At 39.1% G+C, this 72,089-nt stretch overlaps 3 protein-coding genes and 4 non-coding genes across 7 annotated transcripts in view; 2 read left to right on the top strand and 5 right to left on the bottom strand.

Moving 5' to 3' along the window:
- LOC131947543 (uncharacterized) overlaps positions 1-12,940 on the bottom strand; it is a 25,384-nt gene extending 12,444 nt beyond the window's left edge. The window contains exons 1-8 of the mRNA XM_059308794.1: positions 12,721-12,940; positions 4,748-4,764; positions 4,091-4,185; positions 2,850-2,938; positions 2,618-2,730; positions 2,088-2,235; positions 1,754-1,896; positions 1,252-1,387 (exon numbers count right to left, since the gene is read on the bottom strand). Coding sequence (XP_059164777.1) covers positions 1,252-1,387; positions 1,754-1,896; positions 2,088-2,235; positions 2,618-2,730; positions 2,850-2,938; positions 4,091-4,185; positions 4,748-4,764; positions 12,721-12,940 — 961 coding nt within the window. The remainder of the gene's footprint in view (positions 1-1,251; positions 1,388-1,753; positions 1,897-2,087; positions 2,236-2,617; positions 2,731-2,849; positions 2,939-4,090; positions 4,186-4,747; positions 4,765-12,720) is intronic.
- An 8,674-nt stretch (positions 12,941-21,614) lies between these two features.
- LOC131947542 (uncharacterized) lies at positions 21,615-32,093 on the top strand. The gene is made up of 14 exons (XM_059308793.1): positions 21,615-21,776; positions 22,806-22,953; positions 24,092-24,234; positions 24,691-24,826; positions 25,280-25,375; positions 25,652-25,776; positions 28,245-28,342; positions 28,858-28,942; positions 29,822-29,893; positions 30,189-30,287; positions 30,762-30,815; positions 30,976-31,080; positions 31,365-31,460; positions 31,905-32,093. The coding sequence occupies exons 1-14, from the start codon at positions 21,615-21,617 to the stop codon at positions 32,091-32,093; spliced, it is 1,608 nt and encodes a 535-aa protein (XP_059164776.1).
- A 9,923-nt stretch (positions 32,094-42,016) lies between these two features.
- LOC131947545 (mucin-2-like) lies at positions 42,017-44,949 on the top strand. Its single transcript, XM_059308796.1, has 3 exons — positions 42,017-42,544; positions 43,887-44,065; positions 44,468-44,949. The coding sequence occupies exons 1-3, from the start codon at positions 42,260-42,262 to the stop codon at positions 44,922-44,924; spliced, it is 921 nt and encodes a 306-aa protein (XP_059164779.1). The 5' UTR covers positions 42,017-42,259; the 3' UTR covers positions 44,925-44,949.
- A 3,812-nt stretch (positions 44,950-48,761) lies between these two features.
- Positions 48,762-48,834, bottom strand: Trnar-ucu (transfer RNA arginine (anticodon UCU)). The gene has a single exon. It is a non-coding gene; the product is annotated as a tRNA-Arg (tRNA).
- Positions 48,835-49,127: 293 nt separating this feature from the next.
- Trnar-ucu (transfer RNA arginine (anticodon UCU)) lies at positions 49,128-49,200 on the bottom strand. The gene has a single exon. It is a non-coding gene; the product is annotated as a tRNA-Arg (tRNA).
- Positions 49,201-59,012: 9,812 nt separating this feature from the next.
- Positions 59,013-59,085, bottom strand: Trnar-ucu (transfer RNA arginine (anticodon UCU)). Its single transcript has one exon. It is a non-coding gene; the product is annotated as a tRNA-Arg (tRNA).
- Positions 59,086-66,977: 7,892 nt separating this feature from the next.
- Trnar-ucu (transfer RNA arginine (anticodon UCU)) lies at positions 66,978-67,064 on the bottom strand. Its single transcript has one exon. It is a non-coding gene; the product is annotated as a tRNA-Arg (tRNA).
- Positions 67,065-72,089: the final 5,025 nt, after the last annotated feature.

The following is a 72,089-nucleotide window of genomic DNA, read 5'->3' as shown; positions in this document are numbered from 1 at the left end:
GAAAAGGCAATAGCCACAGGCAGCCTATCCGACAATTTTAGGGCAGAAAAAGAAGCTTTAGAACACGCATCAAACCTCCTGTCAGAACACCCTGAATCACCGAATAGTCAGATTGTATTTCTTACAGATGCCAAATCCGTCCTGCAATCCTTACAAAATCCAGAGTCCTATATTCAAACACTTATGACAGCACTAGAGAGGCTAAAAAATACCTGCAGCAGAATTGTGCTGCAGTGGATCCCGCGCCACTGCCAGATCCAGGGTAACGAGATCGCAGACCAGCTGGCTAAAATTGGGGGAAAGAAACCACAACCGGAAATTTCGCTACACCCAAAAGCCATAAAAAGAATAATAAAAAACAAACAAACGCAAATGTGGTCTGTCACACACCCTCACTACATTAAAGACGACGGCTATTACAATTTAACACGAAAACAACAATACATAATCTTTCGACTTAGAACAGGCCACAACAGACTAAATCAACACATATATATAGCCAGGCAAGAGTCAGACACTGGCCCAAGCCCACCCCACTCAGGGAAAAATTATATGGGACACCTGACAAACTGGAGACCACAGTCCGGTTTGTCCACGAAGTTGGACTTGTTGTCTGAATCCTCCACCATATTCAAAAATTAAGAACGAAGAAGAAGAAGAAGATAGGCTTTTGAAAAATTCAAAATAGAAAAAGTACCACTTCCGGTCATTGGAAATTGCACAAAAGTTGATACGGATCTACGATTTTGATAAAATAGTTATATATGAAATTTCATCAACCTAGCTGTAACGGTACTCAAGTTATCGTGTTTACACACACACAGACAGACACACAGACAGACACACAGACATACGGACAAGATTGCAAAATTATGTTTTTCCGTATCAGTGAGATGTAAAACGTCGATATTTGATAAAATCTCGATTTTTATTTTTTTTGCACGATTACAAGACTTTCTCTATACTTCGTATAATCGAGAAAGTAAAAACTAACTATTTTAGCGTCGAATTCTTTCACATCAAATTTATTTTATTTTTTTATATTTTATTTCTACAACTTTTTAAAAGCATATTATTACAAGATTGTTTGTTTTCAAATTTGATGTATTTGAGCATGTCACGTTTTTCCGGATTTGTTCTCGACTTACCTATTTATTTTTATATTTACTCTATTTAGTTTTAGTTCTTGGTTGATGAAACGCGTTTATATATACTTGTTAATTTTTTTTTCTTATAAAAACCTCAACCGACCTGGCAAAGCCATTGACATGCGCACTGCTTCCCTTATCGGCATATCCGGTGTAGTTTTGGGGTGGCAGTACTCACTCCTCATCTGGTTCAGATTGGTGACTACAATACACAGCTCCACTCTACGTTCTCTGTACAACTGTAGACATGGGTAGGGTTGGGTTGGGTTAACATGGGTTGGGTTAGGGTCAAGGTTGATTAGAATAAGTGACCACAATACACAGCTCCACTCTACGTTCTTTGTACAACTGTAGACATGGGTTGGGTTAGGGTTAAGATGGGTTGAGTTAGGGTTATGGTGGGTTTGGTTGGTAAGAACAATACACTGCAACAGCCTACGTTCTTTGCACAGCGTAGAGTTGGATACGGGACAAGATGGGGTTATAGGATGTTAGAGGGAGTTAGATGGGGTCATTGGGGTTAGAGGGGGTTAAACAGAGCTAGATTAAACGTAAAACAAATAACAGCAAAGAAGATTTCTCTAAACAACGAAAACTTTTCTTACATCATAGAAGGTCATGTCGGGGTTCGCTGTCGAAGACTTTTCTTTGATCATGTCACCGCACCAATCAGAAAACCTGTCGCCAGGATTCCAGCCAAACTTGCTCAGGAGGTTGGGCAGAAGACTGAAGTACCCGCAGGAGTGGTCTGGGATGGAGACGATACCAGAACATATCACGTTAGTGGTAGTTTGACCAGCAAAGTATACATTTGTTTAGTAATTTAACAATGGCTAAATAAGTTTCTTCTGCAATCTACAACTTCTCGTCAATGGTCTAGCTAGGCGCAATGTCGTCAGACACAGGACCTTAAAGTCCTACAGTACGTCAGGAACTCACCTAAAAATATCTCCTCAAGATCATCAGACATGAAAACTTCTATATCGCAGGAACTGTAACCCAGGGCTACCAGTGTTGCGGTTATTGCCCCTGCACTACTTCCACCAAATCTTCGAATTCGTGGCATCATTCCTATTTCCTCCAAGTACTGAAACACGTACAAAGTTCAAGAACTTTTGGAAGTTATCAATCATTAATCAAACTAATGCATGTCAATCCTAAACAAGTAACTGTCTTTAATTAAACTCTGCACCCCACACAGTTTCAAAAATATCATATCAGCAACTCTCTAATGGGTTCTACGAGTAATGCTCTAATGATACTTGCACGAATGGACTTTTGCATTTATTGGACAAATGCCCGAATGGATATTTGCACTGATTGGGAAAAATGCCCGAACGAACGTTTTCACAAATAGAAAACATGCCCAAACAGAAGCTTGCAAGGTTTGAACAAAAACCAGAAAGAACGTTTCATAAGTGGGATAAATATCCCACATAGACTGTTGCCAGAAGGAAATCTATCCTCACCTTTATACCACCTACATAGGCGAGTCCCTTGTTGCCACCTCCCTCAAAGATCAGATTCTCGAATGGAAACAGGAAGTCTTCGGGAAGAATTTCCGCGTATTTCGGTGGGGTCTCTATAAAAACATTTTTTTTGAAAATATTTTAAAATTTTCTAATTTTGCTAATAACTTAATCTAAAAACTTAATCTAAAAACTTAATCTAAAACGTTGATGTTTTAGGGCTACAGTTAACCTGTGACTTCAATGAATTCGGTGTCAGTGACGTCATCTTGAGACTGCTCCCAGACCAGGTCCTCTCTCTCCTTCAGCATCGCCAGATACCTGGAGATAATAGTCTTGTTGGTTAGCCGTACCGTGTGACCTTATGTCGTTGTTGAATAGCCGTACCGTGTGACCTTATTTCGTTGTTGATTAGCCGTACCGTGAGACCTTATGTCGTCAGCGGCACCGTGTGACTTTATGACGTCGGTGGTTAGCCGTACCGTGTGACCTTATATCGTCCAGTCTTGTCTTGATCATTCGTTTTGTTGATTTTATCAAGAGGGTCGTACTGGTGGCAGATAAACTACACGCTTAGAGATGTTTTTTTATTTTATTTCACAACTACGACTTGATTGGTTAGATTAGGTTTCAATTAGCTCAATGTGGCTTTGGTGAACTAATTAAAATATAATTAACGAGCCGGCCCGCGGCATATCATACGCCGCTATTTAGTTTTTTCTACTTTTCAGTAATTCATAATTTTGTGAATTCGACAGTACCAACGCTGCCACTGAAAATATTTGGTTGAAAACACTATAAGTAGCTCGTTTAGGACGATACCCCCCCCTCCTTCCCCCCCCCCCCCCTCCGTTAAAGTGAACTCCACTTAGTTACCCCCTCCCCCTACGTTTAAAATCGGTTCAAACTAAATTATCTGCCCCTAATAGTCGTCACTAACCCCGGCTCTGCTTGTAAACATTTAGAGTGAACACAGCTCACTAAGACCATGTAGGGGTGGGGGTGGTAGGGAGCGCGCTTACAGCTTGTTTTCTAGCGTCTTCCAGAAGATAATTATATATATATATATATATATATATATATATATATATATATATATATATATATATATATATATATATCAGTGGCATAGCGAGGTCGGGTGTCACCCGGTGCGGCACTTAATGGTGCCATCCCCCCAAGTTTTTTATTTGCACCCCCCCCCCCCCTCAAGTTTTTCTCTGTATAATTTGCTATTTTTTGCCTTGGTGTCACCCCCCTTAATGGTGTCACCCGGTGCGGTCCGCACCCCCCGCCCCCCCCCCTCGCTACGCCCCTGATATATATATATATATATATATATATATATATATATATATATATATATATATATATATATATATATATATATATATATATATATATATATATATATATATATATATATATATATATATATATATATATATATTGGCTAATTTCAATCAGGGTTACCTCCTCTTCTCGTCCAGGTGTGTGTACTGTGTTTGTGTCAACGGTTCTTCATGTACACTTCTGTTGTTTCCCATGGTTTCTGCAGCTGCCTTCAACTGACAAAATAACGAGATCATCAAAGAATGACACAGACATTTGGTTAGATCTGGACCCTAAATACATACAATAATTTTTTGTCATTATTCGAAGGGTGCAGTATTTTATCCAGGTAATGTGATTGGATAGATTTTAAAACTGCATGACACTCAATTTAAGTAAGATTTGAGAACAGAGTTTCTTCCAGGCATCTCTTCGGGGGGTGGGGGGGGGGGGGGGGCAAAGTCTACAGTAAGTTGTTGATCTTTTAACCTAGGTTAGTCGGTACTAATGGTACGCCCACTTTACAGCGGCGCGGGTTACTCTGGGGAGGGGGGAGCATTTTATTGCAGAAAACGTGATGATTCATCATGGGCAAAAAGGGGAATAAGTTCCTACCGTCGATAGCAGAAAGAAAATGACATACGGTGAGAAGTGTTCAGTAGTCAAACAAGTGGCGACGTCAATGGACACGAACTCTAGCCTGTACACACGAACGCTAGACTGTACACACGAACGCTAGACTGTACACACGAACGCTAGCCTGTACACACGAACGCAAGCCTGTACACACTTACTTACTTGATCCTCGTCACTCCCTGTGGAGTACAGGGCAGCAACAGTACACAACCAATGTGTTAGGATTTAATACCTGATTTACAATGTTTTTCATTTGGTGAAATTATATAACGAAAATTAAAGTCCGCATATAAAATAAAATTTCTCGCAATATCTTATGGCGCACGTTTAGTTCTGCCGTATATAGCGGCTGCCTTCCGCACTTTAGTTCCGCCCTTCTTCTTTTTCACACTTGCGCGATCAGCATAAATATTTTCAGCGTCACGCTTCACTGAACAAAAACACAGACCAGTGCCGTGGTGGGTTTCAGGTGGTGTAGGTGTTCGACTTGTGTTGTTTTGTAGGTATTGCTCTGTTGTTGTAGGTGTTACACTGTTGTGGGTGTTACACTTTTGTTGTTTTTGTAGGTTTAGCTATGTTCTTGTATATGTAACACTATTGTTGTAGTTGTAACACTGTTGTTATAAATGACACCCTATTGTAGGTGTCACACTGTCGTTGTAAGTGTTACACTGTTGTTGAACGTGTTACACTATTGTAGGTGTTACACTGTCGTTGTTGTAAGTGTCACACTGTTGTAGTAGGTGGTACACTGTTGTAGGTGTTACACTGTTGTTGTAGGTGTTACACTGTTGTTGTAGGTGTTACACTGTTGTAGTAGGTGTTACACTGTTGTAGTAGGTGTTACACTGTTCTAGTAAGTGTTACACTGTTGTTGTAGGTGTTACACTGTTGTTGTAGGTGTTACATTGTTGTAGTTGTTACACTGTTGTAGGTGTTACACTGTTGTTGTAGGTGTTACACAATTGTAGGTGTTACACTGTTGTTGTAGGTGTTACACTAATGTAGGTGTTACACTGTTGTTGTTGTTACATTGTTGTAGATGTTACACCGTTATTTGAAAATAATAACAAAGAATGTGATCTCTATGTATTGTCGGAGTATTAAATGGATGTATGTATCAAAGCTACAGAAAATCGATTCAACTTTTTAATTAAACGCGCGTCGCAGCTTGATAAACCTCACATACACAAGACTTAATACTTATTACGAATTCAAACCTAACCGATTTACAAACAACTTCAACTCACTCTGCAAACTGAATTTTAACCTATATATATATATAGATTCAAAGTTCACCTATACATTATATTAATTATTAATTAATACTGCGTGATTAAGCTAGAACTTACCTACCCCAGCAATGACTAAAGCCTTAACAGTAGTCTGAATGTATTAACAGTACTACCAGTAAAGTAGCGATTCGATGTTAGAAGGGTTCCACTTATTTTCACGACAACCGTAATGTAAGTAGTATATTAGGTCACTTTTGGACCGCAGGCGCAGGCGCAGGCGCTGGCGGATGCGCAAAGGATATATAGTAAAATACTCGGATGCGCAGGGGGATGCGCAGGCGCATCCTGGTACAACGAGATATAGTAAAATACTCGGGATGGGGATGGGGAGCCTGGTACAATGAGATATAGTAAAATACTCAAGGCGCAGGCGCAGCAGCCTGGTACAATGAGATATAGTAAAATACTCCGGATGGGGATGCGGATGGGGATGGGGATGGGGATGCGGATGGGGATGGGGAGGATGCGCAGGGATGCGGATGGGGAGTAGGTCAGTAGGTCACCACCGGTGACCTTGTGACGTAATCACCGCAGGTGACCTAGTTACGTAATTTTAATTAGTTTTTTAATTAGTTTAATTTTTTATTTTGACCCAGTTACGTAATTTTAATGAGTTTTTATTACGTAATTTGATTATTTGTTTGATTTTAATGAATTTAATTACTTGGTTTATATTTTGTATTTTTTAATTAGTTTGAATTTAATTTAATTACTTGGTTTATATTGTGTAATTTTTATTGACTAGTTACGTAATTTGATTATTTGTTTGTATTTTGTTTGTTTATTTTTAATTAATTATTATTTTTTAATTAGTTTAATTTTTATTGAGTAGATACGTAATTTGATTTTAATTTTTTTAAGTTTTTTTTTATTTATTTTTTTAAATTTTTAATTTTTTTAAATTTTTTATTTTTTTAAATTTTTAAATTTTTTAAATTTTTTAAATTTTTTTAAATTTTTAATTTTTTAAATTTTTTATTTTTTTAAATTTTTATTTTTAATTATTTTAAAATTTTTATTTTTAATTTTGTAATTTTAATTATTTTAATTAGTTTAATTATTATTAGTTTAATTTATTTTTTAAAACTTTTAATTTGATTTTAATTTGTTTGTTTAATTTGTTGGTTTGTTTATTTGATTGTATGGTGTTTAAAATAAAAGACTAACACTAGCGTGTACTAGAAGATTCTTTGTATAACATCCATTTAACCACAGCTGTTACTCGTTAGCGACAGCTGTTACTTATCGATCCGCTATCCTTTGCTTTTTGACAGGTACCGACCGGAGATTAATGGGTTTTTTCTCGATCGCAGCCACGCGGCCATCAAATGATAGCCCTCCTAATTAAATTTGGTCACGCATCATCGATTTATGTCGAGGGGTCCCGCGTTTAATCGAATGCGTTAAGTGGTTATCCACGACGCTACCGTTAAGTGTCGCAACAGCTGTTACCACATTAATGGGTTTTCCCGATCGATATGACAGCTCAGGCTGATTAATGCGATCCATTAAATTTCTCTCCGTTAAGTGTGGTGACAGCTGGTGCTGTAATTAGGCTGAGCAACCGTATAAATGACCGCGAAAATTGTGTTCTAAACCAATTCGACTTAGGACTTCAAACCAAGCATCACCGCGACTTATCCTGCCTGAGACCTCTGTTGACTCCAGAGACTAGCCCACGCCAGCTTAGGACTCAACCAATACGTCCACCTAACCCTCCACGGACCACATCTTTTGTGCGTGCTTATTCAATTAAAGGTAAGCTTAATATTACTTTTTTGTTTTATGGGAGCTAACCCCATTAAAATACCCTTTAAGCAAATCTTATTAAAATAAGTACTCACATGTATTTACTTTACTTTTGTATCGTACACCGACGTAAGTTTAATAGTATGAATTGTTTTAAGGGAACTAACCCCATTAAAATACGCTTTAAGTAAATATGTATCTAAATAAGTACTCAAGTGTATTTCTTTTTAGTGTACAACCGACCCTACTAGCCATCCACTGACCCTATTGAGCTACCTACCCATCCCCGAGGCTACCACTGAACTAAACGTTCCATCCACATCCAACTACACAACCCCAGATCGAACTTAGACGTTCAAGCCAACCCGTAGGTACGTTTAATTTTCAATCTAGTTTTTTGTTTTAAGTCTGTATTTTATTTTATGTAATTACTTTATTTTTATTCTACAGCCAACAACCTACCCAAGCATCCAACAGTTCCACACACTAAACAATAATGCAATCAGCCCATTCAACCAGCCACCCAGCCATGACCCGCTTCACATGCGAGATCTGTGACCGAGTTTTCAGCCGTAATCAACTTTTCATACGCCATCAAGAGACAGCACACGGTCGAGGAAGACATCCCTGCACAACATGCGGGAAAGTATTTACAAGAAAATATAATTTAACGAACCACTATAAGGCAGCACACAACAACCAAACATCACCGAGCGACACCCCATCAGCAACCAACAGACAAACACACCAACCCACATTGGTGACCGACACACATACTGTCCAACTCTCAACAGCGAGCCAAACAGCTCGTAACGCGACCAACACTAGCCCCTTAAAACGACAAAGGACGTATGACGACATATCAACCAACAAACGCGTAAATACTAACATCGACAGTAACGTTAATTTACACACCACTATTTTTCCTGTAGACGACCTAAGGGGAGATGCAGTAGACTTACACATGACCACAGACAAATCTTTACCCATATGCCTTCCCACAGACATTCCTGATTTTATTAAACATAATCACGCCATTAACATGTTACAAAAGGATTCACATGCAAAACCCTACACAGACAATTTCTCCTTTTTTAGATGTTTAGCCACACATTTAGGAGCACCCGTAACAGATCTTAGAAAGCCAACATTAAATCTCGCGAAAAAGTGGCAAGCGCACCAAGGTCTCGGGACCTTGGATAATTTTAGTGGGGTTAGTTTGGTCAAAATCCCCCCCTTAGAGTCGTGTTTTAGTGTAAATATAGAGATTTTTGAATTTAACGAAAACCAGATCCTTTCCCCGAAACTTAGAAGTAGTGATAGGTTTAGGGAGACCGTGTATCTTTTATTTTTTCAAAATCAGTTTATGTACATTAATAATATAGGTGGGGCGGGTCACTCTTTCGCGTGTTCTGTGTGTAACAAATTATGGCCCACCGTTCAACAATTGAACAGACACGTGAAAGGGTGTAATGGGGGGAAACCCGTAGATAGGTATAAGGGAGGGGTTTATCAGACACACCAAACAATCTGGGAGTTTTTAGCGTCCTATGGGGTAGATATAGATAGTAACTTTGTTTATCCCTTCCGAGCAACTTACGATTTCGAATGCTATTTCGACCATACCGAGTTACCGCCGTTAGGTAGAGTTACAAAAAGCGTTGCCAAACACGTGCCTTTGTCTTGCTCTGTAGCCTCGAACCCATCTGTTTTATTTCGACTGGTGACCCTCAAGAATTAGTGACAAGAGTTATTGACAGACTCCACATAATCGCCGAGGCAGCTTATGGAATTTTGAGAAAACAGTTCGAACATGTTTTTAAGCAAATCAGGGTTAGGGTTAGGGTTAGGGTTAGTTATTTCCACCTAAAGCTAGGGGTAGCGATAATAAGTCGAACGACAAAGGGTTTGATAGGTTTCTTAGCGGTAGATTAGATGAGTATTCGCGACAAACGCCGGTTATAGGGTTTAATTCAGGAAAATATGATATAAATCTCGTTAAACCGTATTTTATTCAGTACTTTTTAGCTTATTCAAACACAGAAGAAGGGTTAGAAGAGGGACCTAGTTGTAACGATGATGAAGACGACGTAGAAGATAAACAAACACCGTTTAAATATGTAGTTAAAAGAAATAATAATTGTATGTGTATATCAACAAATAAATTAAAGTTCTTAGATATAGTTAATTATCTAGCACCTGGGTTTAGCTATAGTAAATACCTCGCCGCGTATAATGTTAAAGAGACCAAGGGATTTTTTCCGTACGAATATGTCAAAAATTTAGCCGTCTTAGATGAAACGTCTTAACCTCTGCATTCGGCCTTTTTTTCATCATTAAAAAATTGTAACATTTCAGACGAGGAGTACGCGACGTGTAGGCCAATTTGGGTAGAGAAGGGGATGCAAACTTTTAAAGATTATCTTATTTGGTATAACAATATCGATTTAAAACCGTTTATCGAAGCGCTCGAGCAGCAAACTAATTTTTACAAAAATTTAGGGGTTGATATTTTTAAACACGCGATTTCTGTCCCGGGGGTAACCTTAAAATACTTATTCAAAACACTGCCCAAAGACGTTTCTTTTTCTTTGTGTTCCGAGCGCGAATCAGAGTTACATAAAACCATCCGAAATAATATCGTAGGGGGCCCCTCCATTATTTTTCATAGACATCACGAAAAGGGTGAAACGTTCATTAGGGGGAATAGTAAAAAGGTGGTACAGGCAATTAAGGTGTACGACGCGAACGCGCTTTATTTATGGTCTTTAATGCAAAAAATTCCGACGGGATTTCCGATTATTAGAAATAGTGAGGAGGGGTTTAGACCGCGTAAAGCGAATCATTATGGGGAACAGGCCTTTCAGTGGTTATCGTGGGTTTCAAAAACAAAATGGGTAACTTTAAAAACTGCATTTTAACGGGGGCGAAGTTAGCTTAGGATCCCGCCATATAAGAGTAGACGGGTGGGACGCGAACAGTCGAACCGTTTATCAGTTCCATGGCTGCCTCTTTCACGGACACCCCGACTGCCCCTTAACTAAAGACCGAACAGTAAATTCTATTAGTAACAGACCCTTGACTGAGTTATTTAAAAAGACAAACGAAATTACGATACTGTTGACGTTAAAGTCGTAGAAATGTGGGAATGTGAGTGGGGGAACCAGAAAAAAATGAACCCAACTATTAAAGACTATTTAAAATCTATTGACAAATCACAAAAGACACCGACACCGACCTATGGTAAGAAATGGCCCCTGACTGAAAAACAGATAATCGATTCTGTTTTAGACGACTCGTGTTTTGGTCTGATAGAATGCGACATTAAAGTACCGGATAGTTTAAGAGAACATTTTAGTGAGATGACACCTATTTTTAAAAATACGAACGTTACGCGGGATGACATCGGACCGTTTATGAGACAATACGCGATCGATAACAACTTATTAACTAGCGGTAGACGGACTTTAATCGGTAGCTTTACAGGGGAGAAAATTTTATTAGCGACCCCCCTTTTAAAGTGGTATTTAAATCATGGGTTGGTAGTCAGTAAAATTTATCAAGTCGTTGAATATAATCCGGTTGCATGTTTTAAGACATTTGGGGATACAGTTTCAGACGCGCGAAGAAAGGGGGACATAGACGAAAAATACGCGATAACGAGTGAAACAATGAAATTGTTAGGAAACGCGGCATATGGTAAAACTTTGACGGATAAAACACAACATGCGGACATGACCTACTGTAGTGATAGGGATATAGGGGATTGTATTAATAATCCACGATTTTAAAAAATGACAAAACTTACCGACGCTGTTTACGAAGTAGAAACGTTAAAAAAGAAGATAGTTTGGGATCTCCCTCTTCAGATAGGCTTTTTCGTTTATCAGTACGCGAAACTTAGGATGTTAGAATTTTATTATGACTTTATAGACAAATATATAGATAGAACCGACTTTCAGCTCTGTGAGATGGACACTGACAGTTTATACTTAGCCTTAAGTACCGATGACTTGTTAAAAGCCGTTAGACCGGGACTAGAACACGAGTTTTTTGACATTTACGATAAATGGTTCCCCTCAGAAGTATGCGACTCACATAGACCCTTATTTATAAGCGGCAAAGGCACGGTAGATAGTCATTGTCTGGAGTGTAGGGCTAGGAAAATTTATGAAAAGAGAACACCGGGGTTGTTTAAATTAGAATATGAAGGGGATGGGATGGTATCTTTATGTAGTAAGACGTACCACTGTTTTGGCGACTATAATAAAACATCAACCAAGGGATTATCTAAAAATCACAACACACTAGGCAAAGAATCTTTCATGCAGGTCCTCACAACAAAGGAACCAAGTTGTGGGACAAACACAGGGTTCAGAGCATACAACACGGGGATATATACTTACACCCAACACAGAAACTCACTTTCTTACTTTTACATTAAAAGACGAGTAGACGCAGACAATGTGACAACATCTCCCCTAGACATATAAGACCCTCTAGTTTACCAACCATGACTTTAACGAGACTTTAATGTAAATAAGACAGAACCATGACGGTATGGTGATGGGGTTGTTTTTATTCAATAAAAACTTATGATATAAACGGTCTTTTTTTTATTTTTGATGTGTGTTATTGTTTTGTTACTTGTCCCTGAAAGTTATGTAACTCGGTATCCTGTATAAGATGTATGACTGAAATCAAAATCAACCATTTAAAATACTGGATCCGAGTTGGAAACAGCTCTTTACGGCATTGATGGGTAGCCCACCCAGGCGTGGTAAAACAGTATTCAGGGAATACTATAAACACCGCAGTATAAGAACCCTATACCATGTCCGGTGAATGTTTTTGTCTTCAGTGCTGTGGATGGGATTCCACTGAGAGCACGGGAATGTCGGAGCAAACGGAAACTGGTCTTGATATTGGACCAGATGAAGTGAGATTGTATCCTGTACAGATGATCAGTACCTTTCATGAGACTAATCAAGGGGAGATGAATCTAGGATATGAGAGAGTGTTTGTACAGCGGTCGACAGGTGGAACCTTTATTGAACCCCTTGATGAGACGCCGTCACCACCCAACCCAACTTCCGTCAGGGACAGTGAATTCAGGTTCCATAATGAGGAGGAAAGGTTGCAAACATTTTCGGGGTGTTGGTCCGACGTCTACCCTGTGGACCCTATCAGTTTGGCTAAAAATGGTTTTATTTTCATTGGACCTGGCGACCTTGTCAAGTGCGTTTTCTGTTTGAATACGTTGAGGGGCTGGGAAACAGGTGATGTGGTAGAAGAGGAACATCGACGCCATTATCCAGACTGTCGTTTTGTACGGGGTGCACATTCACACATTCACACATTCACACACACACACAGACACACACACACACACAACACACTAACAGGAGTTGTTTTAAGTAAATAAAATTTTTATATACATTTAAATGCTCTTTTGTGATTTATTGTAATGCTGATTAAAAGGTGTGAAAACTTTCCCATCCAACTTTGAAATCCTACGCGGCCAAAACATCGGTGTCTGTTACACACCGCAAACCAAACTTTTTTCAGTCAAACCAAAAAGCTCTCTCAAACACACACACACATACACAAACACACACTCAAACACACACAATCACAAAGCGAACTTGTAAAGAAGAAAACAATGTTGCATCGGGAAAACTTCACCGACCCTAGTATGAACACGGCCCTCATCCAACTCCAAGACATGGATGGACTGACTTTGAAACCTGTCTTGTTGAAAACAAAACTCCCCCGACGCTAGTATAAACGTTACCCATCGCATTCGATTAAACGCGGGACCCCTGCGGTGTTCGCTTCAGCGAACTCGACATAAATCGATGATGCGTGACCAAATTTAATTAGGAGGGCTATCATTTGATGGCCGCGTGGCTGCGATCAATACATTCCCATTCAAAAACGCGCAGCGCCGGGGAGGTTCACGGGCGGATCGATAAGTAACAGCTGTCGCTAACGAGTAACAGCTGTGGTTAAATGGATGTTATACAAAGAATGTTCTAGTACACGCTAGTGTTAGTCTTTTATTTTAAACACCATACAATCAAATAAACAAACCAACAAATTCAACAAACAAATTAAAATCAAAATTAAAAGTTTAAAAAAAATTAAACTAATAATAATTAAACTAATTAAAATAATTAAAATTACAAAATTAAAAATTAAAAAATTAAAATAATTAAAAAATAAAATTTAAAAATTTAAAAATTTAAAAATGTAAAAAATTTAAACATTTTAAAAATTTAAATATTTAAAAAAATTAAAAATTAAAAAAAAAAATTTAAAAAACTTTAAAAAATTAAAATCAAATTACGTATCTACTCAATAAAAATTAAACTAATTAAAAAATAATAATTAATTAAAAATAAACAAACAAAATACAAACAAATAATCAAATTACGTAACTAGTCAATAAAAATTACACAATATAAACAAAGTAATTAAATTAAATTCAAACTAATTAAAAATTACAAAATATAAACAAAATAATTAAATTCATTAAAATCAAACAAATAATCAAATTACGTAATAAAAACTCATTAAAATTACGTAACTGGGTCAAAATAAAAAATTAAACTAATTAAAAAACTAATTAAAATTACGTAACTAGGTCACCTGCGGTGATTACGTCACAAGGTCACCGGTGGTGACCTACTGACCTACTCCCCATCCGCATCCCTGCGCATCCTCCCCACCCCCATCCGCATCCCCATCCCCATTTCCATCCGCATCCCCATCCGGAGTATTTTACTATATCTCATTGTACCAGGCTGCTGCGCTTGCGCCTGCGCCTGGAGTATTTTACTATATCTCATTGTACCAGGCTCCCCATCCCCATCCCGAGTATTTTACTATATCTCGTTGTACCAGGATGCGCCTGCGCATCCCCCTGCGCATCCGAGTATTTTACTATATATCCTTTGCGCATCCGCCAGCACATGCGCCTGCGCCTGCGGTCCAAAAGTTACCTAATATACTACTAATGTGTCCAATATTACATTGAATGTTAATAATATGAAGCATCAGACCTTTTCTGGTAAAGATGGTTTGATATTTCATAGCACACGTTATTGGGATTGATGTCTATTGCAGCTATTAAAACTGGTAGTTCAAGTAGAAAAGTTTTAATAACACACCGCAAGACAACACCCTTTGAACGTGTTTTGCTACAACCCACGCTGGTAACTGGTATAATGTTTATTATAATATTTTTAGCGCAATTTCCATTCTGGAGAATTGCGTTTATTAACCCGTCATTTCTGGATGGATGAATGGATGGATGGATGGATGAATGTATGAATGTGTGTCCGCAGCTTTAAGTCGTATCTCCTCCTCAACGAAGCAATATCGAGGACTAGTTCCAAAGCAAATATGTTAAGCAAGTTACAAGGATGAACATAGGCCATAAAAATTCCGGGTTTCTTTCATGGATTTCCCGTAAAAGCGAAAAAACCTCGAAAAAATGCAGTTTTTTGCCCATATCTCGGCAACCAGACCACATAGCGACTTGAAACATGTACCAATCGATTCCTGCCATAATTTAGAACAATATTGCCGAAGAAAGTTTTCAAAAATATCCTTTCGTTCGGTCACAAAAAAATTTTTGAATTAATTAAAATTTGGACCGAATTATTAGGCATTTTTATCCAAACACACCACACGCGTCATCACGTTCAATAGCTGCGCCATCACGTTCAATGGCTGCGTCATCACGTTCAGTAGCTAGGCGCGCAATGGTTTTTAGTCATGTAACTCTATTGTAAATAAAACATGTATTTTAACCAATGGTTTTACTAACCCTGCTCTTGATTTACGCTACGACAGAGCTATTTTTAGATAACATAAGGAAATTGCGCTTAAATGTCACTAGACTTTTTAATTAACTTGTTTTATGTCAAGGGCTACAACTCCTGATATTTTTCCAACAATGCGTTAAATTTGATTACCTTCCATTTAAGCTTACGGAGCATGTAATTTGAGTTGAAAGTGATCAGACAATGTACATGTTTATCACGATTTAAACCTAATTGCAATGTCTATTTTAGCTTGTTATGGTGAAAATATTTGTTACACTGTTACAAAGTGTGATATTATTTGACTAACACATCTTTTATTTTCTTCGGAGAATCTTTAATTTTAAACTTGGTACCAAATCTCAAATACTAATTATTTTTCCTTGTTCTTTCTTTCGTGCAAAGCCCACCAATGTATAGAAATAAAATATTTATTTAATCAGAGTTATCGTATATAGAATAAATTTACAATACTTTTTATCAACTATACACTTGCAAATGATTAAATTTAATATTTCAGATACATTACAGTATTGTAAATTATCATGTGAATATTATTATATTTAAAAAGTTTATTATTTTAATAAATTTCTTCAGTGCAAAATACTGCCGTAACATATAATTTACCAAGATATTGTACCTATATGTAATGTTACATTCTGTTATTGATGTTTGCGGAACACATATGTTCCGATGAATTATACGACGAGTTAATTCCTCATTTTATTTGAACACTTAGACTTACATCGGTCTTTCTAATAATAAAACGACGTACCTGTTATATTGATCATCTGGACAACAGAGAAGAATTAACTAATTATGACGACTGTGTTTTTTGTAATCGATTTATTTACTAGATCGCGCATCACTCGTTAAATTATCTGTATACCTTTTGCTTGTTGCTTGTTTTTAAGTAATTTGCAAAACTGGCTTAACATGCTATTCAAACCTGCAGCAAGGATATATATAAGACATACGCTAGCGTAACTGAAATATTCACATTTAAATCTATATTTAACTTGCATAGAAACTACAATAAAAGAGTTCACTCTGTATTGTATCTGTAGTTAGTACCGCATGTATATTAATAAATAATGTATACATTATTAAATGTTTTTCGTAAATTGATTGAATTACCAAAGAATTGTATTGATATTGTCAGAATGTATCACTTTTTGGGTAATAAAGGTGTTTTAGATCTATTCTACAATAAGCTTTAACCAGCACATTAACTGGCCATTTACAGAGTAGTTGCACGTAAAAGACCAGTGCGACGCCTAGCCGTGACGGCTAATAGTATAACAAAATGGTGTACAAAAAAAAACCTCATCCCCCCCTTAATGGTATCAGGCATCGTTGCATTATTTTGAAAAATATAAATCAAGCGTATTATTCCAAAACATGTTGAACTGTTTAAATCACTGGTGCTAGATTCTAACACCGTCTTAGTTAACTTGCTGGTGTCCTGGTTCACTGGTGTTGCCACTATTTAGTCAATGAACCCTCACTGATGTATATAATTAACTTTCTGCTACACGCTGTAGGAGCTTAGTCACCATTTGCCCATGATGTATCAGCATTTTATAAGCAAAGATATGCAAATACCCCTCCCACAAGATATGCAAATACCCCCTCCCTTAAATATGCAAATACCCCCTCCCGAAGATATGCAACTCCCCCCCCTCAAGATATGCAAATACCCTCTCCCCCAAGATATACAAATATCCCCTCCCCCCGCTCAACATAGAAAGCTACATAACCCTACAGCGGGCGTACGAAACAAATTATTTGAAAAGATCAACACAGCAAATTTTATATTTTATGCAAACGACCTGTTTCAAACATCTGGTATATGATTAAATCCAAACGACTAAGCAAAACAAACATATGTTGAAACAGTTCCATTATTACAATGTTAGGCCTATGTAGTATTGAGGGTGACGATAGGTTATAAAAGAAATTTGATTTCCTGTAACGTTGGGACTTATCGTTTTAAAAGTGTTTAAATAATTCTTTCACCAGTTACAGTGGTTAAAATGTTTGCAGGGTAAATTTATCATGTGCTGGTATACGCTAGGAATCTTTAGGAATCTTTAAGTTTATTGCAAATTTAAAAATTTATTTCGGTAAGTAATTCACAAAAAAAGTTAGTTAATTAAACTATAGGCCTACGTACTCTTAATTTTATTTTAATGGTAGCATTTCATTTTCTAAGCATCTAAACATAAATACTTAACAGTTTTCCGTACTTTTAGGATAAAACCACCTCTACCCTAATAATGAACTGAACACAAACCTTACAAATCTGTAACAAACTCAAACGCTACACCAAACAAATAGTGATACTTATCTCTATGTAAACAAACTGTTTCTACTTGATCCACTTGGACGATGCCTCAAGGCTAGCATTTAGTAGGGTTGTTCATATGTTGTCCTGATTTTAGTAGGATTGTTCATCTGTTGTCCTGATTTAAGTAGGGTTGTTCATCTTTTGTCCTGATTTTAGTAGGGTTGTTCATCTGTTGTCCTGATTTTAGTAGGGTTGTTACTCTCTAGTCCTGATTTTAGTAGGGTTGTTTCTCTCAAGTCCTGATTTTAGTAGGGTTGTTCCTCTCTAGTCCTGATTTTAGTAGGGTTGTTCATCTTTTGTCCTGATTTTAGTAGGGTTGTTCATCTGTTGTCCTGATTTTAGTAGGGTTGTTCCTCTCTAGTCCTGATTTTAGTAGGGTTGTTCCTCTGTTGTCCTGATTTTAGTAGGGTTGTTCCTCTCTAGTCCTGATTTTAGTAGGGTTGTTCTTCTTTTGTCCTGATTTTAGTAGGGTTGTTCATCTGTTGTCCTGATTTTAGTAGGGTTGTTCATCTGTTGTCCTGATTTTAGTAGGGTTGTTACTCTCTAGTCCTGATTTTAGTAGGGTTGTTTCTCTCAAGTCCTGATTTTAGTAGGGTTGTTCCTCTCTAGTCCTGATTTTAGTAGGGTTGTTACTCTCTAGTCCTGATTTTAGTAGGGTTGTTTCTCTCAAGTCCTGATTTTAGTAGGGTTGTTCCTCTCTAGTCCTGATTTTAGTAGGGTTGTTCCTCTCTAGTCCTGATTTTAGTAGGGTTGTTCCTCTTTTGTCCTGATTTTAGTAGCGTTGTTCTTCTTTTGTCCTGATTTTAGTAGGGTTGTTCATCTGTTGTCCTGATTTTAGTAGGGTTGTTCATCTTTTGTCCTGATTTTAGTAGGGTTGTTCATCGTTTGTCCTGATTTTAGAAGGGTTGTTCATCTTTTGTCCTGATTTTAGTAGGCAGGGTTGTTCATCTTTTGTCCTGATTTTAGTAGGGTAGTTCATCTGTTGTCCTGATTTTAGTAGGGTTGTTCCTCTGTTGTCCTGATTTTAGTAGGGTTGTTCATCTGTTGTCCTGATTTTAGTAGGGTTGTTCATCGTTTGTCCTGATCTTAGTAGGGTTGTTCATCGTTTGTCCTGATTTTAGTAGGGTTGTTCCTCTGTTGTCCTGATTTTAGTAGGGTTGTTCATCTGTTGTCCTGATTTTAGTAGGGTTGTTCATCTGTTGTCCTGATTTTAGTAGGGTTGTTCATCTGTTGTCCTGATTTTAGTAGGGTTGTTCATCTTTTGTCCTGATTTTAGTAGGGTTGTTCCTCTGTTGTCCTGATTTTAGTAGGGTTGTTCATCTGTTGTCCTGATTTTAGTAGGGTTTTTCATCGTTTGTCCTGATCTTAGTAGGGTTGTTCCTCTCTAGTCCTGATTTTAGTAGGGTTGTTCCTCTCTAGTCCTGATTTTAGTAGGGTTGTTCCTCTCTAGTCCTGATTTCAGTAGGGTTGTTCCTCTCTAGTCCTGATTTTAGTAGGGTTGTTCATCTGTTGTCCTGATTTTAGTAGGGTTGTTCATCTGTTGTCCTGATTTTAGTAGGGTTGTTCATCGTTTGTCCTGATTTTAGTAGGGTTGTTCATCTTTTGTCCTGATTTTAGTAGGTAGGGTTGTTCATCTTTTGTCCTGATTTTAGTAGGGTTGTTCATCTGTTGTCCTGATTTTAGTAGGGTTGTTCTACTTTTGTCCTGATTTTAGTAGGGTTGTTCATCTTTTGTCCTGATTTTAGTAGGGTTGTTCCTCTGTTGTCCTGATTTTAGTAGGGTTGTTCATCTGTTGTCCTGATTTTAGTAGGATTGTTCATATGTTGTCCTGATCTTAGTAGGGTTGTTCATCTGTTGTCCTGATTTTAGTAGGGTTGTTCATCTTTTGTCCTGATTTTAGTAGGGTTGTTCATCTTTTGTCCTGATTTTAGTAGGGTTGTTCCTCTGTTGTCCTGATTTTAGTAGGGTTGTTCATCTGTTGTCCTGATTTTAGTAGGGTTGTTCATCGTTTGTCCTGATCTTAGTAGGGTTGTTCATCGTTTGTCCTGATTTTAGTAGGGTTGTTCATATGTTATCCTGATTTTAGTAGGGTTGTTCATCTTTTGTCCTGATTTTAGTAGGGTTGTTCATATGTTGTCCTGATTTTAGTAGGGTTGTTCCTCTCTAGTCCTGATTTTAGTAGGGTTGTTCCTCTCTAGTCCTGATTTTAGTAGGGTTGTTCATCTTTTGTCCTGATTTTAGTAGGGTTGCTCATCTGTTGTCCTGATTTTAGTAGGGTTGTTCATCTGTTGTCCTGATCTTAGTAGGGTTGTTCATCTGTTGTCCTGATTTTAGTAGGGTTGTTCATCTTTTGTCCTGATTTTAGTAGGGTTGTTCATCTTTTGTCCTGATTTTAGTAGGGTTGTTCCTCTGTTGTCCTGATTTTAGTAGGGTTGTTCATCTGTTGTCCTGATTTTAGTAGGGTTGTTCATCGTTTGTCCTGATCTTAGTAGGGTTGTTCATCGTTTGTCCTGATTTTAGTAGGGTTGTTCATATGTTATCCTGATTTTAGTAGGGTTGTTCATCTTTTGTCCTGATTTTAGTAGGGTTGTTCATATGTTGTCCTGATTTTAGTAGGGTTGTTCCTCTCTAGTCCTGATTTTAGTAGGGTTGTTCCTCTCTAGTCCTGATTTTAGTAGGGTTGTTCATCTTTTGTCCTGATTTTAGTAGGGTTGCTCATCTTTTGTCCAGATGCTCAAATCTGACTTGTAGGAATGTCGTCATGTCTGTATACCTGTGACCAATGACCTAACTTGATTGGAGACTGAAACACGAGACTGTTTGCATAAGGACCAACAGTTTTTCTGTGTAAATATTTAGGGTCCAGATCTAACAACATTATGACTTATTGCTGTGTCATTCTTTGATGATCTCGCTATTTTGTCTGTTGAAGACAGCTGCAGAAACCATGGGAAACAACAGAAGTGTACATGAAGAACCGTTGACACAAACACAGTACACACACCTGGACGAGAAGAGGAGGTAACCCTGATTGAAATTAGCCAATTAATTATATTTTAATTAGTTCACCAAAACCACGTTGAGCTAATTGAAACCTAATCTAACCAATCAAGTCGTAGTTGTGAAATAAAATAAAAACATCTCTAAGCGTGTGGTATTCTGACATCATGACGACCTTATTGCTAAAATCAACCAAGACTGGACGATATAAGGTCACACGGTGCGGCTAACTAACGACATAAGGTCACACGGTCCGGCTAACCAACGACGACATAAGGTCACACGGTACGGCTAACCAACGACGACATAAGGTCACACGGTACGGCTAACTAACAAGACTATTATCTCCAGGTATCTGGCGATGCTGAAGGAGAGAGAGGACCTGGTCTGGGAGCAGTCTCAAGATGACGTCACTGACACCGAATCCTCCACCGTCACAGGTTAATTAATTAAATGCTGCTTTTGTTAACGAACGTGGTGGAATGTATATTAATGGCCCACTATTTCAGGCGTCATTTAAAAATTAAGTCGTTGAGTACCCCGTTGATTTATAGGGTAGAGGAAGTAGAGTTCTTCTACATTATTGTGTGCTCTAAACGGCTTGGTCTCTGACTCTTGGCATGGTGTGTTTTTGGGAAGGACCTAGGACCTAGGACCTAGGACCTAGGACCTAGGACCTAGGACCTAGGACACGGAGTGTTAAAGCTATAGTTATGTTTAAGTATGACCAACATATAGATACATTTATTTTGTTGTAAATTTGTTTGCACACTTGATTTCAAACCTAGAAAATGTTTACTTACAAAATGTATTCGAGCAAAAATAATGTCAAGAAACATGACGTTTTTCCGACAGAGGCTCCCTCGAAATACGCTGATGTCCGACCCGAAGACTTCCTGTTTCCGTTCGAGAATTTGGTCTTTGAGGGAGGTGGCATCAAGGGACTCGCCTACCTAGGTGGGATAAAGGTGGGGATTTGGTATTTTATTGAGGTGGTATCTTTTACAAAAGGTTGGAATTTGATATTTTATTGAGGTGGTATCTTTTACAAAAGGTTGGAATTTGATATTTTATTGAGGTGGTATCTTTTACAAAAGGTTGGAATTTGATATTTTATTGAGGTGGTATCTTTTACAAAAGGTTGGAATTTGATATTTTATTGAGGTGGTATCTAGCACTGGCCTACGTAGGTGGATAAAAGGTGGGGATTTGATATTTTATTGAGGTGGTATCTTGCACAGGCCTACAATTGTCGTTTAATGGTCAGCATAGAATGTAAACAAGATTGGTACGGGTCAGTTGTAGGTTGACTTACAATAGTTTAGAATAGTCTAGAACGTAAGGGAAAGGCGTGAGTGAGTTGAGTTAACCCCGGGGCGTTTAGGTATTGTTAAATAAATGTTTGAACAGTGCCTTGTTTGGACTTGAATGAAAGTTCGGTCGCAACAAAGATGAGATTTATATTGGCCTACAGATGGGGCAATAATATTGGTCAATAAAAGTATGAGGGATAAAGTTAGGGATATTACTTTAAAAACTAAGTTTTAGGTAAAGAAGAAATATGTGAGTCAGTAACAGTGGTGAGATAAAGTTCATCTTTTGAGGGTTGATACAGTTGCTGGGTATAAGTCACAGAATACAGTGGTTGTAGGTGGTTGTAGGTGGTTGTAGGTGGTTGTAGGTGGTTGTAGGTGGTTGTAGGTGGTTGTAGGTGGTTGTAGGTGGTTGTAGGTGGTTGTAGGTGGTTGTAGGTGGTTGTAGGTGGTTGTAGGTGGTTGTAGGTGGTTGTAGGTGGTTGTAGGTGGTTGTAGGTGGTTGTAGGTGGTTGTAGGTGGTTGTAGGTGGTTGTAGTTAAAGCTGTGGTGGCGTGGGTAGAGGGTGGGACGATGTAGGAGACGGTTGGTGCGGCTTTACGGTAAAATAATGCCAATCATTACAAGAATTTTATATATTCGATTTTGTTTATGACTTCAAATATTTCATTGTACGTGTTTCAGTACTTGGAGGAAATAGGAATGATGCCACGAATTCGAAGGTTCGGTGGAAGTAGTGTAGGGTCGATAACCGCGACACTGGTAGCCCTGGGTTACAGTTCCGGCGAGATAGAAGTTTTCATGTCGGACGATCTGCAGGAAATATTTTTAGGTGAGTTCGTGGCGTCTTATTCCAACATCGGATGAGTTCATGACGTCATGAAGTCTTGTTCCAGCATCGGGTGAGTTCATGACGTCATGACGTCTTGTTTTAACATCGGGTGAGTTCATGACGTCATGACGTCTTGTTTTAACATCGGGTGAGTTCATGACGTCATGACGTCTTGTTCCAGCATCGGGTGAGTTCATGACGTCATGACGTCTTGTTCGACCATCTGTGAGTTCATGAGGTCATGACATATTGCACCACCCCTGGCAGTCTATTGTAGAAGGAGCCTGTCTGACCAACCAGACTCACTGAAGAATGTATGTCTTGCTGGTGCTACTAGTACCCCACCCCATTCTAGAATTGTTTGTCTTGCTGGTCATGCTAGTACCCCACCCCATTCGGGAATTGTTTGTCTTGCTGGTGCTACTAGTACCCCACCCCATTCTAGAATTGTTTGTCTTGCTGGTCATGCTAGTACCCCACCCCATTCTGTAATTGTTTGTCTTGCTGGTGCTAATAGTACCCCACCCCATTCTAGAATTGTTTGTTTTGCTGGTGCTACTAGTACCCCACCCCATTCTGGAATTGTTTGTCTTGCTGTTGCTACTAGTACCCCACCCCATTCAAGAATTGTTTGTTTTGCTGGTGCTACTAGTACCCCACCCCATTCAAGAATTGTTTGTTTTGCTGGTGCTACTAGTACCCCACCCCATTCTGGAATTGTTTCTCTTGCTGTTGCTACTAGTACCCCACCCCATTCAAGAATTGTTTGTTTTGCTGGTGCTACTAGTACCCCACCCCATTCAAGAATTGTTTGTTTTGCTGGTGCTACTAGTACCACACCCCATTCTGGAATTGTTTGTTTTGCTGGTGTTACTACTACCCCACCCCATTCGGGAATTGTTTGTCTTGCTGGTCCTACTACTACCCCACCCCATTCGGGAATTGTTTGTTTTGCTGGTGCTACTAGTACCCCACCCCATTCAAGAATTGTTTGTCTTGCTGGTGCTACTATTACCCCACCCCATTCTAGAATTGTTTGTTTTGCTGGTGCTACTAGTACCCCACCCCATTCAAGAATTGTTTGTTTTCCTGGTGCTACTAGTACCCCACCCCATTCTGGAATTGTTTCTCCCCCCAGACCACTCCTGCGGGTACTTCAGCCTTCTGCCCAACCTCTTGAGGAAATTTGGCTGGAATCCTGGCGACAGGTTTTCTGATTGGTACGGCCGGTTGATCAAAGAAAAGTCTTCGACAGCGAATCCTGACATGACCTTCTATGATGTAAGATAGTAAGATATGTATAGGTTTCCATGTTTAGAGGAATCTTCCAATATGAACTAATTTTTTTAAAATAGTTAACCTCCCTTCAAAGCAACCTCCCTCCCAATAACTTTTTAGTTTTACAAAGCACGAAGAGTGGTTCATGTATGCAATCTATTTTACTACTTTCCCAATTTATCCAAAAGTTAACCCAGGTCATCTTAACCCTAACCCAACCCATGTTAACCCAACCCATGTCTACAGTTGTACAGGGAACGTAGAGTGGAGCTGTGTATTGTGGTCACTTAGTCTAATCAACCTTGACCCTAACCCAACCCATCTTAACCCAACCCATGTCTACAGTTGTACAGAGAACGTAGAGTGGAGCTGTGTATTGTGGTCACTTAGTCTAATCAACCTTGACCCTAACCCAACCCATGTTAACCCAACCCATGTTAACCCAACCCATCTCTACAGTTGTACAGGGAACGTAGAGTTGAGCTGTGTATTGTAGTCACCAACCTGAACCAGATGAGGAGTGAGTACTGCCACCCCAAAACTACACCGGATATGCCGATAAGGGAAGCAGTGCGCATGTCAATGGCTTTGCCAGGTCGGTTAAGGTTTTTATAACAATAACATTTTAATTAATAAATAACAATTTTAAGTTTCTTATCATGAATAGTACAGGAGCTGTTAACAATACAGTGTTTCTTTTAGACATTTTTCTCCGGCTGTGGAAGCAAATTTGTTAAAATCTTTAATTAGGATTTAGCATCATTACAACTCATCTTGTATATTCCGCATCTTATAAAGAGGGGAAGTGTTAAACGGCGAAAACTGTCAAAATCTCATTAAATTTTTGTGCAGGATTCCAATACTTTCTCTATACTCCAGAACCGAGAGAGTAAAAACCACCCTCTCAAAATTTGAACAAACCGAAATAAAGGGAAAGGAAATTTTAATGTTTCAATTAGTTTGTTTCCTTGCAATATATCATTGTTTTATTTGACGAATTACTTTAGTAGAAAAAGAAGTAATGTCCATGTTCTATTTCCTCTAAAAGGTATCTTTACTGCCCGTTTCTATGACAACCACGGTCGAACGGACACGTATGTTGATGGTGGTCTCCTGTGTAACTACCCGATACACTGTTTTGATGGTCAGTTGTGTTACCTTCGTGTATCTCGTCCATACGTTAGACATAGAGATTTGTTTTTCGTTCACTCTCTTCAAGGTGTATTACAAGTTATTTCATGTTGTTGTTGTTTTTTTGTGTGGTTATTTTATCTTTAGTTTTTTGTCCAACGAAAAAAAATATTCTGCTACTGCCTCCACTGAATACCGTTAACTTCAACCACTCTTCTTCCCCTGCCCTGCAATACACTCCAATATGAATTCACCCCATACTGAACTACAATCCTGTCATCTATTCCAGGCTGGTACCTATCAATGGCTAAAGAAGATTCGTTCCTGCACCGTGTAAAATCTTTGAAAGAGTTACCGTACTTGAAGGCTCAGTTCTTTCAACCGCCAAGTAACAAAACAGTGGGGTTTCTTGTGGTAGGTAGATGTACAGTGGGGTGTCTTGTGGTAGGTAGATGTACAGTGGGGTTTCTTGTGGTAGGTAGATGTACAGTGGGATTTCTTGTGGTAGGTAGATGTACAGTGGGATTTCTTGTGGTAGGTAGATGTACAGTGGGGTTTCTTGTGGTAGGTAGATGTACAGTGGGGTTTCTTGTGGTAGGTAGATGTACAGTGGGGTTTCTTGTGGTAGGTAGATGTACAGTGGGGTTTCTTGTGGTAGGTAGATGTACAGTGGGGTTTCTTGTGGTAGGTAGATGTACAGTGGGATTTCTTGTGGTAGGTAGATGTACAGTGGGGTTTCTTGTGGTAGGTAGATGTACAGTGGGATTTCTTGTGGTAGGTAGATGTTACATTTAAACCAGCCAAATACAGTGGGGTTTCTTGTGGTAGTTAGATGTACAGTGGGGTGTCTTGTGGTAGGTAGATGTACAGTGGGGTTTCTTGTGGTAGGTAGATGTACAGTGGGATTTCTTGTGGTAGGTAGATGTACAGTGGGATTTCTTGTGGTAGGTAGATGTACAGTGGGGTTTCTTGTGGTAGGTAGATGTACAGTGGGGTTTCTTGTGGTAGGTAGATGTACAGTGGGGTTTCTTGTGGTAGGTAGATGTACAGTGGGGTTTCTTGTGGTAGGTAGATGTACAGTGGGGTTTCTTGTGGTAGGTAGATGTACAGTGGGGTGTGTTGTGGTAGGTAGATGTACAGTGGGGTGTCTTGTGGTAGGTAGATGTACAGTGGGGTTTCTTGTGGTAGGTAGATGTACAGTGGGGTGTGTTGTGGTAGGTAGATGTACAGTGGGGTTTCTTGTGGTAGGTAGATGTACAGTGGGGTTTCTTGTGGTAGGTAGATGTACAGTGGGGTGTGTTGTGGTAGGTAGATGTACAGTGGGGTTTCTTGTGGTAGGTAGATGTACAGTGGGGTTTCTTGTGGTAGGTAGATGTACAGTGGGGTTTCTTGTGGTAGGTAGATGTACAGTGGGGTTTCTTGTGGTAGGTAGATGTACAGTGGGGTTTCTTGTGGTAGGTAGATGTACAGTGGGGTTTCTTGTGGTAGGTAGATGTTACATTTAAACCACCCAAATACAGTGGGGTTTCTTGTGGTAGGTAGATGTACAGTGGGGTTTCTTGTGCTAGGTAGATGTACAGTGGGGTTTCTTGTGGTAGGTAGATGTACAGTGGGGTTTCTTGTGGTAGGTAGATGTACAGTGGGGTTTCTTGTGGTAGGTAGATGTTACATTTAAACCACCCAAATACAGTGGGGTTTCTTGTGGTAGGTAGATGTACAGTGGGTTTCTTGTGGTAGGTAGATGTACAGTGGGATTTCTTGTGGTAGTTAGATGTACAGTGGGGTTTCTTGTGGTAGGTAGATGTACAGTGGGGTTTCTTGTGGTAGGTAGATGTACAGTGGGGTTTCTTGTGGTAGGTAGATGTACAGTGGGGTTTCTTGTGGTAGGTAGATGTACAGTGGGGTTTCTTGTGGTAGGTAGATGTACTGGGGGGTGTCTTGTGGTAGGTAGATGTACAGTGGGGTGTCTTGTGGTAGGTAGATGTACAGTGGGGTGTCTTGTGGTAGGTAGATGTACAGTGGGATTTCTTGTGGTAGGTAGATGTACAGTGGGATTTCTTGTGGTAGGTAGATGTACAGTGGGATTTCTTGTGGTAGGTAGATGTTACATTTAAACCAGCCAAATACAGTGGGGTGTCTTGTGGTAGGTAGATGTACTGGGGGGTGTCTTGTGGTAGGTAGATGTACTGGGGGGTGTCTTGTGGTAGGTAGATGTACAGTGGGGTGTCTTGTGGTAGGTAGATGTACAGTGGGGTTTCTTGTGGTAGGTAGATATACAGTGGGATTTCTTGTGGTAGGTAGATGTACAGTGGGATTTCTTGTGGTAGGTAGATGTTACATTTAAACCAGCCAAATACAGTGGGGTGTCTTGTGGTAGGTAGATGTACTGGGGGGTGTCTTGTGGTAGGTAGATGTACAGTGGGGTGTCTTGTGGTAGGTAGATGTACAGTGGGGTTTCTTGTGGTAGGTAGATGTACAGTGGGGTTTCTTGTGGTAGGTAGATGTTACATTTAAACCAGCCAAATGCAGTGGGATGTCTTGTGGTAGGTCGATGTAATGTGGGATTTCCTATGGTAGGAAGATGGTACATTTAAACCTGCCAGTAAAATACAGTGGGATTTCATGTGGTAGGTCGATTAGTTTATTACTTTCTAATACACGCAGAGGGCTGCATACGGTCGTCGTATTTTAAATCAAGAATTGTAAACCGCAAAACTTGGCATTAGTTTTAAAAAACAGTTACATGTAATGTTTATTACAGTTAAAAGTGTGAAATATGATGTTTTTTCCAGTTTGATGAGTAAAATGTGATGTTTGTCCAAGTTTTCTCAGTAAAATGTGGTTTTCCAAGTTTGATGAGTAAAATGTCATGTTTTCCCCAGTATGATGACATCGAGTTGGAGGTCATGCGGTACAGACTAGAACACAGATACGGCTGTAACGAACCAGCAACTCCAAGTAAACAAACAAAATTGTTTAAGTGAGTTCTTTCCCTTGTTTGACAATGTACATGAGATCTTCTGTTTTATTCAAGTGTTGAAATGAATTAGTTTCAATCATAAAGTATCAGCCTTCCCGGCCAGGCCCTGCACTGGCCGTTGTGACAAATTTCTCTGTTAAGGACAGGAAGTTGTGTGTTTATTAAGCAGCGTGTACCAGTCGCTGTCCTGGTATTTTTAAGTATATTATATTTCAAATTTAATTTCTATATACGAATACAGGCGTTTGAAGAAATGAATATCCCTCTAAACCTAAAGGTAAAGCTAACCATAACTACAACCAACGACAACAAAAACCACAACCAAAACTACAAACACAGGCACAAGTACAGAGAAACAGACACAAACACAAACAAACAAAAACACAAACATAAACACAGACATACACACAAACAAAAACATAATAACAAACATAAAGATAGATTAAAGTATTTTTTTAAATTAATATTTAGTGGTTTCGAATGACCCGCTTTCCCCCAAAATGTGTTTTGCCCAGCTTGAACCAGAAGAAGAAATCTGCCAAAGGAAAAGCTGACCGTGAACACAGACGAATCGTCAAGGCCGTGGAGAATTTCATGAAGGTCAGGGCTTGATGGGACAACGTTTGGTTTGGTTTTGTGTAAACTTTTGTATTGTTACGTTAAAAGATTATTTGCTATGGTTCAATGTTTGGTTTGGTTTTGTGTAAACTTTTGAATTGTGACGTTAAAAGATTATTTGCTATGGTTCAATGTTTGAATTTAATTAAGTCGAGGTTTTAAGATCCACATATCTGATAATTTGGGATATATAAATGTGAACGCGAGAGATTGGGCTGGCTCCCTATATGCTCTTTGTCGAACACTGAATAGGGTGTAACATTTTACAAGTACAATCATGGGGACAACCATTTACAAGATATAAATATAGGGTAAATCGCACGGGGCCTAAACTAGCTGACCGGTTTAAAGAGACAATTTTTGAGTTCATAGTCCAGTGGGAATATTTAGGGGGGGGGTGGTAGGAAGTAGATACAGGCCAGTAAGAAATTCGAGTTTGTCTTCTAACAAATGGTTAGAGTATAGATATCCTTGGCTTAACAGCTTTTGATTCACTAGTAAACCGTAGCAACCACAATAAGTGCCCCGTCCCGTTTGTAAGAATTTACTGTAGCTGGTTTGGTAACATTATCAAATACCATTAGAGAACAACGGCCTTAAACTCGCATTTACATCCACATGTACGCAGACACAAGCCTAATACTCACATTAACACTCACAACTTCCTTCACACTCACATTTATACTCACACCCACACACCTTCACACTCACATCTATACTCACACTAGTCACACACACACACTTCCACTACTATTTGTATAGAGTCATCACTTTAAATAGCGCCATAGTCCTTTTACCAGTAGGATCATTTTGTGTTGAACTCTAACCCTAACCCACAATCCTCAACCATTACCCCTACAGGCCCTAAACAAGCACAATTTAGACGACAATGAATTTATTGACAAACACGAACTACAGGATGCACTTGAAGACGTAAGGAATTCTTTTATATGCTAATTTACACAAATCTATTTTTAATCTTGTTTGTTTGCTTTTTGTGTTCAGTAACGTTATATTCTAGGAGACAGCGAAATTTTCTAGGATCGTATGATGCAGGTCTACGGTTGTTGAGGTTCATGGTTTCTTGGCCGAAGACAGTTGCAAATATATTTTGTCTAATAGGTTTCATGTTTTTTTAAGGTGCTGGTACCTTGTTTCTTTGTGTCTTTTTAAGTAGCAATATTCAACTATCGAGTGTGCAGGCGTTGATTGCGTTGTTTTTCCCCAGAGAACTGTGTTTTCTGAAGACGATGCCAGGATTCTTTTCGGAGAGGATGTGGGGGTGGATGCGGCGTTCGACATTTTAGACAACGACGAGAATGGGCGGGTAAGTCAATTGTCGGGCCGGTCAGGTAGGTAATTGGACGGTCAGGTGGGTAATTGGACCGGACGGTCAGGTAGGTAATTGGACGTTCAGGTGGGTAATTGGACCGGACGGTCAGGTAGGTAATTGGACGGTCAGGTGGGTAATTGGACCGGACGGTCAGGTAGGTAATTGGACGTTCAGGTGGGTAATTGGACCGGACGGTCAGGTAGGTAATTTGACCGAACGTTCAGGTAGGTAATTTGACCGAACGGTCAGGTAGGTAATTGGACCGGACGGTCAGGTAGGTAATTAGACCGGACGGTCAAGTGGGTAATTGGACCGGACGGTCTGGTAGGTAGGCCTACTTGTAGGTGCTCAGGCCGCAAGCTGAATAAGTTGTTTACTTTTAGAATTTGTCTATTGTACCGTTTTGGTATTAAATGATGTTCAAACAATGTTCATTTTGCTCATAAATTTGAATTGATCTTGTTTTAGATAGCGCTTCGGGAGTTGATCCAATTTATTGAAGAGCAAGGAATCCGGTTTCTGGTAGGAAATTTTTGTTTCTTTATTTTGTTTGTTTTGTGAGAGTATTTATTATTTATAACATGGATTATATACCCTGACCACTATAACATTTCCACCTCCACACCCCACCTCCCCCCCCTACACATACGAACCATATAAAGAAATCGTATAAAATTTCCAGACGAGGTTCCAGGGATTTGGAAGAAGAGACGTCCAGAACTTGGGCGATTTTTTATCAGCTCTGATTGACACGATGTGTATCAACCTCAAATATGTCTTTGTTAAGGTCAGATATAGCTTTCGTATTGCTTAGGGTCGGCTATTGCTTTTTTGTATTGGGCAGGTGGTCAGTAGTTTGATTTGGGCGTAACGAGTAGTAAACTCCTAATTTAGAGACGAGTGTAAGCGATGTCATCAAACTAATTCTAAAAAATATTCAATGTTATATTTAATTCTCAAAATGCTCAATCTGATTTTCAAAATGTTCACACATTTTGTTCAACTACAAAATGTATATTTTAAAAATATGATGAGCTCAGCACAAAAATTTGGCATATTTCATCACGCCAGGAAACTGATGACTTCAGGACAGTGGGCATCAACACAGGGCATATCGGGACCTCGGATTATGCCCTGGAAGAGGCAGATAAAAAGTTCCTCCTACAGGTATGGCAGCGTGTAAAAAAATTAAGTTCACATTTTATAATGTCATTAGAGATCAACCTTTGTATTACAGTCATGTCCTAAATATACGAACATAATTATATGCTAATCGTATGCTAAAAGTTTAGCTGACAGACCTAATGAACTAACACAGTGTATGAATATCACTAAATAATCTCGAAAGTTGGTTTAGCAAAGCTAAATAGAATTATAGGTAACACGTTTAGAATTATTTATTAAAAACATTTCTACCTCTCCAAACAAGATGCATTGACAAACTCAACACCTAAAATGGTTGTCGTGTTTTTAGCAAGTTGATTACCTACTTTATTCAGTTGTATTTCAGGGCAGGGCGTTGGACATTTACTTTCACAGCCAGCAGTTGCTAGTGTATCGAACTATCGATTAGAGAGATTGTAAATGTATTGTTTTGTCTCTTGTTAACAGAGGGGCTACAACGCTACCAGGGCGTTCTTGAAGTATTACGTGGCTAAAGGCAGGGAGTGCCAGAGGAAAACCATAGACCATCTTCTCAATGGGGGCCCTAACACAGACGTTACAGATGGGGGCCTATTGCCAGACACTGCTAGTGGGGGCCCTGCTAAAGACAACACTTCTAATGGGGCCTCACGATAGACATTGCTAGTGGGGGCCCAGATTTGGGGACCTGGTGCTAGACATTGCTAGTGGGGCACACACTGCACAAGTTACAGATAGGGGCCTTACACTTGACATTGCTGATGGGGATCATGCTAAACCCATAAGTCAATCATTTTTAATGCTAAAATCGACTTAAATCATTCTAAATACTATACATATTTTACTGTGAGATATTTTGTTTGAGATCATTTGCCCACGATATCGCTTTTCCTAATATAAAATGTGTCCTGATACAATTTGTCTTCATATCTTTTGTCCTGAGATCATTTGTCAGTAAGATATATTGTCTTCAATATTTTGTCTGCTTAATTCGTAATATATATATATATATATATATATATATATATATATATATATATATATATATATATATGTATATATGTATATATATATATATGTATATATATATATATATATATATATATATATATATATATATATATATATATATATATATATATATATATATGTAAAAGCCTAGCATGAGTACCTAGTACCCACTTATTATTACGGTGACTGCACAAAATTCAAGGTTTGAAAACAGCCGAATTGCAAAAGTTGAAAGGACAAGCAATTTGTTATTTTAAATGCTGTTCTAGTTATTTTATTTTAATTCTCTAGATTTAATAGACATCTGTTACAACTTGAATAGGCTTTAAAGTTTGCCAGTACTAACGTGCTGAGTTGCTAACAGCATTTTGAATCACCCTCACCATTAAGTGAAACAACAGCTTGTTGCAGTTCAATCTTTATTGCCTTGTGGGACCTGTTGTTGCGTGTTCAAAAATTAAGATTTAATAAAATTTGTTCAAATTGTAGGATCAAAGGATTTTTTCGTTGTTAAACAATTTGTCAGGTGGTATAATAATCGTGTAGGTACATTCACTAAAATGTTACAGTCACTTCTTCTTCTTCTTCGTTCTTAATTATTAGTGTTGAAGGGGATCGAGATTTATCTGCCAGTGGGTTTGAACTCGAGACTGTTCGAATTTATCAACCATGAGCTTTTTGCTGACTCGACCACGCCTCCAACACAATTTAGCGTTACGTTTCAACTGGTTTTGCACCATTGAGGCCAGGGAGTGCCAGAGGAAAACCACAGGACATCTTCTCAATGGGGGCCCTAACACAGACGTCCAACCAAGAACAAACTACAAGGCAGCAGTTGTTTAATTTTTGGAGTTGTCTCTCCTAGAAGAGTGGCTGTCCCCAGCTAACGAGCCTCATCTGCCCGAGGGTTCGAACTCGAGACTTTTCGGTTTAGCAACCATGAGCTTTACCGACTCGACTACGCCGACCCCTTAACAGTCACTAAAATGTTACATTCACTAAAATGTTACAGTCACTAAAATGGTAAACTAATACAATTTTATGTATGGCGAGGTCGGGTGGTGGTGCTCACGAACTGCTAACCCGAAAGTCTCGAGTTCGGATCCCGGGTTCGAGACTGCAGGACTGAACACTCCAATCTATCATGGGTACTGGAAACCAACTCCAATCTATGATGGGTACGTGAGTCACGCTAGGGAAACAAGGCTGCTGGGTAAAGTGCTGACCACACCATTCTTTGTATCCCGTTGTCTACTGCATATACCCCACGTGTCGTGGACACGAAAGGGGAAAATGTTGATGAATACTTCTGTGGACGCTTTGTCTAAAGTAATAGAAAAGTAAATACTACACTATGTGTTATAACACCAACAGGGATGTAACCTAGACTGTGCGTGTAGTTGGTGTTTTAAAGAGTCACATATTTGTTTTCCATTTTACTTGGAAACATTGAATAAAAGCTAACCAAACTGTGTACGAATATATTTAAATAAATAAATAAAATCTTTAAAAAAAACAAATTAAATATAAAATAAGTGTACAGCTTTGAAGATGTTAAACATACAATACAAAAAGTTGAGAGGGGGCGGCGTGGTTTGGCTATAGGGTAATAATTGCAAACTCCAAAAGCTCCGACTTCAGGCAGGTGAGGGTTTGTTTTATTTAGTCTTATGTTTTGGATGCCGTTTGTGGTTGTTCGTCTTATATGTTGCGCGACGCCCTAGATCACCATTAAAGGCGTGGTTGTGTTTCACAACACAATCTTAATGAGAAACTTCTAAACCCAATAAACATCGCCAACTGCAGTCGAACTAGCTCTCAAATTTCTAACAGCACACGTTATCCCAGGAACCTACAACTAGATGGGATCACAAGCGTCAACAAGGAAACAACGACTCTAATAAGGACCAAGATGAGCAGTAATGATACTAGAACAACCCAACAGCTGTTTCTTCTCTCTGTGGTCTGATCCTCAGCAACACACCAAAATCTATCCAACAGCCAATGTTACTTCATTACCCCTAGCCCTCGATACTTGGGAGGTACGCTAAAATATTAAAATTTGAGATCTTTTAAGGTACTCTAACTAGTTCTAGATCGTGTGAAGTACTAATAATTTAATTTGGCATTGTTCTATCATTAGAATTTTGATAAGATAATTATATTAAATAACCTGATTTTATTTAATTGTCATTTTGTTTGTCTGATTAAAAAGCATTGAATGGTCACCAAAAATTAAATAATTAATAAATTCTAAAATCTGCATAAAATACTCCATAAACATTGACGCTTTATTTCCTTCACTAGGTTCGAATATTACCTAAAGTTTTTGTAAAACAACGTACAAGGAAATTGTAAAATCGAAGTAATGATTACTCTTTGATTCCATCTTCACGCATACAAGTTTTCAAATGATGTTATATAGCTTGCTGATACACCTAACCAATCAGAACCATAGTCCTATCACTGAATGGCCTATATGGTACAGTGCTGCTAGGTACAGTGCTGCTAGGTACAGTTCTGCTAGGAGCGAAAAAAATTGTTTTTGAAGAAGGAAACACAAGCATTTTAAATGGCTTTGGTACTTTATGCAAAGTTATATTTAAATTTTAGAGATCAAACACTTTTCTCGTTATTGAAAAGTTTTCTTGGACTTTCTATTCGTATTAATGTAATAGGGGTTATGTTAATCAGCAAGTTAGCTTTCCTTGAAGTTTTGTTTGTCAAGGACTACGACTCCCGATAACTTTTCAACAGTAATTAAATTTGATTATTTCCCTTGAGCTAAATAAAATGTATTTACAAACGCTATTGTATTAATAAATACGAGCCGGCCCGCGGCATAACATACGCCGCTATTTAGTTGTTTCTAATTTTCAATAATTCATAATTTGTGAATTCGACAGTACCAACGCTGACACTGAAAATATTTCTTTAAAACACTATAAGTAGCTCGTTAAGGACCATAACCCCCCCCCTTCCTTCCCTCCCCCCCCTCCTCCCCCCCCCCCCCCCTACGTTTAAAATCGTTGGCTCTTCTTGTAAACATTTTGAGTGAACACAGCTCACTAAAACCATGTAGGGGTGGGGAGGTAGGGAGAGCGTTTGCAGCTTGTTTTCTAACGGCTCGAAGAGGAGAATTATATATATAGATTAATGCTTACCTCAATTTAAAACAACATTGTGATGACCATTTCTAGTTTACCGAGCTAATATTATGCGCGTTACGTGGTAATTTTGAAAAAAATTCTGTGGGGTGGAATTAATATTTGTAAATTTAAAATTTAATAAACGTCAAATTTTGTTTTCTATATTTTGTTCTTTCATTTGTTTGTTTTTTTTTCAGGCAAAAACCTCAAATTTATAAAAACAGACAGACAGACAGACAGACAGACAGACAGACAGAGAGACAGACAGACAGACAGACAGACAGACAGACAGACAGACAGACAGACAGACAGACAGACAGACAGACAGACAGACAGGCAGGCAGACAGGCAGACAGGCAGGCAGGCAGGCAGGCAGGCAGGCAGGCAGGCAGACAGACAGACAGACAGACAGACAGACAGACAGACAGAAGGGCAGGCGACCGGCGGGCGGGCGGACAGACAGACGGACGGACGGACAGACAAACAAATAGGCAAATGCTTACGTAAAATTAGTAAAATTACGCTACTACTAATAAACCAGGTTCCTGAAGATTTAAAATGTTTTTCAGCTTCTGTTTCCGAGTGTTTTCAAAAATTTTGCACCACTAGTCGGGTCTGGGAGTATTTCGAATATTCTGGTACCTCCCATGAGTCAACACACTACTGATTCCCTTCCTACTGAAGCCTCTAGAGCAGGTGTTCGATGAATGCTACTCACGATGGACACGATTTCTCGAACTATCACGATTCCCTCTGCTCAAGTATTGGTTCTCGTACTTTCCCAATAAATCCACTTATTGTTGAAATGTTAACCAGAAAATAAAATTAGCTTATATCGTTCCATGACCCAAGGGCGGTATATTTTTTAATTAACTAGGAAGTGAATTGATGCAACAACACCCTTCAATGGTGTGAACTGAGTTAAATTGTATGTTCTAGTAGGTTGAGTGGGGCAGAAAAAAACGGAGAAGTATGGCCAAACTGTCAACTCCCACAATCTATTCCCGTCTAACTTTGGCCTGCAGACAGGAAATTATGACCTAGCTACAAGTTTAATGTGTGTATATCTATTCACAAATAGCTATTTTAAATGTTTTTGTCTCACACTTACACACACACACACACACACATACACAAACACAAACACACACACACATACCGCATGTACATGCTCTCACACACAACAACACGCAAAAACTCACACACTCTATAAAACACTTTTATCATAGATGTACTGTGTACCCTAAAAGTCAGCCACAGACTACGGTGTTAGATGTATGTTACATACATTTGTAACGAACACACTAACATACTAACAAGAACCTGTTCTGTCCCCTACTGTTAGATTAAGTTCAGTGGCGTAGCGAGGTCGGGTGTCACCCGGTGCGGTGCGGCACTTAATGGTGTCACCCCCCCCCCCCCCCCCCCAGAGGCGTAGCGACCCTTCCCGGGGACAAACTTTCAAATTTTTAATTTGCACCCCCCCCCCCCCTCAGACTTTCGATTTGCACCCCCCTCAAACTTTCTATTTGCACCTCCCCCCCCCCCCTCAAACTTTCTATTTGCACCCTCCCCCCTCAAGTTTTTCTCTATATATTTTGCTATTTTTTTGCCTTGGTGTCACCCCCCTAAATGGTGTCACCCCCCCCCCCTCGCTACGCCTCTGATTAAGTTATATACATTTGTAACGAACACACTGACAAGCAAGCTGTTCCCATGATTTGATGCACCCTAGCAGGAAGAAGCTAGCATGTCACTTAAAAAATGCGTGGGTCTCAATCCAACTCTCAGCACAGTATCACAACCCTAGAATAACGTATTCCATTTTTAGTTGCAGAAATTTCCCAACACTTCAGCTTTAAACAATTGCCTGGTAATGATTTGAACTGAAGTAGGTTAGATGTTGTTCAACAGCGACCAGTCTAACAATGCATGGACTCTCGTGTGAGTACTGTTAACATACTTGGACGTTTGTTAAAAAAACGGAGAAGTTGACATCCTGACAGGCAACCACTTGAGTTTGGATGGGCTGACTGTCGTGTTGGTCGTGTGGATGGTTTGAAACAGACGTCAGTTGTGTGATAATCCCAACTGGTGGATGAGCAGTGAGCTGATTACGATAATCTCAACCTACCTAGGATTAAAAGATGAAACACCTCAGTCGTGCTAGTCTTGTAGTTTTCGTGCTAGAGTTCGCAGGATTTTTTTGTAAGTAGACGCAGATAAATCTTTTTTTGCTGTCTCAAGGGGTTTGTTCTAAATCTCATCTCAACAACTATTTCAGTAGAGTAGCGATTGCCTGTGTTTTTAGTCAATAGACGAGGCGCGACCATGGGGGGGGGGGGGGGGGGACAAGGGGTAAGAACAAAGGATGACAAGGATGACGATGAGATGGTTGATGACATTAGTAGATGTTATATCAGAGGACATGACACGTTATACTAAAACAGTCCATACACAAGTAGTATAGGGACAGTCAATAGACAGCTACTTTCACAACACAATCACTTTCACAACACAATCACTTTCACACCACAATCACTTTCACACCACCATCACTTTCACACCACCATCACTTTCACACCACAATCACTTTCACACCACAATCACTTTCACACCACACCACTTTCACAACACAACCACTTTCACACCACAATCACTTTCACACCACAATCACTTTCACACCACAACCACTTTCACACCACAATCACTTTCACACCACACCACTTTCACACCACAATCACTTTCACACCACAATCACTTTCACACCACAACCACTTTCACACCACAATCACTTTGACACCACAATCACTTTCACAACACAATCACTTTCACACCACCATCACTTTCACAACACACTCACTTTCACAACACAATCACTTTCTCACCACAATCACTTTCCCACCACAATCCCTTTCACACCACAACCACTTTCACACCACAATCACTTTTACACCACAATCACTTTCACAACACAATCACTTTCACACCACAATCACTTTCATAACACAATCACTTTCATAACACAATCACTTTCTCACCACAATCACTTTCATAACACAATCACTTTCATAACACAATCACTTTCGTAACACAATCGCTTTCCCACTCGTTAACCGTGTGTGACCAACAAAACATCCTCACTGAGCTCACGTGCTGACACACTAAAACAACACGCTACACGCCATTTAACAAAACGTTCATGCACGCACTTGCACTTGCCACAAGAGAGACACAGTTTGCAACAGTGACGGATGTAGTTGGGTTGGGTTCTTGGCTGTACGTTTCGCTGCTTGTCGCTTCATTCATTATACTGTAAAATATATACGTAACTGTAGAGGATTGGCGACAAATTGGCGTGCAGATCATACTTAATTTTTTAATTCTGCTCACATTGAAGTGTCATCTGGCGTCCGTTTCTAGTCTGTTGACGTGTGTGTAGACGGCGTAGGTGTCCGGAAAACTAAGTCCAGATTACAAATCATCTAGATAGCCGAAAACTAAGTCGAGATAACAGATTATCAAGATAGACAAAAACATAAGTTTAGCGTCGACGTATTAGCTGTACTTCAAATCTCCTCATATACTTGATGTATGTCGTTCAATGAGAATGTGCGTGCATGTGTTAATGAAGGGGTTTTTTTAAAACAGTGTTGCCGCGATTTGTTTGGTGAAGTGATCTAACATGTCTATGTAGATCTACATGTTTGCTAACAAAATGGGAGGGGAGGTGTATAGTTTATGTCATGTCTTTATGTGCTAAAGTTAAAGGTAGCATACAAGAAAAGGCTACTATCGACCCTGGTTACTTTTAGGCTACTAAAAAATCTGTTTTCAACGTTGTTAGCCTAGGTTAAAGTGACGGTAGAAAGTAATCAACGATTGTTTAATGCGGCGCATTAATTTAATTTCTGCCATACCAGGAATCAACAGATCTATTTATGCACATACATTAGAAGCCCATCTAATCCATATCGCAACACTGGATTACATGTTTCCATAATATATGGATAATATGTTTACTTATATGGATTATATGTTTACATATATGGATTAAATGTTTACATATACGGATTATATGTTTACATATTTTTTGTGATAGCAAACGGTATTCCGTTTTTACATTGAAGGGTACATACAATGAAATACAAAATTTTAAATACAAAATTTTAAATACAAAATTACAACGTTGTAAAACTGTTTCCCTACCACCACCACCACTACATGACGATTTTATCGAACACCATCCCACCCCCTATATTATATAGCCAAGACACATGCATCTATAACAGAATTGCATGAAGCACTAACATGTGTATGAAGTATTGTTCCCGCAATCTGATACAACATTGATATATTGTATTCTCTTAACCAGTTATTAAGTATAACAAAAACAAACAATCATACGGTGTCTATTGGAAGATTTTAAAATCCTTACAGTATTTAAAACAGATGTAATATTCCTTATAAGGGAAGTATGAAATCCTTTCACTTGAAGACAAGGTCTAACCCCTTTTCTTTTAACTCCTACCGCCTAGCTAAGATTCGGCCAAGAGATAATAAAATAAAACTCTTACATGTGGACATGAGTCAATGTAAGCACATACCTCTACACCCTCCAGCTAAATTAAGTACGCAGCAATCTCCCATACACAATAATGCCTACACATCCATTCATCACACATCCACATACCCGCACGCCACTCACACCCCAAAACACAGCACATACACCCCTTCCTCCCCCCCCCCCCACACACACAAACACCCAGACCATCCTAGCCCGTCCACTCACAAGCCAACCTGACCAGACTCACACACACCCACATACTAGCACACCTAGAACGGATCAGCACCCCCCCCCTACACACACACCAAGACCATCCTAGCCTGTCCACTCACAAGCCAACCTAACCACACACACACACACCCACACACTAACACACCTAAACCCGATCAACTCACACACACACATACACACACACACACCACCTAACCTTAACAGGTTCCCAACCCTCTCCACAGATCTCGGCTGTGCCTCCAAACGTTGTGACCTTGACCTCCACACCCAAGAGACGACCCTGGTGCTACTGAAGGGGGACACAGGCTCAGTGCTCTGTGACGCCTCATGTTACGGCACACACGATATCACAGTCACGTGGACGGACCCCCGGGGCAACGAAATTGGTCCCCACCCTCATAGGTGGGTAAACAAAAAAGTTTATCTATCCTAAATCAACAGAAACAAAATACACGATTGTAAAGCCAAAAACAGATTTTACACCATTTGATTGACTCGGAAAAGAGCGGGGATGTTTGGCTTAGTGTTTTAACTAGCTTGGGTTTGATTGTTTAGATATAGCTAGTGATAGGATTAGAGCTGGTTTAGATTAAGAATCAAAGAGTATGCATGAATACAATTTTAAAAGACTGCACATTTTGCACTGCACACTATTCCAATTTTTTTTAAAGAGTTTTCCAGGAAAATAATTTGAGAGCTAATTTTTCTGTAAAATTCAATTTTTTAAATTGTTTTTTTTTTCAAGAATTTTTTCCCAATTGTTAACTAACGGACAACTTAACAAACTGGTTATAACCGGCGCGGATACGTATTTGAGCGGAAGTTACGTGTGTACCGTGGCACGCTACGGTCAAGTGGTGCAGAGGAGGGCGATTGATGTTTACGTGTATGGTAAGTTCAAGGTCAGGCGTCACCATTTCACAGAAATTCATCAAAAAATATAATTACGGTATTTTTAAATATGTGTACTGTTATTTGAAGTTTTTAAAGCCAATTGAACTTTTTTTGAAAATAATACACAAAATCCACACAATTGAATCTATTTTTTATTTTTTTAACAAATTTCGAGAAAAGAAGTATTTATTTTATTGTTTATCATATTCGTCAACAGAAGAATCAACGTTCGATGTTAGTTATAAAGACAAAAAGGAGAACATACCCAGGATTAATGACCCCACCCAACGCAGGGTTAATGACCCCACCCAACCCGGGGTTAATGACCCCACCCAACCCGGGGTTAATGACCCCACCCAACCCGGGGTTAATGACCCCACCCAACCCGGGGTTAATGACCCCACCCAACCCAGGGACGACCCGTTCGTCAAGCGTGCTTTACACCCGATGACAGATGAAACAGACGAGAAACACCAGTTGGTTGACGACACTGACGTCACACACCCGTTGGTTGACGACACTGACGACGGTACCAACGACTACGCCGACATGGAGCTGCTGGAAGCGTTGGCGTGGAACAAACAACTGGCGGAAAAAATTTCCGGGAATACCGGGCGGGAGGTCCCGCTGGGTTACCATGACAACGCATTGGAACCCGGAAGTGAAAGTCTGGCCTCAGAGAAGGACGGCGGGACCTCTAAAACTCAGGCATCAGAGCAGGGGGAACATGTCGTCAGCCACACGAACTTTGATGCCTTGAACGACAGTGACGTGGAGATCAACGATTTTCACGATACACTACCAGAGCTGGGCGATGAGATACCTCTGATCTGAGGTACAGAAGAGATGCGGGTATAAACAGCACTGGACATTCAGGAGATGATGGCGATAGCGTTTCATCAAGCTCTGTGTTAGAGTCGCGCAACACCAGCTCGTCTCCTTCTACAACAGTAGATGTCACCATCACAATTATGGATGTTAGTACGGAGGTATCCACAACGCCCACTATCACGGCTCAAGATATCAGTGGGGAGGCATCCACAACGCCCGCCACCCCACCTAAGGATGACGATGGGGAGCCATCTACGAAGCCCACCACCCCCTGCACGACGCCCAAGCCCAGCAACTTCGGCAAATATGGCGTCCTGGCCTTCGCTGTATCCTTGTCCCTAGCATTCCTCCTGCTCTACGCCATCCTCATGATCGTGTTCATGCCGAGGATTCTCGCGAGGAGGAGAGCCGTCAGCCAGTCGGACGTAAGTAGCTTTAGCGCCGTAGTGGAGTCATGATTTGCTGACGCGGCGTCAGTTGATGACGTGTGGGTGGATACTATTTTAAGATTTTTGAAAAGATTTTAATATGTTTTTAAAATTGTAGACGTTACTCTTCTTCTTTGGAGACCGGTCGGGTGATAGAACTCACACTTCTAATTCAAAGGTCTCGAGTTCGGGTCCCAGGCTCTATCGAGTCTGCTGGACGTCCGGAGTCCACCCAGCTGTGATGGGTACCTGACTCAGATTAGGGAAACTAAGGCAACTGGCATAGTGCCGACCACACTGTCCTCGTGTATACCACAGTCATTGAAACATGTGAACTCTGAAGATTAGAAAATTTACGTTTCATAGTCTATTCGAAAATCCAAACTAAGTTTTGCTAGCAGACTTCTTTGAACAGCAACATTGTTATAATGGATTGACAAGTATATAACGTGTTTCAAATTAAATTTATTGTTTTACTACACCAGGAAACAAATCCCCTTTTCTGTGACTTTTAGATCCCAAATTGTACACACTTGAGATAAACTATTTATTTTAATGAATGGAGAAAGCCACTTCATGTAGTTACACAGTTTAATGTGAAGTGTTTTTATAGTAATATGTTGGTTGATGTTTTATCAACCTCGTCTATTTCTCTCTCCACACTCCCCCCAACACTGCCATACACCCTAACAACAAAAAAAACCCGACCCCCACCCCCACTCCTCCCCTATCCACCCCCACTCCTCCTCTATCCACCCAACACACCTACACACCCTAACAAAATAAAACCTTTGGGTTAGTCCCACCCCCAACCCCTAGGAGGTCGGGTGTTACCCGGTGCGGCACTTAATGATGTCACCCCCCCCCCCCCAGAGGCGTAGCGACCCTTCCCGGGGACAAACTTTCAATAATGCACCCCCCCCCCCTCAAACTTTCGATTTGCACTCCCCGCTCAAACTTTCGATTTGCACCTCTAAAAAGACTATTTAACACTCGAATTAATCACTTAATTAAGTGGAATTATCATTTTTCTCTATATATTTTGCTATTTTTTGCCTTGGTGTCACCCCTCTAAATGGTGTCACCCGGTGCGGTCCGCACCCCCCGCCCCCCCCCCCCCCCCCCACCTCGCTACGCCACTGCCCGATCCCACACCTTCACTCCTCCCCTATCCCCCAGCACACCTACACACCCTAACAAAATACATAAAACCTATGGGTTAGTCCCCCCCCCATCCCCCCTATCCACCCAACACTCCCACACCATATAAAAAAACTATTGGCCAGTCCTCTCCCCACCCCTGGGTTGACATTTAACCTCTGACCCTGTCCCCCTACAGCCAGAAGCGCAGCACTACAAGAAGAGGAACTCCGACGGTCTAGAGGCGCCCATGACCATGACGTCTAACGACACGACACTGTCGGATAACGAGGCAGGCGACGCCAAGGAAAAGAAAGATGGCGATAAGTCCACGACGACAGAGAGTGAGAATGAGAATGCAACAGCAGGCGATGAAGGGTAGGGTGGAGTGTATTTTTAACTTCGTTTGACACACTACTTAACCTGAACTCATCCTGAATGATGACATTTAATTCACTGAACGTATATTTATTTTTAACACACTATTACACACGAAATACCTTAAATTACGAATGTTTATGATTTTTTAACGTTAAATAATTTTTAAAAAATGTAAAGATCACCTACCAGACCTGACAATCCATAGGGCAGATGAAGTAGAGTTCATGTGTTACTTAATCACAACAAAATGAAGTGATGACGTGTTCAGTCAGCACTATGCCCATCTGCCTTTTTATTTTCATAACGTGAGTCTCAGCTCCGACTTAACGACGCGGGCATTTATTGATTGTGTTGTAAATAACACATTTCTTAAATCTTTTCAATCTTGTAACTTTTCAGTCGAGAAAACACAGATGAAAACACGGGCCAAACTAAAGCAGACGACAAAAACACGGAAGAGAAAGCAGACGTCAAACAAGACGACAAAGCAGACGGCAAGCAAGACCCCCAGCAGGACTCGACCCAAAAACCTGACGGCCAGAACCCCCCTGCCCCCACAACCCCTGCCCCCACAACCCCTGCCCCCACAACCCCTGCCCCCACAACCCCTGACCCCACAACCCCTGCTCCGGGACCTGACCCCAGTCTGCTGTCCTCCATTCTGAACGAGAACTTTGTGGGCCACGACCAGCCCACCCCCGGGCCGGACCACAGCGGACCCCCACCAGATCAAGACACGTCGGATCTACTCCCCCCGCCCCCGAGTGATAGCCAACTTCCGGTCATAGATTTCACGTTCGATGTCCGACCACTGACCACACCGGATGTGACGCAGTCAGACGAGGTTGACGTGTGATGTGCTCATTGGGGCAGTAACTTACTCACAAGAGGGGGAGAGAGGGAAAGAAAGAAAAAAACTATTACATGCATTTTTACCGAAGTAATTATTATCTTTTTTTATGCAATTTTTATTTTAGAAACTGTTTCTTTTCTTCTTCGTTCTCAATTTTAGTGTTGGAAGGTATCCCCCAACATTGAGGCCATTGACTCCGATTTCAGCCTGCTTTTCTTTTTGGATTTGCTTCCAAAGCCGTTGTCCAACCAAAAACAAATTACAAGACAGCAGTTGTTTGATTTTGGAGTTGTCTCTCCTAGAAGAGTGGCTGTCCCCAGCTATCGAGCCTCATTTGCCCGAGCGGTCGAACTCGAGACCTTTAGGTCTAATCTACTTGCTGGAAGGAAACAACATTTAAGGTGAAGGGGAGCAACTGACTGTATAGAAAATTCTCAGTATATATTGGTAGTGTCCCTTTACAACTAAAGTTGCCAATGCTATTGGTATAAGACTGACTTATTAGATGTCTACATGAGCCTTATTGATTAGAAAATTAGAATTCAATCAATGTCGTAATAAGATGAGCAATATGACATGCCATTAATCGATATTTTTAGAACTCATTTTTAAATCATATATCAAAAGTTTTCTCATATTTTGTGTCACAATATTTTGCTAACTCACTTTTCAAACGCTTATTTGTGCATGTTAACGAAAATAATTTTATAAGGACTAACATTATTCATAATTGTATAAGGAATAACATTCTTTATAATTTTAAAACACATTTTAGGTCAATTATGTAAATATAATTATTTTATGTTTATTATAATTTAAAATAAAAACGTTAACTTTAAACAATACATGTTTGACAGTACAGGTTTTTTTTTAAAGAAAATGTTTCCTTGTGTTGGGTGGTTTCATGAGAGGGTTGGCTGCGTTCGTTGTGTGGTTGGATTGATTGTTAATATGGTTGGTAGGTTGATCAATAGGTTACTGGGTGGATGGGTTGATCAAATAGGTGGATGGGTTGATCAAATAGGTGGATGGGTTAATAACATGGGTGGATGGGTTGATAAAATGGGTGGATGGGTTGATAAAATGGGTGGATGGGTTGATAAAATGGGTGGATGGGTTGATCAAATAGGTGGATGGGTTGATCAAATAGTGGATGGGTTGATAAAATGGGTGGATGGGTTGATAAAATGGGTGGATGGGTTGATGCAATGGGTGGATGGGTTGATAAAATGGGTGGATGGGTTGATAAAATGGGTGGATGGGTTGATAAAATGGGTGGATGGGTTGATAAAATGGGTGGATGGGTTGATGCAATGGGTGGATGGGTTGATAAAATGGGTGGATGGGTTGATAAAATGGGTGGATGGGTTGATGTAATGGGTGGATGGGTTGATAAAATGGGTGGATGGGTTGATCAAATAGGTGGATGGGTTGATAAAATGGGTGGATGGGTTGATAAAATGGGTGGATGGGTTGATGCAATGGGTGGATGGGTTGATAAAATGGGTGGATGGGTTGATCAAATAGGTGGATGGGTTGATCAAATAGTGGATGGGTTGATAAAATGGGTGGATGGGTTGATAAAATGGGTGGATGGGTTGATAAAATGGGTGGATGGGTTGATGCAATGGGTGGATGGGTTGATAAAATGGGTGGATGGGTTGATAAAATGGGTGGATGGGTTTGACAAAATGGGTGGATGGGTTGATAAGATGGGTGGATGGGTTGATCAAATAGATGGATGGGTTGATCAAATAGTGGATGGGTTGATAAAATGGGTGGATGGGTTGATTGGAAAAATAAATAAGAACGATATGATGGTATGTACAGCTCACCAGTCAATTGGTCGAGTGGTAAAGCAATTATTGGCTGACGCTAAAGTCTCGATTCGGTTCTATGCTCGAATAAGTAGGGCGTCCCTATGCCTATTAGACTTTGATTGGTACCTGGTTTAAGTCGGGGATACGGAAAGCAGTTTTTTTTTTTTAATGGAAATCAGATGAGCATGGATCTGTTTCGTTACCTAGCCAACTGTTTTAACTATCTATCAAGGTCTTCTGAAGAGATATTAAACATTGTAAAAGTAATATATTTTTTAATAATAGTTTTTTGAAAAGTTGATCATATTTGATTAACAATTAAAGTAAAAAAAAAATTTTTTTATATTTTTATATTTAAAAAATGTAATGCTATTTTATTTTAAGAAGTGAAAATCAATTTTCATCGAGTTGTCGTTTCTGACCGGATCTCTTGCTTCTAGTCCCTGGCACCACACGGCTCTTCATTGTCTGAGATTGAGAGCGCTTGCTCAGAGAACTGAGGGCCAAGTCCAGCACTGACGCCGCGTCAACTGACGCCAGCCAGGCGTCAACTGATGAGCAAACACGACCTGTCTGAAGGATGTATGCACGGCTAACCGGTTCGTGTCGGCCGGTTCGTGCCGGCAGACATGTCTGTCATCGAGTACACTGCACCTTGGGGCCGGCAGGCCACGCCCGTGAACGGGGTATTAGGTGTACCCCCGGGTGTACCCCCGGCCATCACGATACATCAATGTCCAGTTCAGACCCAGCTCAATAGATAAATTTCATTGTGAAACCATTTTTTTAAACATTCGAGAACTTTATCAAATTAAAACAGATTTCTTCTTAACAGATGTAACCTTGACAGTAGTTTTTGACCAATTTATTATCCTATTTCAAAAACTGCGTCGCAGTTCACAAATGTGATGTCACCATTAAAACTGAAATAGATCTAGTTGGTGATTAATTTAAATAAAACACAGCTTCTGACTTAGTTTTCAGGCGACAATGTATGTTTCGATTATTTGTGTCAGTGGAATCAATAATCGAGAAAAATAAAGCGAGTGTGATCTCCCCTGAACTTTTCGTAGATTCTTTTATAATAGTTAGGGTGATAGCACTGTCCGTGCAATGTCTCTATAGAAATGTTAACAGACGTACAGGATAGGATAGTTTTTCCGGCTCCTGAAATTTATTAAACGTCAAAATTTGTCAAAGTCTAGATTTAGATTTTTTTTCACACGATTACAATGCGTTTTTAACACGTTTTTCTTAACTCAGCTTCGCGTTTTTACCACGTTTTTCTTAACTCAGCTTCGCGTTTGTGGATTTGTTTGTTGTTAAAATTGACATCGAAAATTAGCCCACTTCTGATTGCTCTACAGATCTGAAATTTGGCATGCAGGCTACTTTCGCCTAACAATTTCAGATGCAATCATAAAAACTAGCAATTAGAGACCGTAATTAGCTTAATTTAATTACGCCCCAAGGACCATAAAATTGAGGACATGATTTCTAAAGATACCGACAAGACTGGAGGCCTATTGACACAGTTACTTCGGCGTGATCGTATAGTGGTTAGTACTTCGCGTTGTGGCCGCGACAACCCAGGTTCGAATCCTGGTCGCTCAAGATTTTTAGTCCGTGTATTTATAAACACTTAGTCAAGTCATACTTAATCAAGTCATTAGATAAAGTAGAAAATAAACTATATAAAAAACTTTTTTAAAAACCACGTTTTTCAAGTGTAGCAACGGACTAAAAAGGAGAAAATAAAATACTTAAAAAAACGTGGGTCGGGCAGATGGGTCGGGAAATTTGATGGTGAACGTACCCACGTTTTTTGTCAGTCATCACAAGAATCTGCACAGCTCGAGGAAGCACAAAAGAAAAATTATTTTCTACTTTTTAGTCCACAAGAAAAACGTGGTTTTTTAAAAAGTTTTTTTTTAAGTATTTTATTTATACTCTGATTAAGGTTGGGAGATGTTTCAGAAAGTTTACTATACTACCTCTACATGAGAGAGTAAAAAATATCCATCCCCGGCGGGATTCGAACCCGCGACCTCTGGATTAGAAGTCCAGCGCGCTATCCCCTGCGCTACGGGGACATGTCTTCTGGGTAATTTCATTTAACACTTGAGATACTACTATTTTGCAATGATGTCGAGGAACCGATGAATTGCCTAAAATGATTATATTTAGCAGTTATAAAAGACACGTATCTCAGCAAACGACCAATTTAAACAGACGGGCATAAAAACATAGACATAACATCAGAGAATCACACAGCACAACATGTTGCAAACATAATGTAATTATACAACAGAACTATATAAGGGTGTGTACTTTGAATGTTCTAAAAAATGTAAAGGTGCATTTGAATAATCTTAAACAAAAATATCATCCCCGGCGGGATTCGAACCCGCGACCTCTGGATTAGAAGTCCAGCGCGCTATCCACTGCGCTACGGGGACTGATGTACAAGATTTATAACACTTAGATATCGCAACTTGTCCATAAAGACTTCATGTTTCTTTTTTAACTCTACGTACCGCATTAATAGCTTTTTAAGCTGCAATTTCTAAAATATTAATAGGTCTAGGACAAATGAAGAACTCTTATATGCCAGAAAACTTCCAAAGTTTCAGTTGCTTTTTTTTTCAAATTACTTTACACCACCCACCACCACCCTCCCACCCCCTACTTTATTGTCCTAACCTAAATTTCAGAGAACGAACAATTAAAAAATTAACTAGATGACCCCCAATGGCTAGAGAGCGACCAAATCAAAAATTAACTCTATGACCCCCATATATCAGGGAATGACCCAATCTAAAATTAACTCTATGACCCCCAAATTTCTGGGAACGATTCTTCTGATCTTTTTTCCACCAGTCACTGAACATGGACTTCTCTAAAAATTGGATGTCAGGTTGCCTGCGGTAAACAACTTAATTAAATTTAATTCAATTATTGATCACTGTTTCTTTCTCAAGTTCAAGTACGACAACCCCAAATTAATCTACATTATAGCCACCCACCCCCCCCCCCCCCAGCCCACGTTATACCTATCTTATGAAAGAGCTCATTATCTCTCTAATTTAACATTCCACTCCATCTTAGCTGACAGGTGAATTGTGTAACATCTCTGCTGGGTACGAAAATATAGCGATGATATAAGTTGCTGTAAATACACTATTTCTACGTTAATTCTGTCCAGTCCAACAAATTAACGATCAATTTTAAGCCCAGATTTGTCCAGTCCACCTTATTTAGCGCCGTCTCGAACTTTCCTAGAAATGAAGTCAAGGTCTGTTGATAAGGGTCGTTGCCACTGTAAACAAACTAGTTACCAGGATGTGACGTAGGTGGGCGGTTTGGCTATAATTGCCAGGTTTTTGTGAGATCAAGGTTACAACAATACAGGGAATGGAATGAAGCATTGAGCAAGTTGTTTATAAAGCACAATGGGTGGGGGAGAGGGGTCGGGAGCTTGTAAATAAGGCAATCGAACAAAAAGATGTCAATTATTTGATAGGGTTCCATTTTCATAAGTAATGGACGGGGATTATTTGCTTCTAGCCCCACCCCCACTGTAATCATACGCCTACTTCGTCGTTCATTATAGAGAATGATAGTAAATGGTTCAACCCCCCCCCACCACCACCACCACCCACTAACGCTAATCACACACCCACAACAATCATACGCCCACAGCAATCATACGCCCACGGCATATGTAATGAAAACAACAATAGACCGGTCAATCGTCAGTAGTCGATTTATTTTCAAAGATGTTTTCTTCGCCGTAAACATACAATGCGTCTATTTTGGAATAATGCAACTAAAAATAGATTATATAGGTCGTTTCGATTTCTCATTACTTTTTCCACTTCAATGTTTTTATTTTACTTTAATAATTTTCGGACATTTAAATAATATTTCGACCCGATTATCAAAACTGTAATGGGACTTCATGCGTATATTTTTAAACTCAACTAAACTTTCTTCAGTGAAGAAGACGGCATCAGATTTATTTCCGTGCGAAAGAAACAATACGACACATTAAGATAAATAACCCTACACGATTCTTTAACTCCACTACACATCGTAACAACAGATGTGTTGAGCTGGGGTGGATCATCATTACAAAACAACGGTTTTAGAAATTAAAAAACAGGACGTATTCGAAGCTAATATCATGCAGACATCACTAACCTTAGCTCGGCCAAACGTATCCAAACAACACTAATTTTACCCCGCCCTTATCCAACCTTCTTCTTCTTCATCGTTCTTAATTTTTAGTGTTGGGAGGGATCGAGCCTTATCTGCCAGAGGGTTTGAACTCGAGACTTTTTTTCGAATTTATCAACCATGGGCTTTGCCGACTCGACCATGGATCCATCACAATTAAGGATTACGTGTCAACTGGTTATGCGCCATTGAGGCCATTGACTCCGATTTCAGCCTGCTTTTCTTTTTGGATTTGCTTCGATAGCCTTTGTCCATCATAGAACAAACTACAAGGCAGCAGTTGTTTGATTTTGGAGTTGTCTCTCCTAGAAGAATGGCTGTCCCCAGCTAACGAGCCTCACCTGCCCGAGGGTTCGAACTCGAGACTTTTCGGTTTAGCAACCATGAGCTTTACCGACTCGACCTCGCCGACCCCTTCCAAACCTTCAAACAACACTAACCATAACCCAACCCTCATCCAAACATTCATACAACTCTAACAATCCGATACGAGAATAAGTTAACGTATTGACTAGTCCACAAAAGTCAAAACTTGACTAAAACAGCAACTGTCGAACTAAAATAAACCTAAGGCTGACATTCTACAACTCACGAGTAGAAATTACCAACCATTAAGTGACTAAGTCATGTGTCAGTGGTTTAGTTTCGTGTCGAAATTACGTAAAGAGTGTACACATTAGCTCAGCCAACCGTGTCGGTGAGTAGTTAATGTCGCTCTGTGGGTACATGAAAAACATTAGTGTCGCCAAAATCTGAAATCGACTGACCTAACCTTTGTGTCCTGGTTGACACGTGTTCTCCGCTGTCTGAAGTTTAACCAAGAGGCTGGAATGTAAACACCGACTAGATTCCCCAGGGTTCAAGCTCTGGTGCCTTCGATTGATGGCTCCACAGAGGGAATCATGTGACCAGAGATCACCGCACCTATAAATCACATTTTAACAGGGGGGGGGGAGGAGACGGTCCAACGTGGTCATCTAACTAAAATAATTATTTGAATGTATTCCTGCCGTTGGTTCCTACGAAATAGCGTCACGTTTTTTAACGACAGCTACTAGATTGTTACACCATCTCCGTTACTAGGACCCTAGTTAGACTTTGTAACATATCCGTATCGTCACACTTCATCCTCTTGTTTTAATAGTCTTTTAGAAGTGTGTAATGTCAGCTAAAATTAGGTTAAAATAACTTTAAAATGTAAACATGTAATGACACACACACACACACAATCCCCTCCTTGTAAACCTGTTATGGCAAGCTTTCTCTCCAGCCCCTTGCACTAATATTAATAAAAAAAATTCATTTTAAAAATTCAAAACAATAATTACACTGTAAAGAAACTCAACTTTAAACATGATAAAAATACTCATAAGATAACAGTGAGAATAGGTGCAGTAGAAAGTATACGGACAGCTAATAGCTGCTTCGGCACCAGGCCCGGCCCCACAGCCGTGCTATGGACAGCCCCGTGACAACCATTCCATGCTAGCCACTGCCCAAGTGCCGACTTTTTCGAATATCGTTAAATGGGAATGTTATTTTATTCAGAATATTTTTCCCCATCTGTCAGTAATCAATATGTTGACCTGAGTGACGTAGTTTTTTAGTCGAGCTGGGTACTGGACGGTGGGGTACGAGTTTACCCTGGGTTCTGTGGGGTGAAAGATAAGCCTGGTGAGAACGAAAGGACAAAAATATACCGATACACGGTCATCAAACCGATATCCAAGCAAGTTAGTCGGCGTTTGAGGTGTTGAGGCCTGCCTGGCTAATTGGGAGACACCGTCTGAGCCGGTGATATCCGTAAAGACAGAATAAAAATTAACATCTAGAGTGGAGTGGGAAAGTCCTATAGTTATATTATTTGATTACTAATTTTATTACTCTGGCGAAAGGTGTGTATGTTTTTATATGAATAAATATTATTTCATATATAAAGCTATTTATTTTAAATGACAAATCAAATTTATTTACCTAATCCTAATCAAATACCAAATATCGAGAAAACAAGTTAATTAAAAAGTCTAGTGACATCTAAGCGCAATTTCCTTATGTTATCCAAAAATAGCTCTGTCGTAGCGTAAATCAAGAGCAGGGTTAGTAAAACCATTGGTTAGTTATTAAAACGTTTTTTATTAAAAAAAATTTCAGTATTTTACATGTTTTATTTACAATAGAGTAACATGACTAAAAACCATTGCGCGCCTAGCTACCGAACGTGATGTCGCAGCCATTGAACGTGATGGCGCAGCTATTGAACGTGATGACGCGTGTGGTGTGGTTGGATAAAAATGCCTACTAATTCGGTCCAAATTTTAATTAATTAAAAAAAAATGTTGTGACCGAACGAAAGTATATTTTTTGAAAACTTTCTTCGGCAATATTGTTCTAAATTATGGCAGGAATCGATTGGTACATGTTTCAAGTCACTAAGTGGTCTGGTTGCCGAGATATGGGCCAAAAACTGCATTTTTTTCGAGGTTTTTTGGCTTTTCCGGGAAATCCATGAAAGAAACCCGGAATTTTTTTGGCCTATGTTCATCCTCGTAATTTGCTTCACATAATTGCTTTGGAACTAGTCCTCGATATTGCTTCGTTGAGGAGGAGATACGACTTAAAGCTGCGGACACACATCCATCCATTCATTCATACATTCATACATCCAGAAATGACGGGTTAATAAACGCAATTCTCCAGAATGGAAATTGCGCTAAAAAATATGGCTCTTTAAAAACCGGGAAAATTTGGTAATTGTAACTTTTGGCTTTTCCGTCTCAAAAGGTTGCTGACCCCAGACTATCTACTAGGGGTCGGCGCAGTTTAATCGGTAAAGCTTTGGTTGCTAAACCGAAAACCCCCGGGCAGATGAAGCTCGTTGGGACAGCCACTCTTCTAGGAGATACAACTCCAAAATCAAATAACTGCTGCCTTGTAGTTTGTTATTGGTTAGACAAGGGCTATGGAAGCAAATCCTAAAAGAAAAGCAGGCTGAAATCTGAGTCAATGGTCTCAATGGCGCATAACCAGTTGACACGTATCCTTAATTGTGTTGGAGGGAATCCCTTCCAACACTAAAATTAAGAACAAAGAAGAAGAAGAAGAAAAAAAAAATTAATGTAAATCTTCAATTTTAAGAAAGTGCTACTTTTCGCCAGGCCGTTGGGAATTATTTTTTTTAAATTTTCTTGTCCATGGCTCACCATATCTTTAACTTTTAACTAGCCAGTAATTAAAATCAATCTCAACACCAATTAACATATTTTATGTGAGGCAAAAACATTTTGTTTTAAATTTAAATACTTTTTTACTTTCTCGAATACAGAGTATAGAGGAAGTAATGTAATCGTGCTTGATAAATCAACAGATATTTCAGAGTTTTAACAATTTTACACCTCTTTATTGACTGTATCCTGAATAAAAAGGGTGTATTTTAATTGTGCATAACGTCTAAATCATGATTTCGACCAATTCTAACGGTTCTTAACTTTCCGGATCCGGAAAATCTTTTGTTTCAGTAAATTTGACGAAATTTCATGTATTTTATCAAATTTGTAGTTATCTATCAACTTTCGGCTTCTTCTTCTTCGTTCTTAATTCTAGTTATGGATGGAATTCCCTCCAATGCAATTAAAAATGCCGTATCAATTTGTAATGAGCTATATAGGCTATTAATATACACAGCCGCATATGTCCGATTTAAAAATTTCGGTCACTGGCGGGTCAATGGGAGTTGACATTGGCCGCCTTAGTTTAAACACATCGCATTGTTAACAGAAAAGTTTACGAATAGTAAGGTCTTATTAGCTTCGGCTTCACATTTCAAAATGCAATGGAAAAAAGGGAAACAACTTAAACTGGATTTCTAAAAGTTATTAACAAAAGAAAAATTCAGTAGTATTGAAATTTAAAATACAAACTATAAATCAAATTGACTATAAAAATTAAATTTAGGTAGATACATTACTAATCTTTAACATTTATTCAAAATCTTAATTATTATTTTACTTTATTCTAAATAGAAAACCATTAGTTAAGATAGATACATAATTATATTGCATGTGAACCTTCAGATTGTACAGTATTAATTGTGTTCATTTGGCCGTCGGCAAATATTTTCTAGATCATACGCGACTCCCCCATTCGGAACAGGTCCACAACATACAAAATGACCCCAATGACCCCTACTCCTTTTTGAATTCATTTTATTATCACCAAATTAACACTTACAGTTGTTTCGTTAACTTTAGTAACTCTTTTATGTGAACACCAATTTTTGACCTATAAAACTCCACGCCTACCCACCCCTAACCTGTCGGTACTAAACATTCAACTAAACATAAACACCGACTTGAACATGCCAACCTTTCACCCTCCCACTAAATCGCTCACACAGCAATCTGTTCGTCAAACCCTCCCCCCACACACACACTATAAATAATAACACCTCAGCAGTTAGATAACACAACACATAATTTGACGCTTGGCTTGCCTTAAAACACGCAGTCACCCTCTCCACGCCTCGTCAGACACATCTACCCCCTCCCCCCTCTCCCCCTCTATCCACTTACCCTCAGACATGAAAACCCCACTTTCCCTTTAACTGTTCCAACGACCCCACCGCCCACCCCAACATTAATTTCGACTATCTATTCATTTACTTATTTAAAGTTCTAAATCTTGTTTCTTTCCCCTCATTTTTCACACAGCAACCTTTTTGAAAACTCATTGCGACCAGTACATAAATAAATACTCTTTCAACTCGTCAACTTAATTTGTTTCCCTACATAGAAAATGCTTCACTGTCCCATTGACATTTCGTTTTCATTTGAAACTTTGTAAAAAATGTGATGTTGATGTACTTGTTTTAATTGCAAATAAAAGTATTTAAAAAAAAAAAACATTTTACAAACATGTCAAAAAAATGAAAAAATGTTCTCGTCATTGGATCATCATACCTTTAAACTAGCCCAGGGGTCGGCAACCTGCGGCTCGTGAGGCTCTTTATTGTCCAGATGCAGCTCTCCAAGTCCTTGCCCAAATAGTGATAGCTATATTATTTCATTTTCTAAACTCACAAAAAAAGTATACTGTAGGAGAAGCGCAACTTTAAACAGAATAAAACACTCATAAGAGAACAGTGAGGAAGAAAGTAAATGGACAGCTGACAGCCGCTTGGGCACCAGGCCCAGCCCCACAGCCGTGCTGTGGACAACCCACTTGCGACTATTCCATGCTTGCCACTGCCCAAGTTCCGACTTTTTCAAATATCCTTAAATGGGGAATGTTATTTTATTCAGAATGCCTTTATCTGTCAGTAACCATTAATTTGATGTGAGTGACGTAGTTTTGTTAATTATTAGCTTCCTACTGTTGAGCCGGGTACTGGATGAGTTTACCCGCGTTCACTGGGTAAGTCTGGTGAGAAGAGAAGGACAGAAGCGACCGATACACGGTCATCAAACCGATATTCAAGCCTGTTAGTCGGACTTTACCATGTTGAAGACTGATTCTGAACAGGTCATGTTTTTTTTTTTTTTTTTTTTTTTTTTTTTTTTTTTTTTTTTTTAATTCAGTAATAATAATTTATTTGATAGATTTTACACAGCATCAAAAGACATGAACATTAATTGCATATATAATAATCAAAGGGAGAAAATAAAATGGCATAAGAACTAGACTAAAATAAGGTATGCTAAAAGAACAGGTCATGTCGATAAGGAAAGAAAAAGAAAAGTTAACAGCTTCTAAAGTGAATTGGGATAGTCCTATAGTTATATTATTTGATTACTAAGTTTATTATTCTTGCAAAACATGTGTATTTTTTTATATGAATAAATATTATTTCATATTTAAAGATATTTATTTTAAATTAAAAATCAAATTTACTTTCCTAATCCTAAACCATAATTTTGAAATAAAAATGTTAGTGGCTCTTTAAAAAATGGGACAATTTGTTAATTGTAACTTTTGGCTCTTCCGTCTCAGAAGGTTGCCGACTTGCCGACCCTCGCCCTACCACTTAGAAGTTTGGCGTCGTCTATGGACGACTCCTAAAAATAGTTTTTGCTTTTCATGTGTCTAGGACAGGGGTCGGCAATCTTTTGAGACGGAAGAGCCAAAAGTTACAATTTACAAATTGTCCGATTTTTTAAAGAGCCACTAACATTTTTATTTCAAAATTATGGTTTAGCATTAGGAAAGTAAATGGGTGGATGGGTTGCTAAAATGGGTGGATGGGTTGATGAAATGGGTGGATGGGTTGATAACATGGGTGGATGGGTTGATAAGATGGGTGGATGGGTAGATCAAATAGGTGGATGGGTTGAGTGGAAAAATAAATAAGAACGATATGATGGTATGTGCAGCTAACCAGGCAATTGGATAGTGTGGTCGAGTGGTAAAGCAATTGTTAGTTGAAGCTAAAGTCACGTTTCGGTTCTACGCTCGTATAAGTAGGGCGTCCCTGTGTCTATTAAACTCTGATTGGTGGCTAGTGTAAGTCGGGGATACGGAAAGCAGATGAGCATGGATCTGTTTCCTTACACAGCCAAATCTGTTTGAACTGTGTAATAAGGTCCTCTAAAGCGATATTAAACATTGTAAAAGTAATATATTTTTTAATAATAGTTTTAAAAAGTTGATCATATTTGATTAACAATTAAAGTAAAAAAAAAAAAAACAAGATTTAGAACTTATAATTCACTTTGTTGGTGAAAAAAAATGCAACAAAACTCAACATTTAAATCAAATTATCTATTTTTATATTTTTGGTGCTATTTTATTTTGACAAGTGAAAATCAATTTTCATCGAGTTGTCGTTCCTGACCGGAGCGCATGCGTCTAGTCCCTGGCACCACAAGGCTCTTCATTGTCTGAGATTGAGAGGGCTTGCTCCAAAAACTGAGGGCCAAGTCCAGCACTGACGCCGCGTCAACGGACGCCAGGCAGGCGTCAACTGCTGAGCAAACACGACCCGTCTGAAGGATGTATGCACGGCTAACCGGTTCGTGTCGGCCGGTTCGTGCCGGCAGACATGTCTGTCATCGGGTACAATGCACCCTGGGGCCGGCAGGCCACGCCCGTGCACGGGGTATTGGGTGTACCCCCGGGTGTACCCCCGGGTATACCCCCCGCCATCACGATACATCAATGTCCAGTTCAGGCCCCGCTCAATAGATACATTTCATTGTGAAACAATTTTTTTAAACATTCGAGAACTGGATCAAATTAAAACAGATTTCTTCTTAACCGATGTAACCTTGACAATAGTTTTCGACCAATTTATTATCCTATTTCAAAAACTGCGTCGCAGTTCGCATATGTTATGTTGTCATTAAAACTGAAATAGATCTAGGTGGTGATTAATTTAAGTAATTCACAGCTTCTGACTTAGTTTTCAGGCGACAATGTATGTTTCGATTATTTGTGTCAGTGGAATCAATAATCGAGAAAAATAAAGCGAGTGTGATCTCCCCTGAACTTTTCGTAGATTCTTTTATAATAGTTAGGGTGATAGCACTGTCCGTGCAATCTCTCTATAGAAATCTTGAAAGACGGACAGGATGGGATAGTTTTTCCGGCTCCGGAAATTTATTAAACGTCAAAATGTGTCAAAGTCTAGATTTAGATTTTTTTCACACGATTACAATGCGTTTTTATATTCTGTTAAGGTTGGGAGCTGTAAAACTGCGAAAACTGTCAAATAGCTTTCGATTATTCAGAAAGTTTACATTACTACCTCTAAATGAGAGAGTAAAAAATATCCATCCCCGGCGGGATTCGAACCGGCGACCTCTGGATTAGAAGTCCAGCGCGCTTCTGGGTAAATTTATTTAACACTTGACATACTAATATTTTGCAATGATGTCGATGAACCGATGAATTACTTAAAATGATTATATTTAGCAGTTATAAAAGACAAGTATCTCAGCAAACGACCAATTTAAAACAGACGGGCATAAAAACATAGACATAACATAAGAATGTTCTAAAGAATTTAAAGGTGCATTTGAATAATCTTAAACAAAAATATCATCCCCGGCGGGATTCGAACCCGCGACCTCTGGATTAGAAGTCCAGCGCGCTATCCACTGCGCTACGGGGACTGATGAACAAGTTTTATTAAACTTAGATATCCCGACTTTTTTTTTAACTCGGTAGCTTTTTAAGCTGCAATTTCTAAAATATTAATAGGTCTAGGACAAAAGAAATCTTATATGCCAGAAAACTTCCGAAGTTTCAGTTTCTTTTTTTTAATTGCTTTACACCACCCACCTACCACTATCCCACCTCCTACTTTATTGTCCTAACCTAAATTTCAGAGAACGAACAATTAAAAAATTAACTAGATGACCCCCAATGGCTAGAGAGCGACCAAATCAAAAATTAACTCTATGACCCCCAAATTTCTGGGAACGATTCTTCTGATCTTTTTTCCACCAGTCACTGAACATGGACTTCTCTAAAAATTGGATGTCAGGTTGCCTGCGGTAAACAACTTAATTAGATTTAATTTAATTATTGATCACTGTTTCTTTCTCAAGTTCAAGTACGACAACCCCAAATTAATCTACATTATAGCCACCCACCCCCCCCCAGCCCACGTTATACCTATGTTATGAAAGAGCTCATTATCTCTCTAATTTAACATTCCACTCCATCTTAGCTGACAGGTGAATTGTGTAACATCTCTGCTGGGTACGAAAATATAGCGATGATATAAGTTGCTGTAAATACACTATTTCTACGTTAATTCTGTCCAGTCCAACAAATTAACGATCAATTTTAAGCCCAGATTTGTCCAGTCCACCTTAATTAGCGCTGTCTCGAACTTTCCTAGAAATGAAGTCAAGGTCTGTTGATAAGGGTCGTTGCCACTGTAAACAAACTAGTTACCAGGATGTGACGTAGGTGGGCGGTTTGGCTATAATTGCCAGGTTTTTGTGAGATCAAGGTTACAACAATACAGGGAATGGAATGAAGGATTAGGCAAGTTGTTTATAAAGTATAAGAGGGGGGGGGGGGGTTGTTGGGAGCTTGTAAATAAGGCAATCGAACAAAACGATGTCAATTATATGAAAGAGTTCCATATTCATAAGTAATGGACAAGAATTATTTGCTTCTAGCCCCACCCCCACTGTAATCATACGCCTACTTCGTCGTTCATTATAGAGAATGATAGTAGATGGTTCAACCTCCCCCCCCCCCACCACCACCACCACCACCCACTAACGCTAATCATACACCCACAACAATCATACGCCCACCGCAATCATACGCCCACTGCATATGTAATGAAAACAACAATAGACCGGTCAATCGTCAGTAGTCGATTTATTTTCAAAGATGTTTTCTTCGCCGTAAACATACAATGCGTCTATTTTGGAATAATGTAACTAAAAATAGATTCTATAGGTCGTTTCGAATTGTCATTACTTTTTCCACTTCAATGTTTTTATTTTACTTTAATAATTTTCGGACATTTAAATAATATTTCGACCCGATTTTCAAAACTGTAATGGGACTTCATGCGTATATTTTTAAACTCAACTAAACTTTCTTCAGTGAAGAAGGCGGCATCAGATTTATTTCCGTGTGAAAGAAACAATACGATCCATTAAGATGAATAACCATACACGATTCTTTAACTCCACTACACATCGTGACAACAGATGTGTTGAGGTGGGGTGGATCGTCATTACAAAACAACGGTTTTAGAAATAAAAAACCGGACGTATTCGAAGCAAATATCTTGCAGACATCATTAACCTTAGCCCGGCCAAACTTATCCAAACTACAAACAACACTAAACTTAACCCAGACCTTATCCAAACCTTACTAACCATAATCCAACCTTTATCCAAACCTTCAGAAAACACTAACCATAACCCAACCCTTATCCAAACCTTCAAACAACACTAACATTCAGATACAAGTATTAGTTAACGTGTCGACTAATACACAAGAGTCAAAACTTGACCAAAACCACAACTAACTAAAATAAACCTAATGCTGACATTCTACAACTCACGAATTGAAATTACCAATCATTAAGTGACTAAGTCATGTGTCAGTGGTTTAGTTTCGTGTCGACATTACGTTAAGAGTGTACACATTAGCTCAACCAACCGTGTCGGTGAGTAGTTAATGTCGCTCTGTGTGTACATGAAAAACATTAGTGTCGCCAAAATCTTAAATCGACTGACCTAACCTTTGTGTCCTGGTTGAAACGTGTTCTCCGCTGTCTGAAGTTTAACCAAGAGGCTGGAATGTAAACACCGACTAAATTCCCCAGGGTTCAAGCTCTGATGCCTTCAATTGATGGCTCCACAGAGGGAGTTATGTGACCAGAGATCACCGCACCTATAAATCACATTTTAACAGGGTGGGGGGGAGACGGTCCAACGTGGTCATCTAACTAAAATAATTTGAATTTATTCCTGCCGTTGGTTCCTACGAAATAGCGTCACGTTTTTTAACGACAGCTACTAGATTGTTACACCATCTCCGTTACTAGGACCCTAGTTAGACTTTGTTACATATCTGTATCGTCACACTTCATCCTCTTGTTTTAATAGTCTTTTAGAAGTGTGTAATGTCAGCTAAAATTAGGTTAAAATAACTTTAAAATGTAAACATGTAATGACACACACACGCACACATACACACACACACACACACAATCCCTCCATGTAAACCTGTTATGGCAAGTTTTCTTAACCCCCCCCCCCCCCACTTACACACAATCCCCTACCACGGGGGTCGGCAACCTGCGGCTCGCGAGTCGCATGCGGCTCTTTCAATATCAAAATGCGGCTCTCCAGCTCCTTGCACTAATATTAATATTTTTTTTTCATTTTAAAAATTCAAAACAAATATTACACTGTAAAGAAACTCAACTTTAAACATGATAAAAATACTCACAAGATAACAGTGAGAATAGGTGCAGTAGAAAGTATACGGACAGCCAATAGCTGCTTCGGCACCAGGCCCAGCCCCACAGCCGTGCTATGGACAGCCCCGTGACAACCATTCCATGCTAGCCACTGCCCAAGTGCCGACTTTTACGAATATCGTTAAATGGAGTATGTTATTTTATTCAGAATGTATTTCCCCATCTGTCAGTAATCAATATGTTGACCTGAGTGACGTAGTTTTTTAGTCGAGCTGGGTACTGGACGGTGGGTTACGAGTTTACCCTGGGTTCTGTGGGGTGAAAGATAAGCCTGGTGAGAACCAAAGGACAAAAATATACCGATACACGGTCATCAAACCGATATCCAAGCAAGTTAGTCGGCGTTTGAGGTGTTGAGGCCTGCCTGGCTAATTGGGAGACACCGTCTGAGCCGGTGATATCCGTAAAGACAGAATAAAAATTAACATCTAGAGTGGAGTGGTAAAGTCCTATAGTTATATTATTTGATTACTAATTTTATTACTCTGGCGAAAGGTGTGTATGTTTTTATATGAATAAATATTATTTCATATATAAAGCTATTTATTTTAAATGACAAATCAAATTTATTTACCTAATCCTAATCAAATACCAAATATTGAGAAAAAAAAATATGGCTATTTAAAAACCGGGAAAATTTGGTAATTGTAACTTTTGGCTTTTCCGTCTCAAAAGGTTGCTGACCATAGACCTAGCTACTAGGGATCGGCGCAGTTTAATCGGTAAAGCTATGGTTGCTAAACCGAAAAGTCCCGAGTTCTAACCCCAGGGCAGATGAAGCTAGTTGGGACATAGGAGAGACAACTCCAAAATCATACAACTGCTGCCTTGTAGTTTGTTCTTGGTTACAAAGGCTATGGAAGCAAATCCAAAACAGATAATAATCATTAAAAAAGTTTAAAAAAACCCACGTTTTCTGATTGAACTAAAAAGTAGAAAATAAATACTATACATCACAATAATGCAAGCGATCACTCTACTATAAGCGATCAAAAACGTGGGGCGCCGAAGTAAAAGTTATATTACTATTGATTAGATAATACTATTGACTTTTATTAGGGAGCTTGTAGAGAATCAACAGTATTAGAAACTTTAAGAAAATCACGGCGCCCCACGTTTTTCATCGCTTATAGTAGAGTGATCGCTTGCATTATTGTGATGTATAGTATTTATTTTCTACTTTTTAGTTCAATCAGAAAACGTGGGTTTTTAAAAACTTTTTTAATGATTATTATTTTCTACTTTTTAGTCTTTGTCTGTTTGTTTGCATTGAAATCTTGCTATCGATTTTATCTTTTCACTTTTTTTTGGGTAAACGAAGACAACTCGTAAAAAGACAACTCGTAAAAAACGAGAGACCCTTTCTTCTTCGGTCTCAATCGCAAGTGAATGATTGTCAGAGGTTAGTTGATAGCGGTTAGGACGAGGGCTGGTTACTGACTAGAACACATAGATTTGAACCCGTGTCGAGTGGGATAGCAATCGTGTGCCCAACCACTCGACCATATCGTCTCCCCCAAACTGGCCACCAGCGGTAATAGTTACCTCCTGTAAGTTTAAAGTCGGTTAAAACTAAATTATCTGCCCCTAAGCCTGTCGCGAAGTGGGATCGTTCGCTTCACTGCGCGCGGCAAGAGAGAGGCTAGCTATGCGTCGCTGGTTTTTTTTCTAATGGCTCGCAGAGGAGAATTATATATATAGATTATATAGCGGTCTAAAATGCTCAATAACATGTTTCCATTGATCAATTTAGTAATAATAACAATTTAATATTCTATGGTCATCCAAAAGAAAGCTTCCCTGAAAATTTCAGCGCGCTAGCTAACTGGGAAGTTCCAGAAATTTCGATCGCAAGATTTGATTGGAAAGACAAACAGAGAAAGCAAGTTAAAGAAAACGTGGGAAAAAGCAGGCTGAAATCGGAGTCAATGGCCTCAATGGCGCATAACCAGTTGACACGTTATCCTTAATTGTGCTGTAGGGATTCTCTTCCAACACTAAAATTAAGAACAAAGGAGAAGAAAAAAAAATTATTAATGTAAAACTTCAATTTTAAGAAAGTGCTACTTTTCGTCAGGCCGTTGGAAATTATTTTAAAAAAAAATGTCTTGTCCATGGCTCACCATAACTAACTTTTAACTAGCCAGTAATTAAAATCAATCTTGACACCAATTAACATATTTTATGTGAGGCAAAAACATTTTGTTTTAAATTTAAATACTTTTTTACTTTCTCGCATACAGAGTATAGAGGAAGTAATGTAATCGTGCTTGATAAATCAACAGATATTTGAGAGTTTTAACAATTTTACACCTCTTTATTTACTGTATCCTGAATTTAAAAAAGGGTGTATTTTAATTGTGCATAAGGTCTGAATCATGATTTCGACCAATTTTAACGGTTCTTAACTTTCCGGATCCGGAAAATCTTTTGCTTCAGTAAAGTTGACGAAATTTTATGTATTTTATCAAATTTGTAGTTATATATCAACTTTCGGCTTCTTCTTCTTCGTTCTTAATTCTAGTTATGGATGGAATTCCCTCCAACACAAAGAAGTGTGACGTATCAATTTGTACTGAGCTATACTGGCTATTAATATACACAGCCGCATATGTCCGATTTAAAAATTTCGGTCACTGGCGGGTCAATGGGAGTTGACATTGGCCGCCTTAGTTTAAACACATCGCATTGTTAACAGAAAAGTTTACAAATAGTAAGGTCTTATTAGCTTCGGCTTCACATTACAAAATGCAATGGAAAAAAGGGAAACAATTTTAACTGGGTTTCTAAAAGTTATTAACAAAAGAAAAATTCAGTAGTATTGAAATTTAAAATACAAACTATAAACAAAATTGATTGTAAAAATTAAATTTTGGTAAATACATTACTAACCTTTAACATTTATTCAAAATCTTAATTATTATTTTACTTTATTCTAAATAGAAAACCATTAGTTGTGATAGATACATAATTATATTGCATGTGAACCTTCAGACTGTACAGTATTGTTTGTGTTTCTTTGGCCGTCGGCAAATATTTTCTAGATCATACGCGACTCCTCCATTCGGAACAGGTCCACAACGTACCAAATGACCCCAATGACCCCTACTCCTTTTGCATTCATTTTATTATCACCAAATTAACATTTACAGTTGTTTTGTTAACTTTACTAAATCTTTTATGTGAACACCAATTTTTTACCTATAAAACTCCACGCCTACCCACCCCTAACCTGTCGGTACTAAACATTCAACTAAACATAAACACCGACTTGAACATACCAACCTTTCACCCTCCCACTAAATCGCTCACACAGCAATCTGTTCGTCAAACCCTCCCCCCACACACACACTATAAATAATAACACCTCAGCAGTTAGATAACACAACACATAATTTGACGCTTGGCTTGCCTTAAAACACGCAGTCACCCTCTCCACGCCTCGTCAGACACATCTACCCCCTCCCCCCTCTCCCCCTCTATCCACTTACCCTCAGACATGAAAACCCCACTTTCCCTTTAACTGTTCCAACGACCCCACCGCCCACCCCAACATCAATTTCGACTATCTATTCATTTACTTATTTAAAGTTCTAAATCTTGTTTCTTTCCCCTTATTTTTCACACAGCAACCTTTTGAAAACTCAATGCGACCAGTACATAAATAAATACTCTTTCGACTCGTCAACTTAATTTGTTTCCCTACATAGAAAATGCTTCACTGTCCCATTGACATTTCGTTTTCATTTGAAACTTTGTAAAAAATGTGATTTTGATGTACTTGTTTTAATTGCAAATAAAAGTATTTAAAAAAAAAACATTTTACAAACATGTCAAAAAAAATGAAAAAATGTTCTCGTCATTGGATCATCATACCTTTAAACTAGCCCAGGGGTCGGCAACCTGCGGCTCGTGAGGCTCTTTATTGTCCAGATGCAGCTCTCCAAGTCATTGCCCAAATAGCGATAGCTATATTATTTCATTTTCTAAACTCACAAAAAAGTATACTGTAGAGAAACGCAACTTTAAACAGAATAAAACACTCATCAAAGAACAGTGAGGAAGAAGGTAAATGGACAGCTGACAGCCGCTTGGGCACCAGGCCCAGCCCCACAGCTGTGCTGTGGACAACCCACTGGCGACTGTTCCATGCTTGCTACTACTAAAGTTCCGACTTTTTCAAATATCGTTAAATGGGGAATGTTATTTTATTCAGAATGCCTTTATCTGCCAGTAATCATTAATTTGATGTGAGTGACGTAGTTTTGTTAATTATTAGCTTCCTACTGTTGAGCCGGGTACTGCACGGTTGGGTACGAGTTTACCCGCGTTCACTGGGTAAGGCTGATTAGAAGAGAAGGACAGAAGCGACCGATACACGGTCATCAAACCGATACCCAAGCCAGTTAGTCGGACTTTGCCGTGTTGAAGACAGATTCTGTATAGGTCATGTCGATAAGTAAAGAAAAAGAAAAGTTAACAGCTAAATTGGATTGGGATAGTCCTATTGTTATATTATTTGATTACTAAGTTTATTATTCTGGCAAAACGTGTATATTTTTATATGAATTAATATTATTTCTTGTTTAAATATATTTATTTTAAATAAAAAATCAAATTTATTTACCTGTTAAATGTATATTTTCTATATAAATTCCATTTTCGTTACATCTAATCTTTCCTAATACGATTGTAGAATTATTTTTAAAAACTTTAACGTACGTCAAAATATGAAAATTTGTTTCTTAAAATATTGATTTTTAATTAAATAAATGTGTTTTAAAATAATTGTTCCTTATTATTCAAAATTATTATTACAATTTTAATTCTAATTAGTTCTTTTTAAATCCGGACTCCGCTTTTCAAGGTTTTAAGAAATTAAAAAGCTGTCAACATTTGAATATTGTTATATTTCATTAAAAAATTGGCTACTCTTTAGACGAAAAAGAACTAGACCTGAATGAAAATATCTAGGCCTGTTGCTAATGGGGAAGTCGCATTTGATCTAGAAAATTTCAAATAGGTAAACGGGAATAAAACATTCATCCCCGGCGGGATTCGAACCCGCGACCTCTGGATTAGAAGTCCAGCGCGCTATCCCCAGAGCGCTATCCCCTGCGCTACGGGGACCTACAATATGTCTTTTTTGTGTCATTGATATCTAACAGTTTGACTACTAAGTAACTGAAATCTTCAGTCTGATGAACATTAACTAGTTTACTAAAAGATGATTATTTCTGCAAACAACCTATCATAACAAACAGTACACAACTTGAGAAAACCACATAACACAACTAGACAGAATCACGATAATGTAACATAACCTTACCAAACAAACCTGACATAATGTAACCTAACCTAACCAAACAAACCTGACATAATGTAACCCGAATCAAATACGACACCATTATTAGCTTTTATAAGGGAACCATTGTGCACCTCCCACACGTTCCCTCACACAAATATACAATTACATTATACAATATACAATTACATACGCTCTTAAATAATGGATTAACACAACCAGACAAACAATTATTGTGTTCGGTATAAATTGGAACCGCCCAGGAGATTTGATAAACAAATAATTTCATCGTAATGCGATTTCTACCTGCAACCTTGCTACACACTGGAAATGTATTTATATATAAATATAGCTGATTCTGTTTTCAGTCTGAGTTGTATTACATGTAATTGAAAACGTTACGAGTTTAGCATACGACCATGACCATGTGTATACAATATCAAGAAATCTAGTACGTGTGCTGTTGCTAGGGTACAAGAATTGTGTTAGAAAGTAAGGAGGTTGGTTTTTTGACGTGTACTGTTGCTAGGGCACGAGGATTGTGTTAGAAAGTAAGGAGGTTGATTCTAGTACGTGTACTGTTGCTAGGGCACGAGATTTTGTGTTAGAAAGTAAGGAGGTTGGTTCTAGTACGTGTACTGTTACTAGGGCACGAGAACTGTGTTAGAAAGTAGGGAGGTTGGTTCTAGTATGTGTACTGTTGCTAGGGCACGAGGATTGTGTTAGAAAGTAAGGAGGTTGGTTCTAGTACGTGTACTGTTGCTAGGGCACGAGAATTGTGTTAGAAAGTAAGGAGGTTGGTCAGATACAGAGAAAATTGTATCAGAACATTCTTCACAGAATCCTACCTGTCCCTTCAATAGTCTATCTGTAGCACTATTCAACAAACGTATGACACACCATCTAACACACCATCTGTCACACCATCCGACACACCGTCTAACACACCATCTGATACACCGTCTGTCACACCATCTAACACACCATCTAACACACCATCTGACACACCGTGTTAGATCACACCATCTAACACACCATCCATCAAACTTCCTATTAAACCTACTGTCAGACCAGTGGAATCAGGCAACAAAAATCAATCCCGACCCCTCCCCCCCCCATCTCGCCCAACCCCCACGTCTCATCAACCATTGTTTCCCCTTCCCCCGATGACGTCCCCCGGTGACCATCGGTCAACACGACGGGTCATTTGGTGAGGCCGGTTCAATTCAAGCCGGTCGCCGGCAGCGAGCCGGACAAAGAGATACAAGATTAAAGAGCAATTATCCTGAGAGCCGGTGGATCGGGCAAGTCGAGGTCCACTGTAGACACAATGTATCCTGCGATTGTTATTAGCTTTAGCCGTTCGTCGTGTTTGGCCAAAACGGAAATAGAAAGTAAACTACGCTTTCCAATTTGGCAATGCTGTTAATGGCGCATAAAAAGTTAACTTTAGAGATTCCAAACATGAACTGAATGGATGGGATTTTTGTTCCCATGTTGGGATTTGAACTCAGTTTAATGTTTAGTATAGTGGGTTTTTTTCTGAGCCAGTCATCAAATATCAAAACTCATATATTAACTATTCTTATTTCCATTAGAGTTGAGTATATCAAAAACGACCAGACGATGGCAATGCCACATAAACATCGATATTGTAATCTAAACTTACTTTAAAAGAAATTTCACTACTTATTTCATAATTACTATATTGTTAATTAACTATTCATGGGGTCAATTAGCTATCTTTATTATTTGTTCAAGTTTTGTTCTACTTTATTAATAATTGGACTAAAAAATTATTCTTGTACAACTTCATTGATTTCCAAATGGTTTTAAAATCCTTAAAATTATAACAATCTTTGACCTATCAACGACAGCCCTTTAGTGTAAAAAGGTAACCATTGTTAAAATATAAATTTAACGTAAAATGTCAATAACCCTGGCATTTACACTCAGTGAAATAAAAAAGGAGACAATTCAACACTTTCGACTATGTGTTGGTATCTATTAAAATGAAAGGTTACTCTGAAAGGTTAGATGGAAATAACTTACACTTAATTGCTTTAACCAAATAGGAAATCTGAGCATGCTTTACACAATGCAAGCCGAGAATTGCAAGTTTTAGATAACTATAGACCATTGCCCTTTAGTTTAACTTGTCGAACACATTAAAAAAAAAAATATAACTAAGTTGGTTGAAAGCTTAATTTATAATCCTCATACACAAAATCAAGATTATACAGATTATTATAAAGTGAGATTATAGTAAAAACGTTAAAAATAAACTATACACTTGAACAAACTAAGCTACCAGCTTTCTGGTGTTTCTTCCAGACTTTTTTTTTTCTCCGGGAGATTGGGGGGGGGGGGGGTGGGGGTGAAAAATTATTTTTTAGGGGGGGAGGGCGGATTATGGGGAAAAGGCAGCATCATCTATATAAATTATATTTCGTTCTTCTGTGCGGGGAAGCCGGAAGAGATGCCTGTAAAAAATTATGCAGCTAAACTCCTAGCTTGTAAAATATAACTATCGGTGCTAAATATCTAGCTCAATGAATTGAGTTGGAGGCATACTTGTGAATTCTTGTTCGTCAATAGCATTATTCACATCGAGATTCTACCAACATGTCTGATTCCGGGTATCAATGTAAACCTGCGCTTAGCGTCTCGTATTTTATCTCTAGTCAGAGAAAGAGTTACACCTGGGTCCAGGTGTGTTATACAGTGTCTAAACGTAATCTTTTCCTGTAGGTTACGGCACACTCAGAAAGTTTCTCACTGGAGTATTAGCCATTACACTGATAGAATGGATTTAACTACACACACACTTACATACACACACACACAAACACACACACACACACACATACATAAACACATTTTAAAAACCATCCGAGAAGAGAAAAAGGCTTGAAATTAGGAAGATTTCTGTCTCAATAATAAAACTGTACAGAATTAAAAGTTCGCGTGCCAAAACGAATTAAGCTGAGCTAGAATTTTTGCTACCTCTACAAATCATTCCAACACTCAGGAAGAAACCCCGAAAGTTCGAATAAATTTATAATGTAGAGACAGTGATAGGAAAGTAAATTGGGATCATCTGTCATTGTCGGTAAAAATAATTCAACTATAAAATATTGAAACTCAGCTGTCAGCGTATAGGTCAAACAGCAATCACATGACAGCAATCACATGACAGCAATCACATGACAGCAATCACATGACAGCAATCACATGACAGCAATCACATGACAGCAATCACATGACAGCAATCACGTGACAGAAATCACATGACAGCAATCACATGACAGCAATCACATGACAGCAATCACATGAAAGTACTAAACACATACGCTGCGTTTTATTAAAACTATATCCATGCGGTATTTTCAATACTCGCAATTTCATTTTCTTTGCGCCACTTTTTATATGCGATTTTATTTTCGTACTGAAAAACTATATCCATGCGGTATTTTCAATACTCGCAATTTCATTTTCTTTGCGCCACTTTTTATATGCGATTTTATTTTCGTACTGAACATTCTCTCATAGTCAGAGCTGGTTGACGCCGTTTTACTTATTTTACATAACCCTGAACACGCCATCATACAAGTTGGATAACCAGATTGGTCACTAAACACGACGCTCACCCCCAGTGGTGTAGGAAGGGGGGGTTAGGGGGGTCATAACCCCCCCCCCCATAGACCCCTCGGTATATATATAAAAAGTATGAGGGGGGTTGCAAATCGAAAGTTTGAGGAGGGGTGCAAATCGAAAGTTTGAGGGGGAGTGTAAATCGAAAGTTTGAGGGGGGGTGCAAATCGAAAGTTTGAGGAGGGGGGTGCAAATCGAAAGTTTGAGGGGGGGGTGCAAATCGAAAGTTTGTCCCCGGGTAAAAATTGGAACCCCGCCCCCTTGAGACGATCCTGGCTACGCCACTGCTCACCCCCCTAAAGACCCTCACCTTATTCCCTTCACCCTCCCCGCCACCAACCCAATTGAACTAAATCCTACACTAAATCTCCAAGTTATATTTCTCCACCGATTTGCACTACGGATTTCTTCGTAAGTAATTCCTATCAGCTGCAAATCTCTTCCCTTAAAGCCATCAAAAACCCACTTATCTTCTTCCTCGTTTACATTGGCCGGGAAAAACCCACCAGCTAAAACCAAACAGTAAAAAAATAAATCATCATCAAGAATAAAACACACGCAAACAAAAGCTAACGGCTGAAATCGACAGCCAAATGGTATTGTCGGCTTAAGATTGATCTACGGACATCTCAAGTTCAGATGTGGGTATTGCTTTATCCCATCACATCGAAACTGTGTACATCGTCATCAAAATATGCGGGTTTTTTTTAGAAGGCCCATAAATTCCAGGGTCAGTCTGACCCAAATGTGTACGTTTATATTTAGAACAACCATAGTCTCAGTCCAGATTTAGATACGGCACAATTTATTTTCCTATTGAACCAAATACCGATAACAAAACAACAGAATCTGCCCTCGGGCTACGGTTAACACGTGAATCAAAACAACGAATCATTGTTGCCAGAAGTATTAATTTCGGGGCGGGAGGTGGGGGTAGTCTGGTATTGCTAGCCGGTACATTCCAATGGATTTACAACATTCGGACTGCAGTTATTATAAAATTAATTAGCGTTTAATTACTTTGATTATTTTTTTAAAAAAACGATAACTCTAGCTATTAAATTAGATACCTCACTAGGGAATAACATGACCGCCCTAGACCCAGACACTACAGACATAAAATGTAAGTTAAACAAGCCTTGTTTGCACCAAACGTCCAAGTCAGAAAAAAAAATCATAAGGACAGTTCAGTGACT

The sequence above is a fragment of the Physella acuta genome, unplaced genomic scaffold (genome assembly GCF_028476545.2).
Source record: "Physella acuta isolate Inbredline_101_S28 unplaced genomic scaffold, ASM2847654v3 ptg000598l, whole genome shotgun sequence".
Classification (NCBI taxonomy): Eukaryota; Metazoa; Mollusca; class Gastropoda; family Physidae; genus Physella; species Physella acuta.
Note: the sequence above shows the minus strand (reverse complement) of the source record. Positions and strands in the feature narration are given on the sequence as shown.

Coding starts and splice junctions, on each gene's coding strand:
- LOC131947542 (XM_059308793.1), top strand. CDS start 21,615: ATGTATTCGAGCAAAAATAATGTCAAGAAACATGACGTTTTTCCGACA. Junction 25,777..28,244: donor AAACAGTGGGGTTTCTTGTG/GTAGGTAGATGT, acceptor TGTTTTCCCCAG/TATGATGACATCGAGTTGGA. Junction 29,894..30,188: donor TACAGGATGCACTTGAAGAC/GTAAGGAATTCT, acceptor GTTTTTCCCCAG/AGAACTGTGTTTTCTGAAGA.
- LOC131947545 (XM_059308796.1), top strand. CDS start 42,260: ATGGATGTTAGTACGGAGGTATCCACAACGCCCACTATCACGGCTCAA. Junction 42,545..43,886: donor GAGCCGTCAGCCAGTCGGAC/GTAAGTAGCTTT, acceptor GTCCCCCTACAG/CCAGAAGCGCAGCACTACAA. Junction 44,066..44,467: donor GCAACAGCAGGCGATGAAGG/GTAGGGTGGAGT, acceptor GTAACTTTTCAG/TCGAGAAAACACAGATGAAA.